Genomic DNA, 72,089 nt, shown 5'->3' on the forward strand with positions numbered 1-72,089 from the left:
AATATTCTATTGCACTTTAATTTTAAAGTGCATTCACATATGGCATCTAATTTCCTTCTCACAATGAACCAATCAGGATAATTTTTGAACATATGAAGGAGGAGTTTGCCATAGTGGAAAGTGAGATCCTGGGCTGTCTGTGCCATCTGCAAGTGACACAGTTGACCCTATTTTAATTATAGAGCCATAGCACCTGTGATGACAATATGAGCTTAAAGGAGAATGAGTCATGGGAAAGGATGAGTGAGGGTGGGGAAAGAAGCTGAGATTCTCCACCTTCCCTAGGAGTGGGATTCTCCAAAACATGAGACTTTGACAAACTCATTCTACTTTTATGAGTGATTGACTCCAACTGATTCTTCCTTTCCCACCACCCTTCTCCTTCTTGTGGAATGTTTTACGACGTTACCATTTTGAGTTTCTGTTCTAAATATTTAGCCTGTTGTAACTTGGAGTTGTTATAAGTCATTCTACTGTCTTGATTGGTGCTCTTTTTTTAGAGTTCCTTTTAAATCCTGTCCTCTCATTTGCTTCATGCATTTATTTCCTTTAAAATTAGTTCTCTTTTAATCTTATTCATATGGTTTATTCTATTTTTCTTAACTTCTGAAACATTAATATGGGTTAAATTTATTACCTAATATTTTTAAAGTAAGAACTATTTATTTCATACTTATTTATTAAATACTTATCATATGCTAGGCATTACCATTAATAATGTATGAAATAGGTTCTATTTAGAACCATCTCTAAGCCACTTGTACTGGTCTGTTTGCTATTCTGAGTGTGAGGCTGCACATTGTTTCTGATATTTTCACCATTTGCGCTACTTTACTAGATTTTCTGTTCATGTCTGATGTCAATTTTTCTTCAAGGTTTTAATTTTTTTCATATTTTTAAAAAGAATCCTATACAATTATCTATATTACTATATAGAATCTTTGCCTTTTAATATTTATTGATTCATACTACATGCAAATTGCATGAACTTCTTACAAATTTTATTATATATCATTTTCTTGATAACCCTATTAAATAGTATTATGATCTCCATTTTAGACTTAAAGAAAGAATGAGAGAAAAACAATCTTTGGAAAGTCACATAGCTAATCATAGGGTAATATTAAAGGGGTGTGTGTGTGTGTGTGTGTGTGTGTGTGTGTGTGTGTATCCCATTTCAAACCTGTATGCTTAACTCCAGTTTATGCTACCTCCCTATCTATGCTATAATTATTTCCAGCAGGATTTTACTTTTAACTTTTTTAATAGTTTCTTTCTCCTTAAAAATCATTTAATATTTATGTAGTCAAATCCATCCAGATTTTCCTTTAGGGTAAGTACTTTTGCTGTTCAGCTTACAGAGTCTTTACCTACTTCAATATTATGTAAATATCACTTATATGTTCTGCTAGTTTAATGTTCTAAACTTTAAAGAAAATTTTAATTACAACTACTTTCATAAAGCTTATGAAAGATAAAGGCTCTCACTCAAAAATATGCACAAATGCTCAAACACAGAAAGTTTTGCCCGACACTTCAGGAAGTCCATAGAATCTCTGAAACTTATGCATTGAGGTCAAAAGGGTACTGTTTTAGTTATTTTTTTGAAAAAAAATTCCTTAATTCTTTAAAATGCATTTTATATAAGTGTTATGGGCTGAATTGTGTCCCCCCAAAATACATATGTTGAAGTCCTAGCCCTCAGTACCTCAGAATGTGACTACATTTGGAGATAAGGCCTTTTTAGAGAGGCCTTAAATAAGGTAAAATGAGATCATATGGGTAGGCTCTAATCCAATGGACCTTGTGACCCTATAAGAAGAGGAGATTAGACACAGACACAGAGGGAAGACTATATGAAGAAACAGGGAGAAGGTAGCCATCTACAGCCAAGGAAAGAGACTTCAGAAGAAATCAACAGGGTTGATACGCTGATATCGTACCTCTGGAACTGTTGGAAAAATTATTTCTGTTGTTTAAGCTACCCGGTCTGTGGTACATTGCTATAAAAGCCCTAGAAAACTAACACAATAAGATCTAATTTTTTGTTTGCTTGTTTTGTTTCTTTTACACATGATTTTATCATCTCAATACCACTTATTCAATAACACATTATGAACTTCTTGGAGAAGTCACTTGAATCATATTCTAAATTCATACTCTGTGTGTGTGTGTGTGTGTGTGTATCTGTGTGTGTGTGTGTGTGTATCTGTGTGTGTGTGTGTGTGTGTGTGTGTGTGTGTGTATTACTCCCTAGGGTATATATACACATCACATACATAAACACATGATCTTCTTAGTCCATTTTCATTCATATGCTAAAATTCTATGCCTTAATTATCCTTGTTTTTAAATAAGTTACAGTTTCAAGAAAGACAGTTCCTCCCACGTTCCTTCTTTTTTAAAATCTTTTTGTATTCTTTTTATGTGAAATAAACTGTAGAGTTACTTTTCATACTCCAGTAAAATTCAGTATTTAGTTGGGGGCAGATTAGATTAATTTTATTGTTTGATTTGGAGAGAAACAACATCTTTGCAATGCTTAAGTCTTCAAATTTAAGGTCATGTATATGACTCTGTTTGTTGTACTTATTTCTTGTCCCTCAGTATTGCTTTCTAGAGTTCTTCCATGCTCTTGCATATTACATGTTTTGTTTATTCCTAGATGTTTTATGTTTTTGGCTTTATTATGAGTAGATATTTTTTCATATTTTATTTTTATTTTTTATTAAGTTTTGGCAGTATCAGTAAAGCCATTGATGATGATGATGGTGAAGTATCTATTACATCTTTGTCAATATCCCCCATATTTCCTATTTCTTAGAATCATTCTTCTCCTTTTTCCTTGTATTTTCCTTATGATGTTTATTTTGAGATTCAAATATATCACAGAGTCATTAACAGACATTGATAGGTGGTCTCAGATGATTTGGCTCTTAGGGTTTTAGAAAAATACGAATTCTCTAGTTTCTAATGATCTTTTCTCAAGATCCTTTCCTGTATAGTGCAAGTCATCTCGTCTGTGTGAAGAGCAAGAGTTTTATACTTTGACAGACGACCTTTAGGTACTCCCTTCCTAGATCCTGATACCCAGTCTTTTCTTCTTTTAAGCCAAATAACTAAAGGGAAAAGAGAACAGCAAATCTCTTGTCTGCTTGTAACCCTTATTGTTACCTGGGAATTTAATGTATTGTTTGTGTCCGTTTTATTGTATTTTCTTCTTTGCTCTTATATTCTTTTTCCTTCCTCTACTCCTACTCCATACATAAGCACATATAAACTTCTTTATACTTTTAAAAGTAAAGCTGTCACTCAAAAACTTAATTCGTTTACAAGCTATTATTTCCCTACTTAATGAAAAAAGACTCTTGCTTTCTGTCTTCTGGACTTTTTTCATGGCATTAATGAGAGGACTCATTGGGGAGGCAATGGTATTGGTTACGAGGCAAGAATGGGAAACAAAACAAGTTGACTATTTATGTGGGTGGGAACACGGAGAAAGAGTCTAAAAATAAATTAATTTGGGAACGCTGAGACAGAATTGTCTGGGAGTCTTCAAACGGGATAGTTGGAAATATAAATTTAGAGCTTAGGAAAAAGATTTTCTATAGGGCAGTATTGGGGAGTCATTCTCATTCTTATGTTTTCCCTCATTCTCTTAAAAGTTATGTGCAGTCACAGAATTTACCTTTGTAACATTTGCAGTGTTTCCCCCAATTTCTTTTTTAATTTATGCTCTGTTTCCATTGCCTTGCATTCATTTTTTTAAAAAAATACTTCAACTGTTTTAAACTCTTGTTCCTTTCTTCCTTCTATCAGGCCCTCTCCAGACTTGGATCAATATATTCACTTGTCAAAAAAACCTTGTTATAAATTGTTTGCAGAATAGTCTATGTTTCTTAGCAAGAGGAGGAGCCTGCTTAATTCTTTCCTTTCTGTACATGTTAACTGGGTTCCTATGATGGACCATGCTATTCTAGGTTTGCAGCTATGAGTAAGACAGTCTTTCCCTTCAGGTCACTCACAGTATAATGGAGATGTCAAAAAAGTTAATAAAGCTACTTTTGCAGTCAAATACGCTATGGCACCTTGCTTTGAACCTTGTGCAGCAGACACACTCTATCTGCACAAGGTTCTGCACCTGTTGCTCTTCATAGAACAGATATGTCCTTATCTGTACAAATGGTCTTTTTGACTATAATGTCTTGTTTTCATCCAACTATAAAGTATTACATTGTGTTGACAAATTTTTATCAAATAAGCATTATTGAAACTTATAATGGGCTCCAACTGATTTCTTTTAAGGCTATCAGTTTCTTTTAGCCCAGAAGTCCTGTTTGTAAGTTAAGCAAGGTTTTTTCCTGAGATCCTCTCAGAAGTGCTTACCGTTCCACTCCCCCATCCCATACAAAATTCTACCACTTCCTAATGGTGATCTAAAGTGAGCTGCTATTTCTAAAATTATCTTTTACAATGGGTTTAGGCAAGCTCCAATTTTCACACAGATTTTGTTTATAAATAAGAAAATAGTTTTTATTTGGGTAGTAAAGACCATACACAAATCTGTTTGCAAGAAAAAAATACAGCACACACATACTTGGATGGTACATAGTTTCAAAGAAAGACTGACGAGGTTAATTCTGACTCATAGATAAATTACAATAGAGCAGATTTGTATTAATGTAATTTGTGTTTACTTTTCTCTTGTATTTTGTATTTTTTAAAATTTCTATATATCCTCCTAACATCTTTATTGCCTGATTTCTGAAAGTGCTTTCTTATTTTAAATCATATTCTATTACTTTACTTCTCCATTATACAGTTGTAGTGATAAAGTAACACCAAATGCATTAAATCTGAGAATTTTTAAACAAATTGAGCATATCATAGTAAAAAGTTGTGGTCACTGTAAAAGATAGATATTAAAGAGCATGCACAAAATAAAGTGTAACATAAGCAGATAGATTATATCAAATAGCGTATCTTAGTTTTAACCAATTGGATACTTTAATTATTATCCTTCTGTAAGTGTACATGGGTTCAACCTTTGATGGCATACTTAAAGCATACTTTGGCTTCTGACTAACCCCAGAGTGAATGAATGTTTTGTTTCCAACATTTACTAAAATGCTTTTTTTCTTTAAAGTTTCTACTTGTCAGCATAATTATATCACAACAAATGCTTAAAGTTATGCATGTATAATGTATAGAAACTGAGATATTGGACAAAGTTATGTTGCCCAATTCTCATGCTTGCATAGTCTTAATTGGGAGAGATAAAGGTCAATATCAAATTCCTTGTTTGTGGGTAATCATTTGGGCATTTTAAGAAGATGTCTCTGCTCTGTCTTTTTGTCAAGGAACTACAATAATAGAGCATGACAAGAGGCACTGAAAGTAATGACAAGAAACAGTATTTAATGAAAGACTTACTATGAAAGAATTATAAAAAAGGAGACAAACATACAGCCCACCTCCCATCAGCATGGTTAGCAGTTCTGGCTTTGGGTTGTTACCATGTACTGGCTAAAAGATCTTCAGTAAGTTTCTTCATCTTTTTATATATCAGTTTCTCATCTGTAAAATGGACTTAATAGTAGTGACTCATATAGAATTACCATGTACTGGCTAGAAGACCTTCTGTTGTTGTTGTTACCATGTACTGGCTAAAAGACCTTCAGTAAGTTTCTTCATCTTTTTATATATCAGTTTCTCATCTGTAAAACGGACTTAATAGTAGTGACTCACATAGAATTGTTAGAGGAATGAGATAATGCATGTCAAATGTTTAGCTCATGGTATTTTTAAAAGTCAGCTCTTTTGCTCTTTTGTTCATAATGGGAATTATAGTGAGGGGTACCATCTCAAACTTGGCTTTAGATCCATCATCTTCATTATAATAATGCCCTTTTGAGTTGGCCATGAACATTAGTGCTAGTGAGAAACAGTGTGAGATAAGGAACACTAGGTTTGGAAGGAACAAATCAGTTTGAATCTGGGTTCTCCCACATAAAACAACATGTAACCTCAGATGTATTTCTTAACTCTTGTGAGTGTAAAGTTTTCAAGAGCAGAAGGGGGTTTAAAAAAATTACTTTTCAGGCTTTGAGTGAGAAATAAATTACAAAATGAATTGCTCAGCATAATGACAAACATACAGTAAGTCCCCAAAATTAGTGCTTCCTTTTCCTTTAAATCATACAAGCTCATTTAGGTCGACCACCTAGGCTTGATTCTTTGTCCACATTGGTGTGAATTTACTAAACTGATACTATTCAGTTTGGATACTTGAAACCATTTATGAAGCAGTTTGTTAAACAACTGCTCAGCTATTGCAGAGCAATTAGAAAGGCCATGGTTGCCAATCAATCACCTGTGTGGTGACCTGACCAGCCAGAAATACCATTTTGATAATATTTTGGTCTTTATACAACAGATACTTTACATTGGGGTTTCTCATGTAAACCTTGCAATATTTCTATGGGGATGAGTAGAGCAAACAAATGCGGAAAAAATATTGAATTACGCAAATACTTATACACCCGCCTTAGAATATATTAGAACTTCCATAACCTTGGCTTAGAGAGCTCATTCTTTGAATGTTAAATGTAGTTACACCAAGGAAAAACAGAAAAAATTAAAACACGTCCACTGTTAACAGCACCAGTTTTCACCATCATCTCTGTGGCCTTTCTTCAGGCATTCCTTCCCATTCCTGGAATCATCTGTATGCCATAAAATTCTAGACCTGCATCTTCCTGGGAAAGTTAATAAAGTTAAAGCCATTCCTCCTTGGCCTTTGACTCAACTATATTAAGCAGGCATGCCTTTGTGTTAAGGCAGTATGTCTTCAACTGGAAGACAAGACTTCCATCAGTTTAAAGAGCTCATAGGAGCCACTTAAGAACTTTGTAGGTGTGATAGATAACAGTGCTGCTGTTTCTTAAAGGAAAATGCTGTACATAGCTCATTTTCTGCCCTCTGTGGTCCAGAACTGAAAGCTAGTAGACCAGATGGTTGCTTGGTAATGACAGTATCTATCATAGAAACTAAGAATTCTTTTGTCTCTTGTTTATCATTTCAGATGTTTGCTTTTTTATTAACAGTGGCAGCAGCAGTAGTAATAGTAGTAATATTTTAAATATCTTTAACAGTATTTTCTTGGGGCTCACAGATTTTAAAAATTATAACAAATTTGTTAGCAGAATAAGTCCAAATTATTCTTCCAAGGAAATTATCTAGGTTTTATGAATGTGGGAATAGCATCACTCAAATAGTTCTAGATCTGCTTATGTCAGAAGGGTGCCTGGGAAGAAAGGGGGTGAGCAGCTTTGGCGTAGTGAGTGAAATGGTGAGATAATATACCATTCTTAGCTCTCTCTTCAAGGTGGAGGATATAACCCCAGAGCCTTGTGGCCCAAGGCAGTAGTGGCACTGATTGATCATTGCAAGTTTCACTGGCATTGATGCAGTCTAAGCAGAAGAACGTATTTTTGCATTTTTCTAAACATGTAACATAATTAGATAATTTTTGTTTCTGTTTATTGTAATTGTGCTAAATTCCATTAGGCCCCAAGGAATAGTAAAATTTTAAAATCATAACAATTAAGTATTTAAAATTTTAAAAATCAGCAAAAACCAAAGTCACACTCTCTACTAAAGCACTATTCACAATTTCAATTTAGACTGTTCTGAAGGAGTGAATGAGGCTGGTCAAGTTTACAGGAAAACATAATTTTGAAAATGTGAGAAAATGCTGTGCTTCTGATAGCCTGATATACAAATTAGGCAAGCATAAGCTAAAATAGTTTAGCCAACTCATAGAACCATGACTCATGTCCAGGCCTATGCAAATTAAGTATTTTTCATTTGACTCAATTCTTTTCCCTAAGGTAGAGAATTTGAAGTCAGATATTTAGTTTATCCATAGTCCAGAATCCTCTTTGACAGTAAGACCAAGGAAAATCAGAGCAAAAACTATGTCCTGTGGCATCTTTCAAAACTTAGGGGTACCTTTGTACTTTACACAACATTTCAACATTTTATATCCCTTTAAATTCTTTTTATATTTTGAGGTTTTCCATTTCAATAAATACATTAAATATAATATTACATTTTTGTTATCTGTATAATATTTCATTGCAAAGAGATACCATAGTTAGTATTATTTAATTCCTAATGCTGGTAATTTAGATTGTGTTTACTATTGTAAAGATTCTGAAACAAACATCTTTTTCACTAAATATATGAATTTCTGATGATTTCCTTAGGAATAGTGAGGTAAAAATGTCACATATTTTTCCATCACTGAACGATAGAATACATGTTCTTAATTGCATTAATATTTTCTGGATAGGATGACATAAAATTGAGACTTCATTGAATGTTACTTCAGAAGCTCTTGTGAGACACAAATAACTAATAATAAGAAATGAAAGTGGGGACATTACTACCAACCTTCCAAAAGTAAAAAGGATGATAAGAGAATTTTATGAATATCGTATGTCAACAAATTAGGGAACGTAGATGAAATGGAAAAATTCTTTAAAACAAATTAAACTGACAGATTAAATCTAAACTGACTTAAGAAGAAAAAGAAATCTCAGCAGAGCTATAACAAAGAGATTGGTTTAATAATCAAAAGCCTCTAAACAAAGAAAAGTCCAGGACCAGATGGTTTCACTGGTGAATTCTACAAAATGTTTAATAGCAAAGAAAGTAACACTTCCTAATTCATTCCATGAGGCCAGCATTACTGTGATATCAAGCCAGTTAAGGACATAATCAGAAAGAAAATTACAGACTAATTTGCCTTATAAATACAGGTACAAAATACTGGCAAACCAAATCCAACAGTATATTAAAAGGATTTTATAATCTAACCAATTGGGCTTTATCCCAGGATTTAAAGAGTGATTCAGCATAAGAAAATCAGTCAGTGTAATACACCACATTACTAGTAAGAAGGAAAAAAAAACCCTCAATTTATTGAAAAAAGGCACTTAAGATAGTCCAATACCCTTTCATGTAAAAACACTCAATAAACTAGGAATGGAAGAAGATTTCCTCAACATGATAAAGAGCATTTATAGAAAACCTACAGCTAACATCACACTCAATTATGAAACACTGAAAATATTTAATCTTAGGGATAAGCTTTCTTTTGTTTAAGTGGAAAAGCTGATTCTCAAATTCATATGGAACTTAAGGAGCCCAAATAACCAAAACAATATTTATAAGGAACAAAGTTGGAGGACTCACACTTCCCAATTTTAAAATTTGCTACAAAGCTACAGTAACCAAAACAGTGTGACATGGGCATATGTCTCTATATTGGTCTTTATAGACAAATAGACCAATGGAAGAGAATTGAGAGTCCAGAAATAAACATCTACTTCTATGGACAGTGTTTTATTACAAGGGTGCCAAATGTGAATAAGGAAAGAAAATCTGCTTGCAACTTTAAATAAATGGCTGTATGTTATAAAAGTTGTAAAATTCTAGTGGTACTTACTAATGCTGACATATTTTAATGGTAATAAGCTTTTGCTCTGTAGCTTCATACTAGCAGGTGGTGGGTAGCATAAAGAATAATGAGATAGAAGTAGTTCTATTATTAAAATTCACTTAAAAAACAAAAGGTCAGCCATGGAGAATGTAAGATTGTATATTGAAGATTTGAAAAGAATGCAAACAAATTGCATAGAAATCTTTCTGAAGTATCTATGTTGAATATGTTTAATATTCATGTGCTCTCCTTCCCCACCTCCCACAATAGATATAAGTTCAGGCAAAATTTATCTGAAATAATGATGAAAATGCTATCACATGAAACGTGGCACTTATTTCCATTGCTAAAATTCACAATTAAAAGAATCAAATCCAATATGGATATAATTGAAAAAACTTGGTATTTGAAAACCAAAAGGTAAACTTATTCATATAAATGGAGTTTAGACAAGCATTAAGGGATAAATGTAATCTTATGGGTATATTTTGAAGGGGCAAAGTATCTAAACATTTACAGAAAACAATACCAGAAATTGCACATTCTACAAACTAACATTTCAAAACATGTTATAGAAGCATATATAATATTTCTTTTAAAAATATGACCTCTTTCTGGACAATATACTTTCAGAATAGTTTTAAAGCTCATTTGTGACTATTAATCTTGAGATTGTTCTTACCAAAAATGAGACTCAAACAAGTTGGCTTGGTCAGAAAATCTAATCAAGGCTTGACATTCTGTTTTAGGTGCTGGTCTCTATATTGAGCTAATTTATAACAACAACAACAACAAAATAAGAGGCAGTTTACCATCAACATTATTTGAAGTGTTTAGTACAACAGAATTTGAAGTACAATTTTCCAAGCATTTTAATGTTTATTGGAAATTGACTCTATTTAATTTATTTTGTCTGTCTGCTAGGACAGGGGAGAAGAGTAAACAATGCAGATATGATCCCTGCTGTCGTTTGAGTTTATAACCTAGTAAGAGTAACAAATGTAGAGTTAATAATTGTAAATAATAATTTTTTCAATAAATAATAATGAAATATTTTGTTACAATTGTAAGAAATGTAATGAAAAATAGTGCACTGTAGGAGGCAACATAAAGAGGGTGGACTAAGAGGATGTGGAGCTCACCTCCCACCATGAATACATCAAACATACATCTACATGTGGAACAATTCTCACTGAAAACTAATTGGAAACCAGCAGAAGGACCCCTGTACAACCAAGGCTGTATGAAAGATATACACATAATCAGACAGGAAGGGAAGAAAAGTATGCCTGTGCCTGATCAGGACCTGGTCCTCTGGGAGGGGACTCAGAGGAAAATAATGATTACGTGGGTGGAGATTGGCTCTGGGGAATGAGCATTTCAAGCCACAAGTTGGACACCTCAGTCCTGGGATCCTACAGAGAAGAGAAGCTGCCTCAGCTGCTTGGAGGACTGCTGGGACAAATGGAAGGGCTGTGGAAAGCCCGGGACTCTGCTTGGGGGGAGCACATGCTCATGCCTGTGCAGGCTAGTCCCAGGGGCAAGGAGGAGGAGAGGTCTGCTCTAGTGGCTGCTGGGTGTCCCGAGACCACCTTGCTGCACACCCCAGCCTGGGCCAAGCAAACATTCTGCTCCCCCCACTCCATATCACAGTGTAGTACTGGATCTGGGGCAGCCATGACCAGGAAAAAGACTCAACCATGGGATGCAGAGGCAACCTGGTCCCGTGGTGGAGCCTGAGTAGGGTGGCAGTGGCCATTGTTGGTATATAATCAGGCAGCACCTCAAAAACTGCCTGGATCTCTTGACTGCGGTCACGCCACCACAGTGTACCCTAGATACATGCTGAGAGTCCATGCACCTACAGTGAATTAATCTACGACAAAGGAGGCAAGAGTATATAATGAATAAAAGACATTTTCTTTCGTAAGTGGTGCTGAGAAAACTGGACAGCTACATGAAAAAGAATTAGAACATTTCCTCACACTGTATACCAAAACAAAAAGCAATGTCTCAAAACAGTTTAAAGACCTAAATGTAAAACCTGAAACCATAAAACTCCTAGAAGAGAACATTGGCAGAGCACTCTTTGACATAAATTGTAGAAAGATTTTTTTAGATATGTCTCCTAAGGCAAAAAATAAAAGCAAAAATAAGCAAACGGGACCAAATTAAACTTCAAAGCTTTTGCAGAGCAAAGGAAGCCATCAACAAAACTAAAATACAACCTACAGAATGGGAGAAAATATCTGCAAATGATATGACCAACAAGGGGCTAATATCCAAAATATATAAGCAGCTCACACAAATGAATCTCAAAAAAACCCCAGACAACCTAGTTAAGAAATGGGCAGGGCTTCCCTGGTGGCGCAGTGGTTGAAAATCTGCCTGCTGATTCAGGGGACACAGGTTCGAGCCTTGGACTGGGAAGATCCCACATGCCGCAGAGCAACTAGGCCCATGAGCCACAACTACTGAGCCTACGTGTCTGGAGCCTGTGCTCCGCAACAAGAGAGGCCGCGAATATGAGAGGCCCGCGCATCGCGATGAAGAGTGGCCCCCGCTTGCCACAACTAGAGAAAGCCCTCGCACAGAAACGAAGACCCAACACAGCCAAAAATAAATAAATAAATTAAAAAAAAAAAAAAGGAATGGGCAATTCTAAGCTTATATTCTACTTGCTTAATAACACAGAAGGAGTGCTGCTTACTTAAATATTGCAGCAAAAACCCAGGAACGGATTCGTTGGCACATTCTGCCCATCTGTGAATTGATCACAGTCAAGTTCACTGACTGATTCTTGGTTTCCCTGTTGGGTAAACTCATACACCCGAGACAGCTAGGATCAACTCATCTCAGACTACACAGACTAAAAAAGAAAACAGTTGATTTTCCAGAGGAAAACTGAAATGTTATCTAAAAAAATAAAACAGAAGAAATGTTGAAAGAGCAAAAAGAAAATAGGTCAGCATGGCAGGTAGTTATCTCACTCTATTCACTTTTTATGTAAGTATACACTAATTACATATTAAATATAAATCTTGGGTCCAGTTTAAAATTTAGGAGTAAACTAAATGGATGATACTGGCTTAGCTTTTCTAAGGTGGAATATTTCCAAGAAATGCCGAGATCACATATTTTCTCTGTGGTTCCCAAGACTGCTTAGCACAAAATTCTTTGGGTTTAAGATAACTTGATTTTATTTGCAAAGGCAGGTATAATTTCACTGTCTGAATATTGTTGAAGGTTAAATTTGTACTTTAAATATTATGCCTATTGAAAAAAATGACACCATTGCATTTTTATATTATGAAAAAATGATTTGAATATATATACATATATATATTTTTTTTTTTTTTTTTTTTTTTTTTTTTTTTTTTTGCGGTACGTGGGCCTGTCGCTGTTGTGGCCTCTCCCGTTGCGGAGCACAGGCTCTGGACGCGCAGGCTCAGCGGCCATGGCTCACGGGCCCAGCCACTCCACGGCATGTGGGATCTTCCCGGACCGGGGCACGAACTCGTGTCCCCTGCATCGGCAGGCGGACTCTCAACCACTGCGCCACCAGGGAAGCCCTGATTTGAATATTTTTAAGACGTATTACATATTGCACAGTACAAAACATGAATGATTCAACAACAAAATATGTCTCCCTTTCACCTCTCTCCCTAAGTCATAGATTTCAGTTCATGGATGGAACTGGTATTTTCACGGGTATATGTGTATGTACTTTTAAAAACATAAACAATACTGTCTTATATGGATGGACTGGTAAATCTTAGAATGGCTAGTATAGTGGGCAGTTTCCATCAAGATTGGAATGTAAGTTAGTATCAGATGAAAAAAAGAACATTGTATAGTACGTGATGGTGTAGAGAATCTTTTCTCAGAGAAACTAAATCTTTTTGAACAGAAAATTAAGAAGATATCTACAGTTAATATGGCAACCATGTATAAACTGAAATGGAGAGGGATAGATTTGGAGTTGGTGGGAACTGTGAGGAGAAAAGTGCTATAGACATGGAAGTAGGTAATGAAGAGTATGAGGAAATGAGAGAGATATTTTAGATGTAAAAATCAATAGGACTTGTCAACCAATTTGACAGGAGAGAAAGGAGTTAAAACAGGTCTAAGGTTTTGACTACAGTAGTTGGGGCGGGGGGGTGAGTATTACCATCAGTGAAAACAGGAAACATGGCCAAAGATTTGGCTAAGAGTAAATCCTCCAAGAAAACTCAATATTGGGAGCAATCAGATTAAAGAAGTATGAGAAACAAAGAGGACCTATTAATAGCTCAGAGAACACCAAGAAAGAAAACCAAGAAATAACTGTTGGTTTTGGAGACAGAATATGATTAAGGGCCTTTGAGAAACCCCTTCTGGTGTCGCAGTGAGGATGAAAGTCAAAAGGATATGAGGTGTTTTGCTCTAGTGTTTGGTATCAGTGTTCATTCATTCTTGTCAGTCTTATTCCTTGGCATTATAGTCAGTGTCTCCTCTCCTTTTCACCACTCTCCATGTCCAATCCATAAACACTTTATATTGATTTTACTCACTAAATGTCTCTCAAATCTGCCTACCACTCTCCTTTCCCATAACACTTTGTCCATGTCAGTTCCACCAGTGTCTCTCTGCTTAACCACTGCAGTAACATCATTGAATCCATTCTCTGCAAAGCATCTAAAGTGATCCTTCAAAGCACACTTATTTGATCTTGACACTACATCATTAAATATTCTTTAATATCATCCTGTCTTTCTTAAGATAAAGACCACACTCTTTGATATTGCTCCCTTAGCTGTGAATGACTGGGTGTGATATATCTCCCCAGGCTCATTTAGCATTACTCTTCTTTAAACATTACAATTCTGTTTCCTTTGAGTTTTTCAAATATAGTAGTCAGTTATCTACTGGACTGAAATACCTATTGGACAGAAAGATTTATCAATTTCACTTTTTCCTTTTTTCCTCCCTCAACACATGGAGTATAGTAAGGTAGTAGGTTTTCAATGAATGCTTGTGGAGAACATACAGGTGACATGGTTCATCACCTCTTATGATGGAGATAGGGTCCAATATCATAGAATACGAGTTTTAGAAAACATTCAAGGTCAGTAAGACCTACTTTCAAAGTGTCTTTTATGAGCAGGAAGAAGTCTTTTTGGATAATGCAAATGAACAGGAAAACTGCTGAGTTTAGATATTTAAATCACAGAGCTGCTTGTTCAGGAGCGATTGAAATCATTATCTGAAGATATTTACTCTCTCATGGAAATTAACTAGTGAAAGCATTTAGTATCTCATATTACCTCTTGACCTGCAATGTTTATATTTAAATTTGCACATTAGTTCTGTTTATAATTTCTAGGGCAAACACTAGTCTCATCAACCTGCATGGAATTTGGTGTTATTGTGTACATAAATGTACATTGCCATTGGAATAATTTTAAATGCTTGTTAATATTTCTGCAAACTTTAATAACTGTAGATTTCAAATTAACACAAAAATATTGACTTGCTAGTAATCTAATTTATGTTAATTGCTTAATATTTTTTATATTTTTAATAACAAAACATTTTCCTTGTGTCAGTTATTTGTTAGTTGGCCTTCTTCAACTTTTCTGCCTGTTCATTTTCCCCTCTGCTATGTTTGTGGGTTCCTGGGCCACTGCAGCACCAATGGGATTGGTACGTAGACTTTTACCTTTCTGCAAAGAAGACTTGATTATATTTCTCTAACATTGCATCTTTCAGTGAACAGCACCTCTGTTCTCTTGGTTGGGTGAGCCAGAATCCTCCCTTTCCTTAATCCCCACATGCAGTCTGCCAGCTCCAACAGCCTCAAGAGCATGGTGCTTGTGGGCACTGGGTAACACGATTTTCCCTTTTGCTTCTCCTGACCTAGGGGTAGTAAGTAGTTTCCTGAGTTATTAATGTTAATGTCTGAGTAATCTTATTTTACACATTTTATTTGTTTCCTGGCTTTTTCAATACTTTAATGCTATATTAAATTCCCTGGTTAAATGGGTGTAGCAGGATGGACTATGATGGTTATTCTGCACTGTGTCCTCTCTGGTATGTATACTGCAGGGAACTAGAAGCAAGATTAAACAAGCCTCACTGACAGTAGTAGGTTTCTGGTTAAATTCTTCAAATGGGAAGATCAGACATGTTATTAAAACCGGGAAGAAAGGGAGAACCACTTTTTATTTGCTCCTGGTAGAGTCTCAGGAAACAGTAATTGAGATAGGCAAGTACAGGTACCTGGCTATCTGCTTGGGCAGCAGTAGTATGAGAAATCATGACCTTGGTCACTCCAGCAGCCTCAGCAGCTTGACACAGATAGTCACTGAGCACACAGCAGCAGTGAGCGCTCTCTCAGTCTCAGTGGCAGGGTATTTGAGGCTCTGGTTCTGTCCGGAGCAGCAACATGGATGGGCTTCTGCAGGCTTCTGTAGTGCCAGTGGTTGTTTAGCATTTCAGCTTCCCTTGTAGCAGTCATGGTGGTGGTTCCTTAGGCAGGCCCAGCAGCATAGCAGTCCTGGACTCTCAGTTACATTAATTTTCTTTTTATTTTTCTAGTCTAAGTAGTTTATGTCACCTTCCTTCATTTGCTGTTTTCTGAGTATCCTAGTTTCCTTTTATTTGTTTGTAAGCCTTTTCATTACTTTTGTATCTAATTCCCTGTATTAAATGCTCTTCATATGAAATAACTACAATGGTTTCTGTTTTCTTTTTTTAAACTGGATTCTAACCAAACACTTTTTTTCCACATTTAAATAATGCCATATATACTTGTTTATGTCAAGCTTTCATTTTTATGATTGTAAAAATAATCGTGTTGATGAATGTATCATTAGTTCTTTTTTTTTAAACATCTTTATTGGAGTATAATTGCTTTACAATGGTGTGTTAGTTTCTGCTTTATAACAAAGTGAACCAGTTATACATTTACATATGTTCCCACATCTCTTCCCTGTTGCAACTCCCTCCCTTCCACCCTCACTATCCCACCCCTCTAGGTGGTCACGAACCACCTAGCTGATCTCCCTGTGCTATGCAGCTGCTTCCCACTAGCTATCTGTTTTACATTTTGTAGTGTGTATATTTCCATGCCACTCTCTCACTTTGTCACAGCTTACCCTTTACCCTCCCCATATCCTCAAGTCCATTCTCTAATAGGTCGGTGTCTTTATTCCCGGCTTACCCCTAGGTTCTTCATGACATTTTTTTTTCTTAGATTCCATATATATGTGTTAGCATACAGTATTTGTCTTTCTCTTTCTGACTTACTTCACTCTGTATGACACACTCTAGGTCCATCCACCTCACTATAAATAACTCAATTTCGTTTCTTTTTATGGCTGAGTAATATTCCATTGTATATATGTGCCACATCTTCTTTATCCATTCATCCAATGATGGACAGTTAGGTTGCTTCCATGTCCTGGCTATTGTAAATAGAGCTGCAATGGACATTTTGGTACATGACTCTTTTTGAATTATGGTTTTCTCAGGGTATGTGCCCAGTAGTGGGATTGCTGGGTCATATGGTAGTTCTATTTGTAGTTTTTTAAGGAACCTCCATACTGTTCTCCATAGTGGCTGTATCAATTTACATTCCCACTAGCAGTGCAAGAGTGTTCCCTTTTCTCCACACCCTCTCCAACATTTATTGTTTCTAAATTTTTTAATGATGGCCATTCTGACCAGTGTGAGATGATACCTCATTGTAGTTTTGATTTGCATTTCTCTAATGATTAATGATGTTGAGCATTCTTTCATGTGTTTGTTGGCAATCTGTAGTTCTTTATATTATGGTATAGTAACATTACATTGTATTATATAAATTACAATGTATTACATTGTGTGAATAAACCCCAATTTATTTATTCATTCTAACTTTTAGATTGTTGCCAGTTTCTAGATATTATGAAAATTTTGCTATGAATATGTCTTTCAGTGTATATATGCATAATGTATGTTATATCAATACATATATATTTCATTTGGATATTCAGCTAAAATTGAAATGCTGGGTCATGGATATTTTTTATGTTACTCTTTGGTATATATTACAGATAGTTTTCATAGTGGATGTACCAATTTATATTTTCACTAAAAGTGTATGAGAGTTCCAGCTCTTTCATATTCTTCCCAACACTTGGTATTCTGTTATCTACATTTATTGCCTTAAAACAAAAACAACATTAATTTTCCTTAGAAATTAACCATTTAGGTAAGGCTACGTGGGATAAATTGTCTTTGCTCCACTTGACATTACCTGGGCCGACTTGAATGCTGATGACTGGAATCATCTGAAGTTTCACTGATTTATATGTTTGGTGACTGATGCTGGGATCCCATCGGCTAGAATCCCAACTGGAAATATGACAGAAACACATATATTGGGAATTGGTATGTGGCTGTGTGGCTTCCCCACAGCATGATGCATGCATTTCTGGGGAAAGGACCTAGAGAAATAGAGATAGAGAGGATAGAGATAGAAATGAGAGAGAGAGAAACCAGCAAAAACTGTATCAACTATTATGACCTAGGCTCAGATCTCCAACAGTGTCAATTTCACTGTGTATTATTTATCAGAAATTAATTACTAAATGTAGAGATTATAACATCCATACTTACAAGAGTACATTTTAAATACTTTTACCTCTTCAATGCTAGTTATAAATATCTCTAACAATTTCTTTTCATTCATACCCTTCTGCTTTGGTTTTGTTGTTTTCATGCATTTCATTCCCACATATATTTGAAATCATTATTACTGCTTTAAACAGTCAATATTTATTAGGATTTATATGGAAATGTATCCTTTTGCGTAGCCTTTGTTTATTTGTATGTTATAATACCTTTATCTAGAATTGTATTTCTTCTCCCTGAAGAATTGTTTTGAGGTTTTTTTCCTCTCATGAGTTTCATCTATACAAATTTCTGGTTTTTTAATGGAAAAAGTTTTTATTTTAAAACTTTTTATTTCTCATTTCAAAAAGATATTTTTACTGAATACAGATCTAGGTTGAGTTATTTACTTTCTGCCCTTTAAAGCTGTTATTCTATAGTCTTTTGGCTTTCAGTGTTTTCTTTAAAAATCCAGCTGTCCATCTCACTGTTTGACAATAATCCCTTCCTTCTTGATTTTGCCTCTCTCATTTTTCTCCTTGTCACTGGTTTATAGCATTTTTACCATGATGTATGTACCTGAGTGTAATTTTTTTGTTACAAAAAAATTACAAAACTAATCATGTTTGGAGTTCAAAGAGTTTCTGTTATGTGTGACATGATATGACATCAATTTGGCTAATACTTACATTTTTTTTTTTTTTTTCCGGTACGCGGGCCTCTCACTGTTGTTGCCTCTCCCGTTGTGGAGCACGAGCTCCAGATGCTCAGGCTCAGTGGCCATGGCTTACGGGCCCAGCCGCTCCGCGGCATGTGGGATCTTCCCGGACCGGGGCACGAACCCGTGTCTCCTACATCGGCAGGCGGACTCTCAACCACTGCACCACCAGGGAAGCCCCAGTACTTACAATTTTGACCAATACCTACTTTAATATTTATTCTGCCTCATATTCTCTCTTACCACTTTTTATACTCCAATTAGTAATATATTTATATTTCTTTTTTAAAATTTTCATCTTATTTTTAATTTTCAAAAGAATTTTTATTATGCCCCATGTATCTCTTTCACTTTTTTTCTGTATTTTCCATTCTTTTTATTCATGTATTTGCTTCAATCTAGATACTTTTCTACTCACCACTTTTTCAGTTACCTAATTCTCTCTTCTGCTGTGTCTGGTCTGCTCTTCTTCTTTGCTGGACTTTAAACTTCTATTTTTGTCTCATTAACGCTGTAATATTTTCAGAAACTCATTTTATCCTCATAGCAGCTGTCTTTTAAATATTTACTCAGTGCAGGTACAGTTGAGGAATCCCCAAATGCCTTGAGGGAGACCATGTAAAATAATGGACCCTCATCTTTATTGTCTCCTTACCTCCAAGAGGATCTTAGCTCCTGCCTTCCTTCTTGCTTCATTGGAGCCTCATACTCCAAATTTGACTTCCTTACTCAGTAAGACACCTGCACCCTCCAATCCACAACTTTCTGTTTGCCCTCTATGCCCTGCAATGCAAATTAGAAAAAAAAAAAAATGCCCTGAGGAAAAAGCAGTGGTGAACATAGAGCTCTCTTCAATACATTTTTTCTTTTTTTTCTCTAAGACCTTTGTCTCTCAAATCCTGAGCATCTTAGTTGCTCTTCTGTGCTTTGAAAGGATTTTTGTATTTTTGTATTTTTCAAAGTGTACCTTTGCTTTTGATGGGAAGGTTAGTCTGATACAAGCTATCCCATTTTGGCTGATAGAGCAAGTCTGATATATTATTTATTACATGAATAGTGAATAGACATTCAGTTCACTTACCAAATGGTTTAATGATTATTATTGAAACATATGTTTTAACACTTCCTACATGCCAAGCATTTGGGATGTAGCGTTGAATAAAGTGTATATAATGGCTTTTCTCAGGGAACTTAGTATCTAATGAAGAATATAGAAAAGTTTTAAAAAGTATTGTGTTACAGGTGTGTTAAGAGCAAAGATTCATTGTGCTGTAAGAATATATACGAGGAGCACTTACTGGGACTTGTGAATTCAGGGAAGAATTAATACAAGAAAGGGCATTTAAGTATAATCCTGAAGACTGAATCGGAGTTAGGTGGGGAATAGGGGGATTTGGAAGAAAAGGGAAAGAGAAATTTTAGCAATGAAAAAAATTATTAAATATCATAGAAGAAAGGATTGACCTTTAAAAGACCTAAAGAGAAAAATATGACAAAAGAATGACAATAGATGAGGTTAAAGAGGAAAAAGGTAACGATAGTTCATAAGAAACCTATAAGTTCTGTTAAGAAAGCTGACCTTTATCCTAAGACCAAACCAATTCATTTAGGAGTATAACATGAGCAATAGTAAAAATTTTGCATTTAAAAATAATCATTCTGGTTGCACTATTAACAGTATATTGAAAGAGGTAAGATTAGAGGTGGAAGACAAGATAGGAGCTTGTAAGAATAACACAGATGAGTGAAAACATTGGAATGAAATACTTATTTTACATAAAATATACAAAATAGTTTATTTTTATTGCAAAGTATTTGAACAAGCCAGGCGTGTATGAGTATACAGATTGTGAGTCTAACTGGTCTCAACCTAACTCCCTGAAATTTACTATAACTATTATCAACAGCTTGGTGAATACCATGCAGTAATTTTTTAAAACATGTGTATTCATACACAAAAGACTATATTGCCATTTTATTTTTTCCCAGGGAGATACCATTTATGAAATAGGAACTCTTTATATCCATTGTTGCTAGAAATGAGAGAATGCAAAAAAGCAAAACTGCTTAAAAAATAATGATTTAGAGACTAATATGAGGGGATGAATAAGGAGCCTTGGGGGGAAAGTGTGTGTGTGTGTGTGTGTGTGTGTGTGTGTGTGTGTGTGTGTGTGTGTGTGTGAGAGAGAGAGAGAGAGAGAGAGAGAGAGAGAGAAAGGGGGGAAATATGAGGGAAAGAGAGAGAGAGCTGAATTGAAGATGAGGATGAGGGAGAGAAGACAAATGACAAGAGAATTTGGCAAGTGAACAGAAATGTCCCATGAGGGTTATTAAATTATTTTTCTATGCTCCACATAACATTTTCCCTTCTTTTTGTCTACAGTATCTTGAGTAAAAAGTTATCTGAAGCTTTATGAAATAAATATGATTTGGAGGGGAAAGTTAAAACTTTTGGATCTTGTCTCAACCTTGACTGAGACAGAAACTGATTATGAAAAAAAAAAATCCCTCATATGGATAATATCTACCTATTTATTCTATTCTAAACATGTATCTATACACAAAATCTATAATTTATGCATACAAATATATGCAAGCACATGTGTATAAGTGTATATGTATAATTATATGAATATATAACATATTCACATTATACATATAGTTGTGCAATTTGCGTCTTTCACCATACATGACAGCCATCTATGTCCCTATATATATCAATTTACTGGAGTTTTTCAAAAGAGTTTTTATGATTACATAGCATTATTATAATTAATTTAGCCAACTGCCTTTTGTTGACTATTTAGGTTTTCTATTAAAATAATCTCTGATCAATTCTCTCAAAAAATACTGTTGGAGAAAAATCTTTTTTGCATATTCATATTAAATTGTAAATATTACATCTGTGGTGATCATATGATATTGGCATGTTTGCTTGAAAATTTTTTATGTGCTATGAATTTGATATTTAGAAAAATTTTACGTATTTGTTTTCCCAGCAGAGGCATTTGAGAGTGCCAAGTCTCTTCCAGTCTGAACATTATGCTTTTGGTAAAAAATGCCACACCCATGAAAACATTTCCTTCTGGAGGCAGTAAAGTTGCTTCAGAGGCAATTTCTACTGCCTGCTTTCCTTTCTAGTTGCTGCATCTTTTTCTCAGCTGGAACATTTTGTTCAGACTTCTCTTTAGCAATCTTATTCCTGGTTTAGTTTTTATAATTCTTACCTAGCTGGTGTGATAAGACATTCTACTGTAGGCTTTTCATGCTCCTGATTCTCTGTTCACTTAACATTTTAGTTTTTATTTGTTTACCCAATTCCAACACCTTCCTTGCTAACCAAGGAGACTCACTTTCCCATAATGACTTGGATTCACATCTTGACTAAAACCACTTTATCATTCTGATAAAATTCCTCTCAAGAGTGAACTTACTTTATTGGAATAACATTTCAGAATTAGTCTATGAATTTTACATTTTCAAGCATACTCAATAAAACTCACTCACTATCAAAAGATAAAGAAGTGAATTGTAATTACAAAAGTAACATCATTTCTCTAAACTGCTAGTAATAAAGTATTTATGTGAATCATGTGTCAAGCTGGCAAATTACTATTATTAAATATTTAAGATTTAAACATCTAAAATATAATTTTCTTACTATAAGTGTGAGGATTTGCAAATATTTACCTTAAGTATTCAACATTTTATCTAAAAAATTCCCTATTTTTAAGCTAATTTAAAATTTGGCCCTTAACGACTGTATTAGATAGTGGTTTGTACTCATTATTAAACAGAGATAACTTCTAGGGAATGTGTCCATGATTGGAATTTTTTGTTTGACATTATATATTTGGTAATTTATTATTTTCAGAGCCAATATATTGTAAAGCCCTTTTATTAAAAAATGCATTGCCTTACTTAAAATAATTTGCTAATTTATGAAACACTAAGAGAATTTGTCAAAAGGTAATTAAGTTGTAGTAAGAACATGCAGTGGTTTCTACTGGGAAGTCATTGGTTGTTGAGAAATGGGGATCTCTTGACCTTAACAACTCATTTTTCTTTAGCATAGCCTCATAGTCTTCTGAAAGAAATGATATGGGACATATGAGGATGTAAGTCAAAACCTCATTTGAATCAGTGTTAAATATTAAAAGCTTATTGATGCTTTCAAAAAATTATGACGGAATATTATATCAAAATTAATTTATACATGGATGCAAATAAGCTTAATAACAATGTAGTTTAAACGTTTGAATTCTTTCATAGTAAACATTGAAATATATTGACTATGCTAATCAGGATATTAGAAATTTTATATTATAAGATTTACCATACAGAATTTTTACTATTGATGAGAAATGAATGCCTACCTTCAGTCTATCTTGTTCACTACTGTGTCTAGAGTACCTCACAGAATACTTTAGTCACAGCAGGTATTTAATTATAAATGGGTACAATGAGGTGGTATGAAAGAGTGAATCACTTAGAGAGTTAGCCTAGACAACTACCCAGAATCTGCCTTTAAGTAGTGATTTTTTTAACCCCCATAATAATGCTTAGTAGTTATTGTTAGTTCTATTTTTCAAGAGAAAAAAAAATGAGTAGTATTTGCAAGTTATAATTCATCAGATTCTCACTTAAGTAAAAATAATAGCTCTACTAGCATAGATGTGGTTAGCTGAAGGAGTAGCTAATGCATTTTGCATGCTTACTATGTGCTAGAGACTGTTCTAAATTTTTACAATAAATCTTCATGTGACCTCTAAGATAGATACTATGAGTCCCTCCAGTTAATAATTTTAAGAGTTGATATTTTAAATACTCTATATATGCTATCATATGAAGTACACTTTTTGGAAAGAATGGTGACTTTTCTGTTAAGATTATATGCAACTGTTGTATAAAAGCAGTCCAAAACATGCATTGGATAAAGAAAAACAAAGAAAACAAAGTATTTGAGATATAATCATTTGTTAACAACTGGGTGACATTGTTCCAGACTTATCTCTGTGAAAATATAAAAGCATATAAATAGAACTAATTTTAAAACCTGGGATTTCATTATTCCTGATTTTATATAAACCATTAAGTAAATGTACTTACAAAAAGGAAATAAAATGAAACTGAGGGAATTGCTTAATTTCTGATAAATATTTCTCTATAATAAATGATATAAGTATCTAAAGAAATTTCTCAACTTGTAAAAGAATATTATGAAGACACTTAAGGTTATGAATTCATTATTGTGTTTCTCTTAATATTTCAGTTTTAGTCTGTATTGAATTCTTGACAAAAATTATAAGGACATTATCTCACTTATTTCTTTCTCCTCCATCTCTATAGTATATTGTTTCATTATACTTTTATTTTTATATTGTCAAGGTACCTACTGCTTATTTACAGTTATGAAACCTTAATTCTCTCCTTTATTTAGCATTAGCTTTATAGTTCTAAAATCTGTTCATCACAACATCTCCATTCTAGGATTCTTCGATCTGATTAATCTTTTAGCTTACCATCAAATATAATTTTCATATATGCTATATTCCCAGTGTCAAGCTTGCTAAAGAATGCCTGTTTGTTATTGTATTTTTGAAAGACAAATTGCCTATACATAAAGGATGTGCCACCATCCTTTCATATTTTTTTAGATATTACCCTACTATATTCTAAAGATGAGTATTATGGAAGAGGCTAAAGAAAACATATAAAAACATATTTGTATATAATTTGCTTTATCTTTTAAGTATTCAATTTCAACTCTAGTTTCAGAAATGTTCTTCAATTATATTTTTAAATTATTTTGGCCCACTTATTCTTTCTATATTTTTCCCCAGAGTCACACTTTATGTACTTTTTCTTGTAAATAAAATATATCTATATAATATTTTTTCATAAATGTATACTTTTATATGATATAGAGTTAGACAATATTGTATAAATATTAAATATAATAAATTAAGTGAAAGTTTGTAGGTGGACTTGAATACTTGGCTAATGTCAGTGTTCCTACATGAATAGATTAGTGTTGGTTGGGTAAAACATCTTTTGCTTTATAAAGAATAATGTATAGGATCTTAATGCCATAAACCAAGTTGAGAGCCATGTTGTTTCTTGTATTTTGTCATGTTTTATTGTGTGGTTTCTTTTTTTATAAAAGGATATCCTTTAAGATGCTGATAAAGCTCTGGGTTAGTCCATTTTAGCCACTTACTTTTCCAAAGCTTTCTTTCTATTCAGTATGATTTGAAAGTTAGAAGAAAATCTTAGAACTTTGTGTCATCTTGGTGATCCATGCTTATTTTAGGACTATTTCTATGGGATAAATCTTTTCTCTTTGTCTTCCATCTTTTGCTTCCAGTGATCTAAACAATGGATTATTGTACAGCATTTTAGTTAAGGGATGTTTGTTTTCTCATTCTTTTGCCATAAATCTTTGCAGTATCTTTATTATCTGGTAATCTCTAGCAAATTCCTATTTTAGTAGCATTTCCAGGCTCTGTGTATCTCACTTTATAGGAGATAAAACTCTCTAGAGCTGCTCTGATGATTTCTGTTCTTCTTATAACTGAATGTTAAACTTCAATTCTGTGAACTAAGAATCCTAAAATATTTTCTTTTCTTTTTTGGGGAGGGAGGGTTGGTTTTTATTGCTTACAACTAAATGACCACTTACAAATAAGAGAATAAAATGATTCTCCCTACCCTGATCCCTGGCCAAAACAAATTTGGATGTTTACAGAGTTATGCTCAGCATGAATTATCTGTCTTGAAATATTTGTGATCACTCTATAAACCTCTAACCATGATCTCTACTGTTACTCAGTGTGTTCTCAGAATGAAACATTTTATTGTATTAATTTTTTTTGTAAAAAATACTGTTACTAGTTAGGAAAATAATGAAATAGAGATGAAATGAAAATGAAATATGTGGTAAAACATAGCAGTATTAAAGTAAACGTTTTTCAGCATGTCTTGGGAAAGGCAAAGAAACCCCCTTCTTGTCTTTGAGAGGACAGAATCCAGATTTGTATGAAGGGAAACCCAGAAGGGCATATGGTGTCTTGTACCATCCTAATAGGCTATAGGAGGAAGTCATCATAGACATAGTGTCAGGCTGAAACTAGTGCATCAGACAGAAGATTAGAGAAATACCATCAGTTCCTATGAAACTAGGCTTACAGCTCTGCTCAGCCAAGATAATGCAAATATTTTAAATAGTTTCTGTTACATCTAACATCCAAATTACCTTTTCTCCAAAGGAAACAAATACTGAAAAAGTTTGTTAAAGCTTACTCTTTACTTTGTAGCAAAATAAATTAGAGAAATTCAACTTTTAGGGCTCCAAAATTATGGAGGATTGAATGAATTTACTGTTCTCTACATTAGCTTCACATTTCACGGTATGACTTACAATTTATTAGAAGTTAAATCTATACAGAAATACCAACTAAAGGTTCTTTCTGAGAATCCTCCAAAGTCTATATTTACATAACACTGACAATTACATTTTCTCTAACAACACTTCTAATTCTATCATTTGACTTGGGGAAAAAAGAAAGTTACTGTATTGTTTGAACCTGGCAGTTTGTTCCAATGAGAATTTTGAAGGAAGCTTGGATGCCAAATGTGTTGTTTACTTTTATGCTCAGGTATTAACTTCATTCCAAGTAAAAGATTTTTACAAAACTCTTAGTCATAGTAAAAAGGTCTGACAAAATATACCATCTATGTCCTGTCAATAGCTAACCTAAAGACCTACAAGAGTGATAATAAGAATGATAGATATGTAACAAAACATGCAAGAATTTCCTAATTCACTGTTTCATAAAAGGAAATCAGTTTAATAGTAGAAAATTCACAGCAGGAATCAGGACCTGGCCACATGCAGATATACTTCTATTATGGACTGAACTGTGTCCCTTATCCCCATCCCCTTCCCACGCCAACCAAATTCTTATATTGAATTTCTAACCCTCAATACCACAGAATGTAAGTATATTCAGCAATAAGGCCTTTGAAGTGGTAATTAAATTAAATGAGGTTGTTTGGGTGATCTTAATTCATGTGACTATATGTGGATATAGGACCTTCAAAGGTGAAGTTAAAATGAGACCAGTAGAGTCCTAATCCAACATGAATGATATCCTTTATAAGATGAGAAAGAGAACCAGGGATGCACACATATAGAGAAAGGCCGTGTGAGGACACACCAAGACGTCTGCCATCTGTAAGCCAAGAAAAGGGGTCTCAGGAGAAACCAAATCTGCTGACACATTGATCTTGGACTTCAGTCTCCAAAACTGTGAGAAATAAATTTCTGTTGTTTAAGCCACCCAGTCTGTGGTATTTTGTCATGACAGCCCTAGCAAACTGACACAATTCCCATCTTCCCAAGATTTTCTCTTTCATGATAATATATTTTTTTATCCTCTTAGTATTAATTAGATCATTTTCACAGTACAATCAAAACACTATTTACAATGTAGCTATTTTTTCAAGCTTCTGACTGTCCAATGTGGTATAGACATCATGCATACTACATTCATGCAGTGGCTTAACTATTGCTGTGTTTCTTAAGAGCCCAGTCCTTAATTCTACAACATATACTTTGATTTTTGTGGTATGGTAAAACATCAAATGTCTCCTGTTGAAGTTCTTTTATTAGCAGAGAAAAATCTAGCAAAAAAAAAGTTGTATTGAATTAAATTCATGGTGCTTACACAGCCTGAGAACATACTCCCAAAGATTTCAATATTTCACTGGGTTGGTAGGCTACAGAGTTTGCCATTATGAACCTTTGACTGAATCATTGTTGTAAAGCCTCAATTGACTAAAACCGTCAATTGAATACAGTATCCTCTTAGCTCAATTAAGTGAAATAACATGTGTATAAAATAGAAAGATGGCTAAATTCAGTCTTGGAGGATTTCCTTTTATTTATCTGCTTTTACTAGGTTTTACTTGAGACTATTGGTGACCACTGAAAAATTACAAGTAGTTTGCATTTCCAAAGTCTGATATTTTCTACTGAGAAAGTAATTAGCTATTGCTTTCATGTGAAAAATTGCTGGGCAAGATAGAAGCTGTGGTATTCATTTACTCTTTGAAATTAAGACTCTTAACTTCAAAGTTCTTGTGTCAGTTGTTTTGACTGAATTCCAAATATATTTGCATACATAGAGCTAGACATAATCAAGGGGGTACTATCCTCCTGATTGCTGACTCTCCTTTGTGGCAGTCTGCCCATTATAGGGCTGGTCTACTCTTGGATGTGTAAGTTGGCTTGGATTGAACAGAGGTTGCCACCTTCTATAGCTTTTACTGTTTTTACAAACATAGACAAGAAGTCACCAGACCGGCATGTATAAAGGGAGAAGGAAATCAGTAATATTGAGTGTCTAACTTAGGTCAGGCAGTTGATATAAACCTTTCCTACAGCATTACATTAATCCTTTACGTAAAAACCTTCTAAAGTAGACATTTGTATCCTTAATTTAGAGAAGAAACTGAGGCTTAGGCTAAAAAAATTAACAAATGGCTATCTAATCCTAACTCAAGATCAATTCCTCTAAAACCATTTTAGACTGAGTCATCTGCCTGTCTCACAAATAGTAACCCAATGTGCTTGCATTGCTTCTTGTGACATTTGAGGTCACGGTGAGCAGTTTTAACAGCAAGTGGCCATATCAAAGAAATTCTTATATAATGAAACATTTGGTCAGAAAAACAATATCAGATGGACCATGAGTCAGCACAGTTTTTTTCCCTCAGCACACACCACACTCTGAATCCACTCAATTGGGTTCCTCTGTTAAAACTGTTTGCGTCCTGAGCGACATTATTTCACAATTTCTAGGTACAAACAGTTACATTTTGAGTTATGTAATGTTCTCTTCTGAAAGAGTTAACTGGACCTTAAAAATCTGCTTTAATACTTGGGGGAAATGCTTATGTTATGGTTTGGGGTTTATAAAAACCATAGTAATATTTATTTAGAACCCCTGTGTTAGGCACTATGCTAAATGATTTCACACGTTAGGAGAGGCAGAATAGCTTAGGTTGTTTATTTGAGAAACAAATCCTGTGTGAGTGGATCATCATTAATATGTAAATTCACTGTATTATTGCTTTACTGGCACATTCCTTTCTTATTTGTCCCTTTCACAACTCAAAAGAGAATCATTCAGGACTGAGTTGTTTGTCATTCCTTTTTGACTAGACGAAAAGCAAAGAAAGAAATAAAGGAAGGCATTTGCTTGTGCTAAGAAAGCCTCCTTTAGGAAGCTGAAAGAGGCTGTAATTAGTTCCAAAATACCATCTTATATCCACTGTGCATATATTTTTCACACAAGAAAATTGAACATTGGAGACCAAAGGACCTGGAATGTAAAATGATGCAGCTAAACTCCATTTAGAAATAGCTGTAATGCAATTCCCAGTTGTTGGATTGATTTGATCTTCTTATCTTGGGAAGAAATTGAACCCTGCAATATCACCAATATTTTCTAACTCCTCTCTGATTATTATTATAAACTGACAGTGATTCATTTTGAGTAATTATTCTGAAAAATGAATTAGATTAAAAAATAATCTTCCTGATTATAGAGGAGCCTAGTTCTTTTTTAAAAATTAGTCCCCTTTTTAGGATGACTGGTGATGTCACATTTGACTACCAGTGGATTTCTTACTTGCTAACTATTTGACTTCTCTTTGAAAAAAATTGTATAAGTTAAAGGCCAAATTTTTAGTAAAATCCCAATTATGAGTAAAATTCTCCTGGAAGGAAGCAACATATAATTAGCCAGGAAATCAGAATCAGGGGGCCTGAAATATATTCTTGGCTTAACCATCAGTTATCTTCATGAGCCCAGATGACCTCTCTGCGTATGACTTCTCTGCGTCTGTAAAATGAAGGAGTTCAAAGAGGTGCTCTCTAAGGTCCTTTCCTCCTTGACCATTCTGTTTTTATGTATTACATAATTCTATCTTATGTAAATTAATGGTCTAGTTTCCATGTAGGGCTCTAAAGTAACATTGGAGAGTGATTAAGGGAAAGTGTAAAGAAATACTAGCTAATAGGGGAAATAATAGTTCCTTTATGTTTCATTGCTTATGGAAAGATGCTCTCAAGAGTAGTGCTTCTTAAATTTTAATTTGCATTCATATCACCCAGGGATCTTGTTAAAATGAAGACTTTGATTGGTAGGATTAAGGAGAGGCCTGAGAATTTGCATCATCACTAGCACCTTCCACAGTGGTGTCCTTGCGGCTGGTTCCAGAGCATATTGAGTAGCAAGGCTCTGACTGTAAATCTAAAGAGTATATAAGAATCTGAGGGGTAGTTAAAATTCAGATTCCAGGATTAACTCTCCCAAAATTTGGAGATTGGGTTGGGGGATCACAAACTCTGAATTCTTAACAAGCATCCTGTGTGATACTGATGCCAGGGGTTCAGAAACCAAAACTAAAATACATTTAAGAATTACTATTATAGAATCATGGAAGGGATTTATCTACCAGCTCTTCTTTTTTTTTAACATCTTTTTTGGAGTATAATTGCTTTACATTGTTGTGTTAGTTTCTGCTGTATAACAAAGTGAATCAGCTATACGCATACTTATATCCCCATATCCCTTCCCTCTTGTGTCTCCCTCCCACCCTCCCTATGCCACCCCTCTAGGTGGTCACAAAGCACTGAGCTGATCTCCCTGTGCTATGTGGCTGCTTCCCACTAGCTATCTATTTTACATTTGGTCAATGCCACCCTCTCACTTCATCCCAGTTTACCCTTCCCCCTCCCCGTGTCCTCAAGTCCATTCTCTATGTCTGTGTCTTTATTCTTGTCCTGCCCCTATGTTCTTAAGAACCATTTTTTTTTTTTTTTTAGATTCCATATGTATGTGTTAGCATATGGTATTAGTTTTTCTCTTTCTGACTTACTCTGTATGACAGATTCTAGGTCCATCCACCTCATTACAAATAACTCAATTTTGCTTCTTTTTATGGCCAAGTAATATTCCATTGTATATATGTGCCACATCTTCTTTATCCATTCATCTGTTGAGCAGCCCTTCTTTATTCTGTTCAGGTTCTCTTTTCAAACCCAGCCACTGACTAATTTATTGCTGCATTTGTTCTCAGAATAGTCTTGTGAAACCAATTCTGTGGTTTGCTTTTATTAGTCTTTTCATTTCATGAATTATCTGTTGTCTAGTTAGAATGGCAGTTGGGTGTGTAGGGCTTTTGGGTTTTTGTCATTGTTTTTAGAACTCGAAGTTCAGGGGACTTTCTACCTCTTAACAAGTATTTATGAAGTCACTGTAAAAGAAGCATGCTGTAGTGGAGAGAAGGCCATACTAGAAGTAAGAGAGCCCAAGCCCCGATGCCAGTACTGCTAAACATTGATTCATCTGTTTATTCATTCATTCATTCTGTGCTTTTCTCACACCTGAAATTGGGAGATGTTGGGTCTTACCAGTTAAGTTAGTTACTAAATTACTAGTTAACTTAGTTAGATATACTCAACAGCCTGCTGATCTAATGGGAGTTGTCAACAATGAAAATAATGATTAGAGTTTAGAAGGGTAAGTACTATAATACAAAGAATGCTTTAAAGTAGTCTCTGAAGTTCTTTGCTCCTAAGTAAAATATTGGAGCTATCTGTTTCATTTGTGAGCATAATAGGAGAAAAATATGTGATTAGTATGTAAACTAGAAATAGTATACATATGACCGTGTACATGTAGTTCAGTTGGGTAATACTGAAAGCACGTTAAATAAACAGTCATTTTCATTTTGGAGACTATAATAGTCAAGGTTCTTCAGAGAAACAGAGCCAATAGTAAATATAGATATAGAAGTAGATAGAGATAAAAGGAGATATAGAAATTGGATCACATAATTAAGGAGGCCAAGAGGTCCCAGGATGTGCTGTCTGCAAACGGGAGACCCAGGAAAGGCAGTGGTAGAATTCAGTCTGAGTCTGAAAGCCTTAGAATTGGGAGACTAATGGTATAAGTACTGGTCTGAGTCAGAAAGTCTGAGAATCAGGAAGGCAGAAGATGGATGTCTCAGATCAACCAGAGAGAGAGGAAGTTCACCCTTCTTCCACGTTTTTGCCCTGTATGGGCCTCCAATGGGATTGGCTGATGCCTTTCCACATTGGGGAGGGACTCTGCTTTGTTCAGTTCAATTCAAATGCTAATCTCTTCTAGAAACTCCCTCATTGAAACATCCAGAAATAATGTTTTACCAGCTATCAGTGCATCCCTTAGTTCAATCAAATTGATACAAAAAATTAAGCATCACAGAGACAGAGGGGAAAAAAGGCCATCAAAACGTTATGTAAAAAAATTTAGAGATAAACCTTGGCATATTACATTTGAAGTTTTAAATAACTTCTACCATGTGATGCAGTAATTTCTCTTCGGTACATCTAGGCCAGGAACTCTCTCTTGCCCTCCCCATGTTCATTTACGGTGCTTCATTCAACAAATATTTATTTACTGGTCCCAAATTATATACTAGAAACTGTTCTAGATTCTGGGGATAAAATAGAAAACCATTAAAACAAACATCCTCAAGTATATCCCAATATTGTAATGGGACGTATTCTGAGGAGGGAACAAACAAATAAAAATTAAACTTTTTAGTATACCAGCTGGTAATGGTGGAAAAAGAATAAAGCAGGAAAAGAGAATGGGGCATGTTGGGAGGAGGGTGATGGTAATTTCTTAGGGAGGAAAGGCTTCCTTGAAAATGTGACATTTGATCAGGGACCTAAGGAAGGTGGAAAGTGAGCTTTGCAGTTCCATGGGTTCTCAGACAGGACATAGAAAGGACAGATGCCCTCATGCATGTGGCAAGTTCAAGGACCAGCAGAAAGATCAATGTGGCTGGATCACAGGGAGCAAAAATTGAGGAAACATTGTTTAGAAATTTGTCTGCCATACTAAAAAATTTGGTTTTGCCTGTTAGTGAAATGGGGAGCACAAGCAGTTTTGAGTAGATGTATCATGTGCTTTGATGTTCATTTCCAAGGGATCACTGTGGCCCTTGTGTTGAGAATAGATATTAGGAAAGAAAGATGAGTCAGAGAGACACACTAGAATAGGTGTTGGAAAACTACAGCCCGTAGATCACATCTGGCCAGCTTCCTGTTTTAGTAAATAGTTTTATTGGAACACAGCTACATTCATTAAATTGCATACTGTAGATGGCTGTTTTCACATTGTGGCAGAGGTAAGTAGCTGCAACAGGACCTTATGGCCTGCAGTAACTAAAACACTCACTATCTGATCCTTGTGGGTAAAAGTGCACACTCCTGAACCAGAAGGTTATTATGGTAATCTGAGTAAGTGATAGTGATAACTTGTATTAGGATAGGAGTAATGGAAATAATGAAAAATGTCCAGACACTGACTGCATTTTGAAGATAGAAAGGAAAGACTGTGCTGACAGAGGAAAAGTATAAGAGGCAAAAAGAATAATCAAATCATGAATGACTTTTTTTTTTGGCCCGAGAAATGGGAAAGACCAGAGTATTGATATACTGATTGACTTTAAGAAGATTGATTTTATTGATTTTTAGAACGATTGTGGAAAAGGCAGGTTTGGAGGTATGGATCATGAATTTAGTCTTTGAAATTCTTACATCCAACAGGTATATCTTACTAGAAAGTTGTACATCTAAGTGTAGAGTTCAGACGGGTCTGAGCTGGTGATATAAATTGGAAAGTTTTCAGCATAAAAAATTCATGGATGAGATCACAGGGCAGTGATGTTATAAAATCAAGAGGTTTTAAGAGTAGAACTGAGGCTTGAGCTTTTCCAGTGTTTGGAGGTCATGAGATACTGTAAACTCAGCAAAACTGAATGAGAAGGAGCAGCTATAAAAATTGGGAGAGAAAGAAGAGTGCATAACAACCTGGATGCTGCGTGAAGAGAGTATATTAAGGAGACCATCCTCAGCCTTATTAGTACTGCTGGTCTTTTAGATAAGATGAGGATGGAACATTTATTATTGGCTTAAAATATGGAGGTAGTGATAACCTTGAGGGAAGTTTTGATGGCATATGGGGTGAAATGCTAATTGGACAGGATTCAAGAGAATGGAAAGAAAGGAACTGAAGACAGCTTATAAAGAAAACTTGTAGATGTTTTCCTCTAAAGGAGAGCAGATAAGGTAGAAAAGGGATGTGGTATTGAGAATTTTTTTTTTCTGATTCTTTTTTTTTAAGATGGGAGAAATAGCAGAATGCTTGTATGCTCTTGGAATAATTTAGTCAAGAGGGAAAGTTAATGTCCAAGACAAAAATTCCTGGAGCAATGTGTTTGAGCAGGTGTACAAGGGGAAGAAATGTCCTTCAGTGAAAACACAGGCTGTTCATTCAAAGTAACAGAAGGGAAGACAGAATGTATAGGCACAGATACAAATAGGTGACTTGATTGTAGCAGCTTGGAATGTTTTCTTCTGTTTGCTTCTTTTTCTCTTTTCTTTTTTTAGCCTAGGAAGCAAGATCAGCAAGCTGAGGGGAAAAATAGAGAAGAGTTCTTGGAGGTATGAGAGGAGAGTGAAGGAGTAGAGGCTATCTAAACATCATGTAAGAGAGGGTCAAGTGAATAGACTTGGCGGGCGGTGGGGGTGTGTGTATAGCTGAGCTTCTGCAGAATACCAAGGGCTGAGATTCAAAACAAATAAAAAGTTATGATAATAATGTAAAATAAAAAATATTCTAAACATCCAACAAAAGGATAATAGGTAAATGATGACTTAGAACTTTCAGTAAATGGACCCTTGTGCAACTATTAAAATAATTTTGTAATATGCTTAGTAACATGGAAAAATCCCTTCAAACAATGTTTGAGGAAAGCTCTTTATGTTCTAGACTGTTATTATGAGAATTTGACAAGTGACATAGATAGTAAGACTCCAAAGACACATTGCTGGGAAGTGATGGCATGGATTACACTTCAGGTCTATCTGATTTTAACTGATTACCACACAGCTTAAATTTACATTTTATTTTAAGTACCTACCTCACATGGTTAATTGAAGTTTAGCCTTTATTTTTTTTAACCTCCAAATTAAAAAAAATAAACTGTTACATAGATATGTATCCCCAATCTTCTACTGCATAATTGTTTCAACAGAGATATATAACTTTTAATGTCACTAATATCATTTATTTCTAACATTCCAAGTCATCACTCTGAACTGCATTTTTGTGAAAGCTGTTTCTGTCATTCAACACATAACCCTTACCTTTGTCAACACTTTCATCAGCCAGCTCTTTGTCTTTTGTAGATTTAACTATTCTGAAGAAGTCTTCATGTAAATCACCAACATCTTTAACATGCTAATTTATTCTTTGAAAATAGTATATAAACTGATAGAATTACAGGAGTTTCTTTGAATGCAAGAAGCCTGTACAACTAAACAGAATAAATTTTAGGCATAGGTGAATCAAGAAACAAAACCCAAATTTGGTGTGGGTCACTCCTCTGTGATGATTTCTTTAGCAAAAATGGTTTTAAGTTTCAAATTTTATTCTCAAAAGACTTTCAGGTCTTTTGATCTTACCTAGTCCTATGACCATACATAATACTTACCTCCATGCTGATGACTCCCAAATTTGTATCTTTTGTCCAGATCTCTTCTATAAGCTTCAGTCACATATATTCAGCTGTCTTCCTGACATCTCCCTAGGGTAATTCAAACATAATACATTCAAAACAGATTACTTACGATTTTTGCTACCTCTACTGTGAGAACAAAGATGATTCTCATCAGACTGTTGACGTTCCAGAAAATGTTGATCACTCTGAAAGGACGCACAGTTATTTTCTAGGACCCCAGAGGAACTCTGTGGAGGAACTTCAGGCACATCAATGTAGAATTGTCTCCTTGGAGTGAAGAGACCCCAGCATTGACAAATAGTAGGGAAATAGGAAGTGGTTATTGTTCACACTATCTATAGTCATGCATAGAACATGATCAAGAGTGTCACACTGGGCTCCTGTTACAAGATGAGATTTGTGCCACTTGCCCATCAACCTCATTATGTAGAATGGGTCTCTTGTTGAAATTAGAAATTTCTTGGTTGAAAACTACATCTGCAAGGTTTGCATGAGACAAGGCATTCTTTGTTCACTATCTTGAGTCCAGAATGATGAGTTAATTCTTGAAGGAAACGGCACTAAACATGTATCAAATTGAGCTATTTTGACTCAGCAAGCCAGAACAGTTATAAATGAGAATATCAGAAAATTTGGAGATCGTGTCTGTGTTTCTGAAAAAGGAAAAGTCCAGCAGGCTGATGAATAAAGTCTAAGAGTTGTCTAGCTATGGAAACGATAAGATGCCCGATGACTCCTAAGACCTTCATGTGATATTTTTAAAATGCAATAAAAGCCTCTATTGAAAAAAACAACAAAAAACCCAGATCATCTGATTACCCTCTCTATCCACAAGTTGTCATCTGTTTTTACAATGGAACCATCACTTCTTCAAGCCAAGAATCATCCTTAATTCATCTTTCTCTATAAACTGTTTTTGCTCAGTTTCAAGTTTGTTAGTTCTACCTCTGAAATACATGTCTATTCATTCCATTCTTCTTTGCCTCCCCTGCCCCTCTCTAGTCCAAGCCCCAATCATCTCTAGCCTGTATTACTGTTAGTATTCTAATTAGTCTGAGGACTTTCTCATTTCTTCCTTCTAAGTTCTCCACAAAACAAATATTTTTGAAAAACCATTCAGATCACATCACTTCCCTACTTAAAAGCTCTTAATGGTTTTCTGTTGTGCTCAAATAAAATTGAAACTCCTTATCCTGATCTATATTGCATGATTTAACTCTTGTCTAGGTTTTTACCCATTGTGCTCCTCCTAGCTTTCTCTTCAGTTGCATTGTTCTTTGTCTTTGAAGACATGGAGCCTTTCTAGCCTTAGATCCTTATATCCACTCTCACCTCTATCTGGACCACTTTCCCATGGCTCTTCTTATTCTTTAGATCTCAGATGAAATATCACACCCTGAGAGAAGTGTTTCTTGACCATCCTATCTGGAATAGATTCCCCACTTTGAACTTTTTTTCTGACAAAACATCTGCTTATTTCTCCTACAGAACCTACTATGACCTTTGGGTATTTTGCTTATCCATGTATTTCATTGCTTATTTTGTGTCTCACCAATTTGTAGTTTGTCACTGAAACCCCAGTGTCTGTCACATATCAGATTCTTAATAATTTTTTAATAAATGAGTGAATATGCTATTTTCACTCCTTGCAGAAGCTTTAGCTCACTTTCATAGTTTGAGTCCATTAGTTACCATGTGTGTAGTCAATTGATATTTAGATTACAGGTGATAATTGCCTTCTTAACACTTCCCTATTTTCTACTTTTAGCATGAAAAGATCTGTTTTAAGCAATTTCTAGAGCCCTTTGGTATATCACACTTATAAATCTTTGTCTTCTTTTGCCCCAGATAATTTCAGTGGATAGTTATAAGAAACCCATTTAGCTGGATACCCCCAGCTGTTTCTCATTTTCACTCAGGTTCTTACCTCTGGGTAAATGTTTCCCTATTTTAACCACCTCTGAACAATTTTAATATCACACAAGTCAAAATGCAAATTTACAAAGCAAAAGAGGTTTCTTTATCCTCCTTCCACCATTTGCACAGGCTGTCTACATAAATTTGCTGAAGGTAGTAAAGATAAGACAAAAAATAAGTTGGAATCAGGGGGAAAAGGGTTTAATCCAAAAAACTCATCTCAGGTGACTGAAATCACAGCATGAGTCAGTGCATTTATTAAGATGCTGCCTAGCCAGCTGAGATAGATCATATTTTTATATCATCAACCATGCCTTTGGCAAATAAACATGACCATAGGCTACTCAATTTTATTTTAGAGATGCCGTTTTCAAACTTTCAGTGATCTTTACCACAGATTCCAGAATCCCACAGAAAGGCATAATCAGAAATCATATCATGTCATATCTCTAACTTCTGAAACAGAAGTCATTAAAATTGTCTTTGGCGATTTAGTGAATTTATTCATAAAACCTCTACTTGGTTATCCTGTGTGTCATAGAGAGCGCTAGCAGTGTTTCCTTTCAGTTTCTCCCCTATGGTCTGGTGGGCCAAGTGGTCAGGGTCAGAGTCTGCTGATGCTGCTCTGTATACTGGCCCGTATTACCCCATGGAACACTTCCCCAGAGTTAGAAACATGTTTAATTCTCTAACTCATTTAACTTTCTTTTATCCATCCACAGGCCCTAAAGGACCTATAGAACTTGTATTTGTCACAAATCTATATCAGCTATATCTATATCTTCGCCACGGGAAAGGGAAGAACAAATTGTAAGTTCAGGAATGTATTCTAAAAATGAAAGTAGCTATTCCCATTGCTAGAGGGGAGCTGGCTCTGCAAAGACAGAAAGTGGAGGATAAAACAATCCTTTTACTCCTCCCCTCCTCTCTTATGCAGTCCACAACATCATAATTCCAGCAATAGAAACAACCAGATAATTTTTCAGAAGTTCTGAACAAGGGTGTTTGTTTCTCACTGTCTTACCTACATATTAGGAAAAAAATCAAGTTTCCCTTAGAGGGAATGCCAGTGTAACATGTGGCCACCCAGGTGGTATGTTAGGCAGTAACATGACCAGTTGAAAAAGGGCAAAGGCATACTTGCAGTTTTCTGCAGGACTTTCTAGTTTTCCTTTAAGCCTAGAGAAGGAGGAAGCAGATATCTGGGATGTGATCTGGTTTAGCACCCCAAAACAAAGTCTATCCAGTTGGGTGAAATAGTCCCAGAAAATGGGGAGGAAAGAGAGCAGTTATGCCTCTGCAGTATCCACAATACTGTGAGAGTGAAGAGAGGATACCCAGGTGGGTATCTGAAGACCACTGAATGTATCACATGGCAAAATAGTAGTCTCCCTAGTCAGACTAGGTAAGAGCACTATTAGCCTGACAAATCAGGAAACAAGTCATAGGTTTTATTTGCTATAGATGTCAGCAGCTTATGGCAGCTGGGCATTAGGGCAAGAGATACTACACTGGAACCCGGGGTATTTCACAAGAACCTACATACAAGGAAACTGAAGTCAGAGTAGTGGATATTATCATGTCAGCAGAGTATGTAGTATGAGAAAATTGAAGCATAGGACAGGACTCTGAGTTTTGAATCAAGGGCACCAAAAGAAGAGTAATTTTAATAAGGAGTGATCAAATGTGTTGACTGCGACCAACTAATGATTAAAAATCTCCATTGAACTTGAAATTTGAAAAGTCATTAGTGACCATAATAGAAACAGATTTTGTGAAGAGGAGAAGACTCAAAGACAGAGTGGAGGAGCTGGTAAGTGAGAGAGTAAAGGGTGGATGAGGAAATAGAGGCATCAGCTGTAGTCCTTTCAATAAATTTGACAATGAATAGGAGAGAAATCAGGTAATCTTAGAGAAGAAAGTGGAGTAAGACAATGTTGTTTTTTGTTTGTTAAATCATTTGTTTCAAGGAAGAATACTGAGCATGTTTCATTGTCTAGAGAAGGAAGCAGAACATAGGGAGAGGAGGTGGTCCTTAAACATCTCATTGAATCCTTACAATTTACTGAGGTAGGATATGTTACCCCCATATTGGGAATAGAGACAGATTGATTTAAAATCCTTATTCTACCACTTATAAGCTATGTGACTTTTGGACAATTGTTTAACCACTTGAGCCTCAGTACCTTATTCATGAAATTTGATTGAGAATGATGATCCTTGGGGCATAAAGTCTTCTTCATAGGGTTGTTATAAGTTAACGTTTATAAAGTGTTTAGAATCCCATGGTGAGTAATATATAAGTGTTTGTAAAATAAAATAAATATCTGGTTTTAAAGCACGTATTCTTTCCTCTCCACCAGCCCAAACTACATATCAGTTTGCTCACTCCCCTCTTGGAAGTGATAATATATTTTCCCAGGGCAAAATAAGCAATTATAATTCTTATAATGCTATAATTCAAATAAATAGAATTTTGTGGACTATCAAAGAAAGTAATGACCATGCATCATAGTAGAACCTGGAATATGTTTTCTTATAGAAGCAAAAACAAGTATCAAATATTTCTTGTGATATAAGTTAGAGATGTCTTGTTGATTAAAAACAGGAAATGGAAGAAAGATAACACCTTCCAGTGAGTTATCAGTGAAATGGGTTCTCCATTCCTATTTACCTGGTTCAGTTTAATTGCTTAATAACTGGAAATACACCTACAAACCACAGCAGAAGAGCGTCTGAATATTCAAGTGACAGGGCAGGGAAAATTGCCCTTCTGCCATGAAACTTTACACTGTAATCGTCACTGAATCGTCACTGAATTTCTGAGTAACTGAAATAATTTGAACTTGTATTAGACTCTTGTTTTTGCTTGTTATCTTTGTTTGGACTGCTGACAACATATTTTTCATAAAACCCAAAGATTCTACCTCCTCGGCCAAGTTTGTAAGTATTTTTTACTATTCATGTTTTCCTTACCAGCTGAGTTCTTATATGCAGAAATACTTTGAAAATTAAAAAACATAAAATAATACTTATTTTTATTGTACTGTTATTTTCTCTTTAAGAACTCTACTGGTCCAAGAGGTACTAATTTTACTACGAATTAATCTGAAAGTAGGAAATACCTTGGGATATTACCTAATCTTGGAAAATGAGATGGTTTTCTGGCATCTGAAATATCTGTTCAGACTGCAGGTACTAAAAGGGTCAAGAGAGAGAGAAGAGAAACTGATTAAGAAAATAAGTAGAACTTTGAGTGAATTCAATATTTTTTTGTTTTTTGGGTTTTTTTTTGCGGTACGCGGGCCTCTCACTGTTGTGGCCTCTCCCGTTGCGGAGCACAGGCTCCGGACGCGCAGGCTCAGCGGCCATGGCTCACGGGCCCAGCCGCTCCGCGGCATGTGGGATCTTCCTAGACCGGGGCACGAACCCGTGTTCCCTGCATCGGCAGGCGGACTCCCAATCACTGCGCCACCAGGGAAGCCCTCAATGTTTTTATATTCTGGAAAATCTCTTAAATGCCTGACACATGTTCAATAACTCCTAGTAATAATTCCTGAATGTCTGATTTGATAGTACAGAGATGAGCACACATACATCATTTTTTCACTGACATCCTGAATAGAATAATTTCATTAAAAAGCCATAATATTTAAACTTTATACATCATTGCCCAAGAGTAAGAACACATTAATGACTTTAATGAATTAGTTGTGTTCATGAATTATTACCTGAAATATATATTTCAAATTTCTGCATGTATGTGTTTAAACAAGATATAGTAAGTTCCTAACAGTTTAGTGTGTGAGTGTACTTGGCGTGAGTTAGGACAATCTTCTGTTTATGCTTCCAGTTTACCCTTCACCTTGTTCCATTCTCAAAAGTCTAACCTGTGGGGGGCTCATCAAAGCATTTCCTTACCCTCTGGTTTCTCCTTGGGTTTGGTCAACAGGCTGTACCAACAGGAGATCAAAGGGAGAGGGGAGACTGATATAGGGGTATTAATTCCCCTGGATGTCTCCTGCCAGCTTGTGACCAGTGTCCCTTTTGGCTGTTACTTCCATTGAGAAGCCTTCTCCGTATGGCTATATCCTCTTTAGCTTCCAGTACTAGCTTGCTCCCATTAGACCTAGAGGGTAGTACATTTTCCCTGTTGTAACTAGCCTCAGTGTATTACACTATTTATTCATGAACTTGGTCCACCCTTGGAAATAATCTCTTTATTAAAGTCTCCTCAAATAACATTTGAATGATCCACCTGTTTCCTGACTGATCTGTTACAATATAGGAAATGGATTTCCCAGAGTACTTAGTTGTGGTGTAATAATCTTCGGTGCCAACCTCATCTCTTGTCTGCTTTGTTGCAGTAGCTTCCTGTTGTTCTTCCTGCTGCTTCTACTCTTATTCCACTAAAGTCTATCTCCTACACAGCAACCAGAGTGATCCTGTTAATGTGAGAAAGATCAGATCATTTCTCTGCTCAAAGCTCTTTGAGGGCTTTAAATCTAAAAGTCCAAGACATCTCCACGGCCTCAGGACCCTAATAATCTTCCCCAATCCATGGCTTGCTTACCTCCCTTCTCTGATCTCCTCTACTAGTAACCGCTCCCATATACCACTGCTCTAGACCTTTCATTGTTTCTTGAGCACACCAGCCACGCTTCCTATTAAGGATCAGCACATTTGGTATTCCAGCTGCCGTTAATGTTCTTCCTCATGGGTTCTACACTCACCAATCAAAGTTTAGCTTCTAAATTGAGGCCTTTCTGTATACCCTATTCAAATGAAACTCCATCTTGCCTTAGGCTTGCTTACACAGTATTTTTCTTTTTCTTTTTTCCTCCAAAGTGCTTATCATGAACTAGCATACTTATTTTATGCCGTGTCTTCATTAAAAAAAAATTACTTGCATAAAAACTGGTTTATTTCTGTTTACCCCTGTACTCTGAATGCCTCAAACACTGCCTGGCACTTAGTAGAAACACACTATATAGTGACTTAATGAATGAGTGGGTACATATTACTCACTGAAGGTCAGTCACATTTTATTCAGGTCACAGTGACTTTAGTTGCAATGTTAGTACTGATTTAATTAATTAAATCAATCATGTAAGAAATTATTAAAACAGTTCCATGCTAAAAATTTCATTGCTCTCAGAGACTTACATCTGTTTAATGTACATAAATAAATAAATTACATCTTAATTTACTCTTAAATCAATAGAATAATGTAAGTAAAGTGAATCAGTAGGCCTAAATTTTTGAACTAGCTCTGCTAGCAACTTATATTGCAAAACCTAAGGCAAAGTCACTTTAATTTCTATGCACTCCAGTTTCCTTAGCTATAAAATTAGGCAAAAGATTAGATGATTCTTAGGGTCCACTATTCCTCTGAAATTCTAAGAGGTGGTGGTTATATAATATACCTTTTGAGAATATGTTTATATATTTTAAAATGTCATCTGAAATTATAGTGTAAGCAATGCTAAGGATCACTAATAAGTGACAACTACAGGAAGCATATATAACATTATCATTTGTCTTGCATCTTCTTTACTAACAATATATCACTATGTCTTTTTCTGGAGAATAACAATAGATAAAATAATCAGGGGACTACTGACCACAGATAATCCATTGATTGGGACCAAAGTATAATTTTTTTAATTGAAGTATAGTTGATTTACAATGTTGTGTTAGTTTCAAGTGTACAAAACTGATTCAGTTTTATATATATATATGTATATATTCTTTTCCAGACTCTTTTCCCTTATAAATTATTACAAGATATTGAGTATAGTTCCCTGTGCTATATAGTAGGTCCTTATTGTTTATCTATTTTATATATATTATTGTGTATATTTTCATCCCAAACTCCTTATTTATTCCTCCCCCCACTTTCCCCTTTGGTAACCATAAATTTGTTTTCTATGTCTGTTCGTCTATTTCTGTTTTATGAATAAGTTCATTTATATCATTTTTTTTAGATTCCACATATAAGCGATATTATATGGTATTTGTCTTCCCTTGTCTGGCTTACTTAGTATGATAATCTCTAGGTCCATCCATGTTGCTGTTAATGGCATTATTTCATCCTTTTTATGGCTGAGTAATATTCCAGTGCATTTCTATACCACATCTTCTTTATTGGTTCATCTGTCAATGGACATTTAGGTTGCTTCCATGTCTTGGCTATTGTAAATAGTGCAGCAGTGAACACTGGGGTGCATTTATCTTTTTGAATTATAGTTTTCTTTGGATATATGCCCAGGAGAGGGATTGCTGGATCATATGGTAACTCTAGTATTATATTAAGGACCCTCCATACTGTTCTCCATAGTGGCTGCACCAATTTAGGACCAAAGTATAATTTTGAGTTTACTGCTGTCACCAATATATTGAGAATATATTGAAATATATGAGAAATATGTTATGACAGATGAGATGTGTCAGAATTTCAGATTATACTACAGTATTTTCATCATTGATATTCCTAGAAATGTATCCATCTCACAGATTTCCAAATCCAAGAAAAGATTTTAAATGGTCTCAAATGAGTACTTCAAATTGAAATGAACCTTTTACGTATGACATATTTTTAACCTTTAGGATTCAAATTGTACTCCTGAAAAATTTATGTAAAATTTGTAGAAGTTTCCAGATGATTCTCCTTATCTCTTTATATATTTGAAAATACAAAGTCACAAATTTTTAAATTTTTCTCAGTGTCTACATTGTGCCACCATAGCAAAAATCAGATGCTATTTATCACTTTTGAATTTTCACCACCAGAAATGTCATTAATTTTAATGATAAAATCCTGTTATACCCTGCGTTGAGTTGACCTTTTACACTCTCAGACAAAATGTGCCATATAACCATAAGGTGGTATTATTGTTATTTGGAAATGAAATAGAATTTCTTATCCTTTCATAATAGGATGACAGACAAAAAAACTTGTATACTGTAATTTTTTTCTCTGCAAATTTTGAGTGCAATTTTGAGAATGAATATTTCCTATATATATATATATATTTAAATGTTCTTTGAAATTACTGGAAAGTAAAAACAAATAAATATACATAATTACTTATAGGCTTCTATCAGGTAGAGATCATTCTTTTCTTACATTTATTGTTCTATCTGCCTCAATTGTTTTCAATAAAATTGGAACTAAAATCATTAGTTATTAATATACCTGGCCCCATAAATGTGTTTTATCCCCCTACAAAATAATCTTTTCATCCTGTATCAATTCATCTTTATTATGAAACTAAAACAAATTCTCAACTGAGTAAAGAATTCAGTGTCTGCTTGTCAGACTTTTGGATAGTGGAAAATTCTCGTTTGGAAAACAAAGAACTCACAATTTCTAGGCTCTTAGAGCTTGATGATATTTGGTTCCATCATGCCATTTTACTTATTGTACAATACATAGGAGAATGCTTTCTACTGGCTTCAAACGTAGCTTTATAACAGGCATGGTTCAAAGAAAAGGCTCTCTACATGCATCACAATTTCTTCCTTGCTGCTGCTGTTTCGTATACACTTAGGTGGTACATCCATCCTCATTAGGAATCACTCTTCCTTATGGACAGACTATTCTCAACAATCAGCGAAACCAGTTCTTCTCTTGGATTTAAAATATCCTTGCGACATTCATTCTCACTGTTTTTCTTTTCTGTGGTCCCCAATTAACACCATTTTTTTAAGCATAATATCGCCTACATTTATTTATGTCAATATAATCTAACAGACTTTATGGGTAGGAGGAAGCAGGCATTACAAAAGGCAACATGAAAGGAGGGCATTGCTAAGTACTGGATTTAAAAATAAGTAGAATTTCAAAAGAGCAGCTCTTAAAAAAGTATGTTTAATCATTGTTAGCAGCTTAGAGCAAAATTATTTCATACTCCTAGTCACCTACCATTTAATATTTATAAAGCACATTTCTACTTTTCATGACCCTTAAATATTCTATGATTATTATTTCTATAATTTCCAAAAGCCCCCTCAGAGAAAGTATACTGCAAGTTAGAAAATTACCTGATAAGGGAAAGGGAATAGTGACACGTATATCTGAGAGATTGTGTGATACAGTGAGGTAAAAGTAATTAACTAGGAGATAGGCAATATGGGTTGCACTTTGGTGTCTGTCACTGGGTACATTTGTGACTGAGCAAATTCTATGGTTCTTATGTTCTTTAGTTTTCATACCTGGCAATGAAAGAAATAGCTGTCTTGTTCCACCTTTTATGTTATTTGAAAGTTTATTGATAATGTGTGTGAAAGTGCTTTCAAAAGATGAAATATTTTAAAGTATTATCTTCAAACATCCTTTAAAACTTTGAATTCCTATCTATATACCACTAAAGAATCAGCTTTCTCTTCCCCTCCACCAAAAAAAATTTAAAAATTGCTCCCACTTTGGAAAGAATATAAACAGTTGAAAACTCCTCCTCATGGCTCCCCACAATTCCAGGCTCTCTCTACTTTTATCTATTGATTTCTTGGGGTCAGATTTTGTACCAAATGTCTCATGCCACTTTAAAAAATCTTAAATGATAGTGTCACCAATAAACAATAATAAAACTACACATGATTGACTGTTGATCTCAAGATACTCATACCCAATTCCACTGTATCTTAACCCAGATATATCTCAAAATAGCCCTTTTTAAAGCTTGTTATCCTTTAGGCTCAAGCCCAATCCTCATTCCCTATGCAAAAATATCCTTTTTTTTTTTAAACTCCTTTAATTTTTCACTCAAACCATCCATTAGATAGGCCTATTTCTTCCTTGTAATACCTCCTGTTTTCCTGATCACAAACTTTATATGACATCACATTTTGTTTACTGGAACACAACAACTACTACTACTACTGCTACTTTTACTACTTTTTTTTACTACTCGGGGCCTTGTTTTCTCCTTTATAAAAAAGGGATGGTAAAACCAGTACCTAGAATTTTTATTTGGGTTAAGCTAGCAAATAAAAATAATATACACATAAATTCTTTGAAGAAAGGAGCATATGGTATTTCAGGTATACTTCTATATTCCCTGCAATATTTAACACTAAAGTAATTTTCTACCCATGTACATAGTATTTATCCTTTGAATACACTGAATACCAGATAGCTAAAATATTTGTGCTCATAAATATTATGTACACATGTATATATGTATATGTGTGTATTTCCATATGTATGTGTATATATATAGTATCAATGCATGTTTTGTTCAATTTCTTACTTTACAGTAAGTAGTACTAGGTGCTAATTACTATTCAAAAGAACTCTGAGAGGTAGATGTTACAACCCTCATTTCACAGAGGAGAAAACAGTGGCTTCAACATGTTATAACTTTCTTGGAATTACTCAGCTTAATAGTGCAGAACAAGATTCCAAACACAGGTTCTTCTCTTATAAGTAAATGCTGCTTACACCACTTCATCTAATTGTCAGACACTGTTTTAGCCAAAGATGATAGAGTTGTAATTTAGAATAGCCTCCTGCATTCTAGTCTCCTTTCCCATGCCCAAGCCTGAGAGGAGTTCCTTCATCAACTATTTGGGTTGGATATGAGACATCATTTCCCCACTTTGGAAACTTGAGCAGAGTATGGCCAATTCCATTCTCCACTCTAAAAACATACGTGACTTCTCCTACCTTAAGTCTAGTGATCAAACATCTTTGAAACACCCTTTGTCCGACCCAAGCATTATTAGCTTTCAGTAAGTTTATTCCTTTGTGAGTTGAGTCAAGAAGATACTTCTTGAGAATGCAAGAATCCCTTCATATCAGTTTAAAAATGTTTTAACGAAACTGGTGAAATTCTGTTATCTTTTTGTATTACAACATAAAATTGGCAGCAGTATGCCAAATGACCACAAATGACCACAAATTAATTAGGAAAGTTGATGAGCCAATTCGTTCCTCTGGCTCGTGATAATCTCAGTATTTTAGAAGTATGCTTTTCTCGATCATCCATGAATTATTACATCATTGTACTAAATAAAGTCACATTTTCTTAGATATTTCAGAAATATGCCTTATAATGTATTTTAGGTAGAAGGTTCTTGCATTCATGGCTGCCTGTTTCCTGAAATTTAATAGTTATTCACCTTAATCGTGTAAATTCAATGTTCTGTAAAGTAAATTTACTTCAAATGAAAAATACTTTTCTGTAAATATCCATGTGTATCACTTTCATTCTCTGCTGAGGCTGGTTTTATTGCTCTAAGCAAATATTCCCTGATTTTATTTGTAAAATATTTCTGAAGAAACAAAGGTGGTTTTGAACTTATTTTCATTTTTTTCCCCTTTTACTGAGATTATGACGACTTTGAACAGTTCTCAGATGAATTTCACCTTTCCTTTTTGTCTATTTCAAAGAAAGGGAGCCTTTGAAGAACTCTTTTTTTCTTTTTTAATATATCTAAAGCTTCTGTTACATAAAAATGAAATTTCCATTTAATACTTTGGGCTTTCACTGAATAGACTATGCTCAGTGGAGACAGAGGAAAACAAACTTACTTTTAACTATTCCTATTGTCCATGGGGACCCATGTCCTGTCACTTGTCACTCCTCTGCTCTGCTCACAATAGGGACACAGTAGGACCTCAATTCAAGCACAGTTTGCCATGGGCATGAGGACTCTGAATGTGCACAAAGTTGATGCCATTTGCCCTTCAATTTCATAAGTCACAGTTTCCTGGAGGAAGTACTATGGGAGAAGAATATGGGGTCATGAGAAGCTGAATTCTACTTCACCTCTTCTCTACCCTTCCAAACATACCTGACTAGGGTTACAGAGAGAATGCTTTCAATCTTTTGCTGTGGTGGTTATCAAAAGCTTGAGCCTGCTTCTTCACTCTTCAGAAAAGAAACTGAAAATGTAAGAACTATTTTTATGGGATGCAGTAATCATGCTATAGCTACCATACAGTTTCTGGGAATAGCTTCCTGTTTTTCCTCTTTGATTAAACAAATGTATCAATATATATCAGGTTATGTCTAAGAGTAAGATTTTTTGTTCAGTGGCAATTCTACCTCATATGCCAGCAGAATATATACAACCTGGTTTGATTTTAGAAATTAAAATATGATGGGCTATTTTAAAATTTTTCTTGGAGTATAGTTGATTTACAATGTTGTGTTAGTTTCAGGTGTACAGCAAAGTGAATCAGCATTGCATATATATATATATATATATGTATATATATATATATATATGTATATATATATATATATATATATATATATATATATCCACTCTCTTTTAGATTCTTTTCCCATATAGGCCATTAAAGAGTATTGAGTAGAGTTTCCTGTGCTATACAGTAGGTCCTTATTAATTTTCTATTTTATATACAGTAGTGTGTACATGTCAATCCCAATCTTCCAATTTATCCATCCCCACCCCTTACACCCTGGTAACCATAAGTTTGTTTTCTGCATCCGTAACTCTCTTTCTGTTTTGTAGGTAAGTTCATTTGTACCATTTCTTTTTAAGATTCCACATATAAGCTATATCATATGATATTTGTCTTTCTCGGTCTGACTCACTTCACTCAGTATGACCATTTCTAGGTCCATCCATGTTGCTGTAAATGGCATTATTTCATTTATTTTATGGCTGAGTAATATTCCATTGTATTTATATATCACATCTTCTTTATCCGTCCCTCTGTTGATGGACATTTAGGTTGCTTCGATTTTATCTTGAAAAGAAAAGGCATTACAACTTGCCTGGGAGAGTAGACCTTGTAAGTAGGACACTTGGTGCTAAGTTTCAGGAGACCTACTAATTAATTTTAAAATTCTGCTGAATAATGACAGTACTTCACACAAATACATAGCAATGTAAAAATAAGAACTTTTAATTGGCTAAAATAATCTTGAGAAAAAAGAACATAGCTGGAGGTATCATGCTCCTTGATTTAAGACTATACTACAAAATTACAGTAATCAAAACCATACAGTACTGGCACAGGAACAGACATATAGGTTAGTGGGACAGAATAGAAAGCCCAGAAATAAACCTACATACTTACGGTCAATTAATCTGCAGCAAAGGAGGCAAGAATATACCATCAAAAAAGGACAGTCTCTTCAATAAGTGGTGCTGGGAAAACTGGACAGCTACATGTAAAAGAATGAAGTTAGAACATTTTCTCACAACATACAAAAAATAAACACAAAATGGATTAAAGATCTAAAACTAAGACTGGAAACCATAAAACTCCTAGAAGACAACATAGACATAATACTCTTTGGCATAAATTATCACAATATTTCTTTGAATCCCTTTCCTAAGGCAAAGGAAACCAAAACAAAAATAAACAAATGGGACCTAATTACAAGGTTTTGCACAGCAAAGAGAACCATCAACAAAATGAAAAGACAACCTACCAAAAGAGAGAAAATATTTGAAAAATGATATGACCTAGATGGGGTTAGTATGCAAAATATATAAGTAGCTCATATAACTAAAAATCAAAACACAAAGAATCTGATTTAAAAATGAGCAGAAGAGCAGAATAGACATTTCTTCCAAAGAATACATACAGATAGGCACATGAAAAATGCTCAACATCATTAATCATCATAGAAATGCATTTATTAAATTCCATTTAGAAGTTTAACCTTTTCAGAAAACACCTAGATTAATTTTACTGGGTTTCCCCTCTTCATTCATAGTCGCATCTCCACTCACACTTCACACAACCTTTAACTATTTTGAATATGGAATAACTTTTTGTTTTATGATGCTACATATCATGAGACTCTGTTGTACATAAAATATGCTAAAAAAGAACTCTGTAGTTCATTATGTTAGTACAGAAATAGCAAAGTATTTTTTAGAGTATTCCTATGATAAACCAAACCTAAGCATTAGAGAGTGCCCATGAGTGGTTCCTCTCCAGTTCTGTAGAGCCAATGAGTCCTAACACCTAAGCAGAAACCTGAGGAAGAGAAAGTGTACATGTGTATATGTGTGTGTGTGTGTGTGTGTGTGTGTGTGTGTGTGTGTGTGTGTGTGTGTGTTGCCCATATTCATGTGAGGAGGGAGGTGTTTTGAGGTAGTGGTGGAGGGTGCTTTTTGGTCCATGGAAAGGCAGTACTGCAGGTGGCTATGAGACCTTTGAGTTTGAACTCAGGCTGACTGGATTTTTAATCTCAGATCCACCACTCACATAGAGACCTTGGCCAAATAACTCTGAAACCATTTAGTGTGTAAAATGGAGGTAACTGGAGTACATATTACATGGATTAGTTGTTGGAAAAATCTTGTTAAAATGATTAACAGAGTGTCTGGTAAGCACAGAGTAAAAACTTAATACATTTTAGCCCTTACTATTATTATTACCATCTTTGTTAGCACAGTAGTTCTAATAATAGCCTTGAAAACAATTATCAGTTTATATTTTTGAGCAGCATAGAACAAAATCCACTCTGCCTTCCTCATCCTCCCCACACCGAAAGAGGAAACCTTTTAGTAATTGGACTCACCAACCAATACTAAGGGAAGAACCTTCTTTGAGGTGGGTAGGAGAAAGCGGGGTAAGTTATCGAGACCTGAGTAGTGTGCAGAAACCTCTTGGGATTTCTGATAGTCATTTATTGAAACTATAAGCACAGTATTGTTGGAGGAGGTTGTTGAGATGGCATGACTGCCAGCTGACCTGCAAGCTGAACCCAGGGAACTGGGGGCTCCTCTCTCCTGGCCCTGTCCTTGGAATGTACATTCCATCCACCATTCCCATTTTAAGGACACAGCCTTGACAGAGCAAGGCATTGTTGAGACCATCCTAACTGAATGTGTGATTGGACCCAATTAAGGCCTCTGTGTAAACTTTGAAGATACTGGTAAGTGGATATGGAAATGTACTCGTGGTGCAGCTGCCCAAGACAAGCCTCATATGTAAGTTCCCTTGCTTGTTAAAACTGCCACCTACCAATCTAGAGTGGTCTGCCATATTCTTCAGTCTCTCCTTGCACTCCATGTACAGGGGCCATTTTGTGAACCAACAAATACAAAATGAGGACTTTGGGAGAGGAAAAATAATCTCAGGACTAAACTCAAGGCCAAGTTTTAAAAAATATTTTGAATATCCTTTAAAAACTTTTCAGACATTTTTCAATTCTGGTATCTCCCTGTTGCTGTTTTATATTCTTACTGAATAGGCAAAAGAGAAACATTCTAATGCCTATTGACTGAACACAGTCGTATATTCAATATCCATTTCCAGGAACAATTCGACAAGCCTTATAATTGCAGATCATATGTAGATTGCCTGTTAAGAGACCTGCAGAGCCTCTGTCGAGATGCCTTACTTGGAACCAGAGACCCTCTTCAAAACCAGGTCTTGTCTCTTACTGAACTGGGTCTTTGAACAAGTTACTTAATCTCTCTGTGCCTCAGTTTACTCACTGTAAAACAAAGATAAGAATAATTCATTGTTACCTTCTAGGATTTTAGAAAGATTAAATGAGATAAAAGATAACAGTGAGCTTAGAATAGTGGAATGGTTTCAGGCTCATAATAACTTCAGAAATGTAAGTTGTTATTATTGTTATTATGTTGCCCTTTGGTAGGGTATACTCAAGCACTATATTAACAACCAGTTAATTGAATAAAGGCAGTATAATATGTTTAAGAATGATCCTCACCTTCCTTATATCTGGTATGCTTAAGGATAGAGGGGAAACCCTCCCTCCCTCCCTCCCTCCCTCCCCTCCCTCCCTCCCCTCCCCCTCCTCCCCTTTCCTTCGCTCCCTCTCTCCCTCCCTTTGCTTCTCCATTCTTTTCTTCCTTCCTTCTCCCATTTTTCCATCTTTCCTTTTTTATTCCTTTACAAAATATGGATTAAACCTGATCATATGCTGTGCACTGTGCAAGATGCTGGTGTGGAGTCATAAAATGCAGACATGATCCCTCCCTCTTTGGAGAAAACAGTCTAGTGTCAGAGTCATAAACAAGTAAGCAAGGAAACAAATCCATAAACCTAATGACTGCAGATTTTGATACCATAGAGAAGCAGAGGAGGCAGTGTGATTAAAAGAAAAAGAGTTGGGAGAGGGGGCTGCTTTAGGCAGAATGGTCCAGATATACTTCTCTGAGGAAGTGGCAAGTCAGAGAGCTGAAGAAAGAGAAGAGTTTGTCAGGTGAGGGGCCTAAGTGAAGTATACAGGTGTTTTACAGAGAGACAGGCATAAGTTGTTTTAGCCCCTGAGGTCTTTCAGGTTGAAGTACCTGAATTGAATCTGGATTAATAAACTCTTCCGGTAGCTGAGAGATTTTCAGGGTTGTGCTCATCAGTCTTATCCTGAATGTCTGCTAGTACTATATTACATGATTTTAGAAGGCTAGCACAGAGTTTCTGTTCTGGAGGCATCATCAACTATGACAAGTGGGGCCTACCATGTATTAATTCAGCCCATTCCCAAATGTGTCTTAAAAGGCCCTTTCTTATAACTGCTATATTCAAGGAGCATTTTAAATTTTTCTTAATATTTGTTAAAAGGAGATTTTTTTTTTTAATTTTGTGTTTTGCTGCTTTGATCTCTAGAGCTCTTTGTTGAACCACCAATGAGATTCTAATTCAGCATTGTCTACACTAAACTCTGGAATTTTCATTCTGGTCTGGTATAGGAGATACACATCTTTTGAAAAACAACACTGATTTAGACAGTAGTAAAAATAAATCTTATCCCCCAAAGGATGTAGTGTAAATAGAACAGCACATGGCCAGCTGTCAAAGGAAATCTCTTTGGCTTTATTCTCCCCCCAAGAGTGCAGTGAGCTGGTCCGTTTAGTATGTATCTACCAGGATACTAATAAGATGCTAAATGAAAACATCTTTAAAATATCTGTATCTGTCAAATACTCAGGCTTATAAATCCAGTGGATATGACGTGCTGTTATTATGTGACTTACACTGAGTATTTATTTTGCATTGCCTAAGCCAAGCTCCTTAGCATCAGGTACAGACGCTGAAAGATGCTAATATATTACATTTAAGGTTTCCTGCAGCATCTTTGGCATTTCCCATGAGACATCATCATGTATGTAGTGATGTAATAAAGCAGGATAAAATATGGCTGCAGAATACAGTGATGGCACTACTGGCAGTCCTCTTTAGGTTTTTTCATATTCAGCAAGCCTATTAAAGTGTAATAGCACAGAACATCTTGTTGAAAAAAAAAAAGCCACAACCCTGTATGATATTCTTGGTAATGGATGATATTTATTGCTTTTGTATTCTTATTCTGTGCTTTCAACGTCAATTGAAATGCAGGGGCTAATGAAACATCCACCGTAACACATTTATTCTTCCCTACCCAAAATGAGTCTACAAGATGTAAATGACTTAACATAGATCAACAGCTCATGTTTTATTGTTTCGGGTTAATTTATTCACTGTAATATTCTTAATGAAAGTAATGACTCTTACGCTAGTTTGTATATTCACAGACTACAGTTTTATTAAATCATGCTGGGAAAGTTCACAATGAAGGCCTCTTCATTGTCCTTAATATTAGTTCATCAAAATTTTAGTTTAGGGAAGTCCAGGATCTAACATATTAGCCATATATTCTTATTACATAATTTTAAAAAATGCATGCCTGAATTATTAACTTTTCTTTTACACCCAAAGTTCATTGTGCATTGGGCCTCTCACTGCTGTGGCCTCTCCCATTGCGGAGCACAGGCTCGGGACACGCAGGCTCAGCGGCCATGGCTCACGGGCCCAGCCGCTCCGCGGCGTGTGGGATCTTCCCAGACCGGGGCACGATCCTGCGCCCCCCGCCAGCCCTGGCATCGGCAGACGGACTCCCAACCACTGCGCCACCAGGGAAGCCCCTCATTGTGCATTTTGTTGATTATGAAGACCTAAAGCAATCACTTCAAACTTTTGTCCTCAATGTTTACCCTTCTGTGACCATTTGAACTTGAGGCAAAAGCAAATATTTTTATAGAATTATTGAAATTCTAGACGGGGTGAAAACAGAAGCTTTCAATGTCTAATTAACTAAACTATATGCTAGAATAATTATGACAGTCAGTAAATGGGATTATTGTGTGATATAGTTTGATAAAGTAAGCTAAATACTTTTCTTTATGTCCATTCCTTTTTGTATACCTAATGCCTGGTACTGGTACGATACATAGGAATCTCTCCCAGAATTTTGCTGAATGAGTGAACAACCTACTAATTCATAACCTCTTGTTGCCATCAATCTCAATCTGTCAAAAACTGGGCCTGTTATTCCTACTTTCTTCCCTAATTATTTATTAGAAATTACTTCTCTTGTAGGAGACTAGCCTTAACATTTTGGAATCATTCTCAAATCAGTCTCCCTATGGAACCAAGATATGTCAATTATACCCTCAAAAGGCATTTCAAAATATGTCCCCTCCTCTCCATCCCCACTGCATGCTTCAGTCCTATCTTTTTACATTCCCTACTGAAAATAATCTTCAAATTGTCCTTGCCAGTATCTTCTACCTCCAGTCATTCCTTATATGACAGTCTGTTTATCTTCATAAGCTATAAATCTGATCATGTAAATTCACTGCTCCAAAATTGTAAAGGCTTCTTATAATCCAAATTTTCTAGCCAAGCATGTAAACCTAGGATTTAATGCCAAACTTCCCTTTTCAGATCTTTCCCATTACTTCTCATTTATCTTGTATTACAACTCGTCTTGAAGTTTCAGTAGCCTCAGAATCCATCACCTGTGATTGTTCTCTCAACTTAGAATGTCTTTTTTTGCCACTTGAGGTCCACTACTATAGTGGTTTTATCAGAGAAAGCTCCATTCAGCTTTCTCTGAAAACCATTGAAGTATTTGTTCATTTTTTACAACACCCACTCCTCCCCTGATCTATTGTTTATAGATCCACTGAGGCATTAACAAACTGCAAATCATTTTTGCACTTTAAAATATGTGCCTTCTACATTAAAGCCCCTTGAAGGTCAATTTCTTGTCTGTTCCTTTTTCATATTCTTTATGATCCTTAGCACAAAGCCATGCATATGTTTGATGTTTAACAAACATTTGTTGAATTAAATGGAATCAACCATAAAATGCTTTATACTTTAAAAAACGTTATTTATCTATTGCCTGCCAAATAACCCCGAGCTCCTTTTAAATCTCTATTCAAAGCCTTGTTTTTTAACTTACAAGTTACTTTAATTGCTCTTTCTTGAAGCAGAAAAATAAAGGAAGTGGGGAGATGAAGGAGAGAAATGCAAGATGTAGATGCTACGAAGGCATCCAGTAAAGTTAAATGTTGCATGTGATCTGAAGAAAAATATCTGAGAGCTGCAGGTCTCAGCGGGCTTGTGCATGCTTCTTCAAGTAGAGAGTGGTTTTATCCATTATACGAAAAGCATTTATCATATGGTCAGCCTTTCCATTTTAAAGAAAATATGTTTTCTGAGTTTACAAAAGGCACTTTCTTCCTGGTACTGATTTTCCATCCATATGGCAGCAATTTTAAGTTCATCTCTGAGTGACAGCTAATGTTGCGTCAGTGTGAACTAGTGAATGATAGCTTCCAAAGAAACAGCCAAGAAACCCTTCAAGGTATCAAAAAGCCTTTGGTGAATAATCTGTTTTTGATTTAGAACCCTGTAAGAAAAGGGCTTTTGAAAGATGTCATGGGTGTCACTGTCCTTTTCTTCTCTATCCCCCCCCCCATTCAGCCTGGGGTATTTATAGCTCAGTAATGGTTACATTATTTTGTGCTCAGGGCAGAAGATTTTCTTTTTTTTATAAAATTAATCATTCATATGATAGAAAGCATTTTTAAAGTCAGCCTTAGCATTTTGATCTTCAACTTAGTTTGATACTGACACTTTGTTTTTGTTTTTATTTTCTAGTTGACAGCACTAAAAATTGATGGAAACTTTTTTTTTTTTTTTTTTTTTTTTTTGCAAACTCAGTGCACCCAAGAGAATCTGGGATGACTGCCAGTTACAGAAATGGAGGTGTGGGAGGTGATCTTTAAGTATGAAGTTATACCTCTCTTTTTAGTGTCCTGAAATGTTTCATTAACCACATGATCAAAAAATTCTTCCTTATATGCAGTGGGATCTTCTTTGGCATAATAGCATGAGCCTATTTTTATTTGCTACTTTGTGGAGTATCAAAGTCATGTTTCTCCTAATAATAATGACTGTTTATTTAATGATTGTCTGTGTAGCCCCTGTGGTAAGCATACATACTCTCCTGATTAAAATGTATCAGTATTTTGATTTTAAGGATAAAAACATTTAGGTTAAGTAGGTTGTCCAAAGTTACATAGGTAGAACTGGGATTTGTTATCAACCGGGATTTGTTATCAAGGTCTATTTGACTTCAAAACCCATGCTTTGTAGCACTCCATTCTGCTGACCCCCAACAATAAATTTTCAATTATGTAAACCATGATAATACAAACAACTTTCTCTTCTCATTCTTTTAATTCTGCCCGTGGAGACATTGGCTGTTATTTGTTTATGGTGTATGGCAGTACTCTTCTCCAAGTAGTAATACCAAATGCTGACTATCTTTTGGGTTCTTACTTGATGATGATGACAGTTAATTGGACCTACAACATACACTACAACCATACAGGTTTTACCACCATCAGGCGTTAGTCTGTATTTTTTTTTTTTTTTCCCAAGACTCCTTTCCAATTTTAAATGCAAGCTTCTAGTATTGGTTTTTATTTTCAAGTCTTTATTTTTACTTAGATTTCCATTTTGGGAGCAGACTAAGGTTGTTCATTTTTTTTTTTTTTTTTTTTTTTTTTTTTTTTTTTGCGGTACGCGGGCCTCTCACCGCTGTGGCCTCTCCCGCTGCAGAGCGCAGGCTCCGGACGCGCAGGCTCAGCGGCCACGGCTCACGGGCCCAGCCGCTCCGCGGCATGTGGGATCTTCCCGGACCGGGGCACGAACCCGCGTCCCCTGCATCGGCAGGCGGACTCTCAACCACTGCGCCACCAGGGAAGCCCAGGTTGTTCATTTTTAATAAAGTGCTCTGTGTTGTGAAAACTGAAAGCTAGTTGGAGATTCTACATGTTGGCAAGTCTCTTGCCTCAAAATGCTTGAATTTGGCATTATCAAATCTTTCTTTTCTTGGTTAATTTAGCCTTATTTTATTGTACATACTACTATCTAGTTATTTGGAGGAGGGTTTTTCTTTTTCACCTTCCCCCTGTATTATTTTTAGGGTAATCTTTCTGTAACTTTGGAGACATGATTGTCAATCATATTAAGGCATATATAAAGCCACTGCATTCTTTTTAAAATCAAAATTTATATGTTCAGTACTGTGGACCATCAGTGGCTACTAAGACATGGCCTTAGCCTGCATTCTAGAATAGTAGATAGAAATTTAAGTGATTATTATGTGAGTTGAATGTAAAGAGGATCATAAAAGAGTTCCAAGAATGGGTTGTAGAATTTCAGAGGAAAAAGAAATTTGTTCTGCCCAAGAAATTGCTGGAAAATTCCTTGGAATAGGTAGCATGCTGTTTGTTTTCTGTTCTAATTTTCCTATGAAAATATGTTAATTTTATAGTTAACCTAAATTCTACTTTTTCAAATAGACCAGGTAGGATTTTGACAAGTGGATGGAAAGCATCAAGGTGAAATGAACATATTCTATACACTTAAAATACAAAACATAAATTTTACCTTGAAAAATAAAGCAACTGAGTTTTGCTACTGACTTTTCTAATATGGTAATCAAAGAAGGAAGAGAGTAGGGAAGGTAAGCAGAGAGGGAGGAAAGAATGAAAAAAGAGTGGCAGGGAGGAAGGAAACAAAGCCAAATATTTTGGCTAACTTTTTGAAACCCAACTAAAAGCTTTATTGGGTAACTGAAATATAGAAATAGCTAAATTTTCACACAACTTCTGTGTTTCCTCCTGTACTTTTAGTTGGTGTCTACATATAAAATTTGAATTTATATTGCAGGCTTTTCTTAGCTGATCATTCTTTCAGGCATGTGCACCCGATCCTCCCCTTCAATAAGGCAGAGTCAGGGAATTCTCTTTCCAAGTAGTTCTTGGTCATTTAACTCTTAATGTACTCCATTCCAGAGAACAATCCCTATTCCAGACAATATTAGCTTGCTCTCAGATGTCTAACGATTTTCTACAAACCAATTTTCTCATGTCATAGTACTGTTGTGCAAATGAGTTAATTTAAAAATGGCAAATAGTAACATTATAGTGTTTTCAATGCTATTCAGATTGTGAACAGCCAGAAACATCATAGAGCTAGTCTGCTATTGAGATAGTAAAATAAATATTGTTGATATGCCTTAAGTGGCTGGGGAGTCATACACTGAAATAAAATAGAATAGGATCACTTACTCAGAGGTAAATTTGACAGGGGAATCTCAGAGCTACTTCCTACATAATCATAGTACAAGGAATGAGAGATCCTGTGATGAAATTTATAGCTGTGGTTTAACATTGAATGACTAAAATAAAGAAAATATGGCATCTGAATGTTTTATCAATTATTGAGGGGTGCTTCATGCTGCTTGGCTGTCTGGATATAATTCAGCCTCTTTAGTTACAAATGTGACTCAACCAAGTCCCAGAGACCTGAAACAGTTAGGAGCAGTTTTTTGTTTTGTTTTGTTTTTTCATATGCGGAACCAGCACACAATTAGTTCATCATGTTTGAGGGTATGGGGGGCATGGTTGTAGCTGCTGTCACTATTTTTAATTGTAGCTGTAATGAGGAAACAGGAAATGCAGAGGAAAGGGTCAAAGTATAAAATGAATTCTAGATATTCTTGTGGATTTCCTTTTAATGGAGTATGGTGAAACAAGATGCTGGAGTCAAATCTGTAGCAGCCTTTTTGAAAAGGAAACAATGAATGATATATGTTTATCATTCAAACAATGCATAGTTATTAATAATATTATGATTTAATGTTATTGGTGGCTTTTAGGTTATTTCTCTCTCATAGTTCAGGATTAGCAAAAATGCAAGTTTGTTGACCATTTAATTTGTCTATAAGTGAATGAAATCCAGGTCAATACTAGTATAATCTTGACAAGTATTAGGATAATTTCCAGTTTTGCTAAAGCAAACATATAGTACTTAATTTGCAACTTTTATTGAAAGTTTTGAATAAAATGCAAAGCTTCAAACCAATCATAATTCTATTAGTAAGACATTGGCATTATTACCTCATGGAAATATTGGCTTATGAAATACTAATAAATAGGATCTCTAATTTTTCGAGAATAGCAAGGCTCCAAAGGCCTTTATACCTCCCCCAAAAAAATATCATATTTAAATTTTATTCAATAGGAATTTAATGCGTTACATAATTATTTTAAAATGTCAAAATTTCAAATAAAATTAAGCATGTATTCTTAATGGGCTTAAAAGCTTTCTTAAATGATTATTACAAAACCAATAGTCTTTGACAAACCAGTGTTAGCACACATACCTACTTGAGGTGTCATCATAGAATGTTTAATCTTCACATCTTTAGGCTCAGTGATTTTGAGTTTTAAGACAAATAAAGGGAAGATACTTGGAGCATATTAACTTGGTTTTTCAAAATAATATGCTTTTGTTCCTTTCCATGCTAGTCCTAAACTATATTTTCAACTTCATTACCTACCAGAAACTTCCATGCAATTTAATGCTCCAACTACACTGATCATTAACCATTCCCTCAAAACATAAACACTTTCAAGCTTCATGCTATTCCTTTAATTTTTGCATGCTCCTCTGTTTATGAAACTCTCAACCTTGGTGCTAGGTGTGGACTCTAATTGGAACAATATTAATTATGTCACAGTTGCCATAGCAGTTGGTTCAGACATAAGCACATGATTTAAGATGACCTACTTAGAAAGATGTCTGGTTCTTTCGGTCAGAAAGTTGAGGAAGAGATAAGCTTTTCCCAGTGTTGGATGTTAGTAAGGAATAATAAGCTTAGGTTATTGCAGATAGCTCACCTGTGGTGATGAAGACATTTCTAAAGTCAATTTGAGGCTGTTTTTTGGTTACATGCAACCAAAGAATTTGAATTGGTATAAGAAGATAAGTGTTACCTTCTCTCTAAAGCTTTGCATGACTATTCTGCAAATAACCATTGCTTTAAGAATATACTATTAATTCAATAAATAGTTATAAAGTTCAGGAGAGAGGTCTGGGCTGGAGATAGAAAACTGGGAGTGAGTAGCATGTATATGATAAGTGAAAGCTTGAGACAGGATGACATCACCAGGAAAGTGAGTGCAAATAAAAAAGATGACCAAAGACATTCCTGTGCTACACCATCATAAAAATATGAGGTAGGTAAGGAGGATCCTGCCAAGAATCCTGAGAAGGAGGAGTAGTGAAGTAAGTAGAAGGAAAGCTAAGAAAGTATGCTGTCCTAAAAGAAAGTAAACATGATGACAGATGTGAATAACTGCTCCACATGCAGCAGTAGATGAAATAGAATGAAAACTGAGAAATCAACATTAGATTTAGTAATGTGGAGGTCACTGGTGACATTGCCAAGAACAAATCTGATGGAATTTTGGGGGGAATACTGAGTAGGTTTTAAACAAAGGAGATGGAAAGGTGGTATAAACACCAAATACATGCCTGATGATGTCGAACACCCTTTCATTGCTTTTTGCCATCTGTATAAACACAGCAGCCATCTAGAGTTAGGGTCAAGCCAAGACTACCCAAGGGATTTCTCTAATTTTCAAAGTTAAAATGATAAATAAACACCATGATATATATATATATATATATATATATATGTATAGAGAGAGAGAGAGAGAGAGAGAGAGAGAGAGATACACGCACACTTCCTTTAGCATCACTGTTCAGAAAGGATCTCGTATTGAGTTGACTGGCTTAATTTAAAACATCTTGTATTCTTTAGTTATTTCTTTTTTTTTTTTTTTTTTTTTTTTTTTTGTGGTACGCGGGCCTCTCACTGTCGTGGCCTCTCCCGTTGCGGAGCACAGGCTCCGGACGCTCAGGCTCAGCGGCCATGGCTCACAGGCCCAGTCGCTCCGCGGCATGTGGGATCTTCCCAGACCGGGGCACGAACCCGTGTCCCCTGCATCGGCAGGCGGATTCTCAACCACTGCGCCACCAGGGAAGCCCTAGTTATTTCATTTTTAACCTTAAGGCCAGATTTCATGAAAATTCAAAGGGGCTTTGTATTTACTTTCCATAGGAATATGGTACAGACTTTTCAAATAAATGCACTAATTGCATGTCAAAATACCATCTCTGTAGCTATTTTGTTTTCTAATATTTTCCACGTGTTTTCTTTGAATAATTAGTGAATCAGACAAAAAGGAAGTTTTAAGGTTTTTCATTTTAGTTTTTAAACATTGGCCTAAATCCACACATTTCATCACCCAAGTCTATTTATTATTCTGACCCAGAGGCCAATTTATGAAAGCTTACCATCACAAAAATGTGCTAGTCAAGTCAAAATACATGTTATTTGTTCCTTGGTATTTAGCCAAGTAAATTGAAAAATTATGTCCACACAAAACCCTGCACCCAGATTTTTATAGCAGCTTTACTCGTAATTGCCAAACTGGGAACAATCAAAAAGCCCTTCAATAGGTGAATCCATAGATAAACTGTGGTACATCCAAACAATGGAATATTATTCAGTGCTTAAAAAAGAAATAATGGGGCTTCCCTGGTGGCACAGTGGTTGAGAGTCCGCCTGCCGATGCAGGGGTCACGGGTTCGTGCCCCGGTCCGGGAGGATCCCACGTGTGACGGAGCGGCTGGGCCCATGAGCCATGGCCGCTGAGGCTGCGCGTCCGGAGCCTGTGCTCCGCAACGGGAGAGGCCACGACAGTGAGAGAGGCCCGCGTACCACATAAAAATAAATAAATAAATAAATAAAATAAATTTTAAAAAAAGAAATAATGAAGTCATCAAAAGATATGGAGGAAACTTATGCATATTACTATTGTTAAGTGAAAGAAGCCCATCTGAAAAGGCTACACACTGTATAATTCCAACTATATGACGTTCCAGAAAAGGCAAAACTATGGAGACAGCAAAAAGACCAAGGGTTGCCAGGTGTTAGGGGGACGGAGGGATCAATAGGTGGAGCACAGAGGATATTTTGGGCAGTGAAACTAATCTGTATAATAATACAATGGTGTATAAATGTTATGGTACATTTGTCAAAACCAAAAGAATGTACATCACCAAAAATGTACAACCCTAATGTAAATTTCCGACTGTGAATGATAATGATGTGTCAGGGTAATTTATTTGATTGTAACAAATGTACCACTGTGGTGTGGAATGTTAATAGTCTGGGAGGTTGTACGTGTGTGGGACAGGAGGTATTGGGAGCTCTCTGTACCTTTGCTGAATTTTGCAGTGAACCTAAAACTGCTCTAAGAAATACTAGTTTTTAAAACAACAATAAATACATTATTTTCAGTGCTTAACCATGACTAGTTCCATCTCTAATGGGTTGTATTGAATTTCATTTGGAAGATTAAGAAAACTAATCAGTGTTCTCAAAACAGTTTCAAGTGGTTAATTTTTAAAACATGTAATTGCATAAATTTGAATGAAAAAGTTTTCATTTTTCAGGCGACTGTATTTCTTAGCTATTTTAGGAACACAAAATTCTCAGTGTGTATTTGTGTGCCACCAACTCTTATACAAAACCTGCTGCTTGATTAAGAAAGGCCCTCCATTTTGAGTGAGTGAGTGGAAGTTGCACCAAGTGGAATCAACTGGTAGGTGTTTAAAGGGAAGTTCAGTTGCGGGCTATACTCATCAACATCGTGATGCTCCAGGCATAAATAGTTTGATTCAGGTCTTCATAGGGGAATGTAACATTCTTTTTTCCTGAGTGATATAAAAGAACAGGGATTGCACTTTCTTTGGTATTCAGGGAAATAAATGCACAGGGATGTGAAATAATGGGAGAATTAGGAATGAGTGTATCTAATACTTCCAAAAAACCTCCTGGAACAAATATACTTTACTGTATGATTATCTTGACGTTGGCTAAATATGGGCTTAGCAACTGTCAGGACAACCCTACAAATTTGTAGACTTTCACCTGTGTTATTTATTTGCTTCCTGTTCTTTCAGAAAACACAAAATAATTATAATTTTAAAAAATCAACACATCAATGATTCCTAAGAATCATCCTTTCACTCCTACTCCCTGGCCTCTCACATTACTGACAAATATTTGAGGACTTTGTTACCCAGTTTACAATTACAAGTGATGTCATTTTAGCACAACAGCAGTAAACGCTAGTTATGTAGCCTCCCTGGGATTAACAAGATCAGGATTTAAGAAAAAAAAAAAAAATCTGGCTCCAAAGACCCTGGTGTTTTCCTGATTAAATGGGAAAAAGCCTTTAAAATGAGGCCAAATGAAGGCATTGAAAGTTGAAAATAAACCATTACTAACACAGTATTTTTGCTTTCTCTCATCATCTTATTTTCAGTTAGTAAAGAGCATAATCTGTACCTGCTTCTTCCTTAGGAGTTAGAGGGAGATAATGAAAATATTTTACTATCTATTTTAAAATTATAAGCTGTTGTTTCCAAAGAAAGTCAAAACTGATGTATATTATCGCATTATTGTTCTCAGAGGATTGCAGTCACCATAGTGATTGTAATTACATGGCTTCATTAACTTTATGCATTCTACCTGTTATGGGGGGTTTCACATTAAGAAAATTTGCATATGCAGGAAATGAATGTCATTTGCAGGGAGCTAATGTCTTTAAACATTTAGGCAGTCCCTATCAGGCAAAGGGGCTTCAACTGAGATACGCTTTTCAGTGTGCCCTTTATAGTCATTGTGGGCACAGGAATCTATTTCCAAACCTTAAAAATAAAACCTCTTTTAGAGGAAAATATTAGAAAGCAAAAGCTATTTTAACAAATCTGATATATGACTGGAATTTAAAATTACTGACACTAAGATTGTTAGAGCACACAATCAAGGAAAATATGGTCCTGAAAAATGCAAACACTTTGAATATTTTGGAACTCTTGCAGGGCATGTGTGTGTGTGTGTGTGTGTGTGTGTGTGTGTGTGTGTGTGTGTATGCACATGCATGCATATGCAATTGGATAGAGTGACCTGTATTTAAAAATGCATACTTTTATATGTTGGTACTTTTCTATTTTTATTGACCAATTTAATCTATTAAGCATTAAAATTTTTTTTAAATCTAATATAATTTCAGGTGAAGAAATCATGATAACCAAACAGTAAACATAAAAAGAAAAATAAACAGGGAGTAAACTTTTAAAATAATAGATTTAGACTTATTATTCCTACAATGAATATATTTCAGACATTTTGAAGGGCAGGATAATAAAAAAGGCCTTCGTATATCTTTTTTTTTCTTTCTTTTTTTTTTTTTTTTGGTGGTACGCGGGCCTCTCACTGCTGTGGCTTATCCCATTGCGGAGCACAGGCCCCGGACGCACAAGCTCAGCGGCCATGGCTCACGGGCCCAGCCGCTCCACGGCATGTGGTATCTTCCCGGACCGGGGCACGAACCCATGTCCCCTGCATCGGCAGGCAGACTCTCAACTACTGTGCCACCAGGGAAGCCCCATATACCTTTTTGCTTGAAGTAGATGTTCTTGTTTTAGTAGCACCAGAGTTCTGGGTACTTTAGAGAGGAAATCTACAAGGTGGATGCAGGAGAGCAATGGGCACTCATATCCTCACTCTGGCCGCAGCATTCATCAAGGAATGCTCAGAAGTTCTTGTCTCTGTATCCTTTTTGATATATTAGGATCATTTTGAACTATTAAGAACAACACTGTTAACAATAGTATAGCATTCATTGTGTACATAGGGAAATGGAGTGATATTTGGCATATAGCAGAGCTTTAGTTAGTGCTAGGGAGCTGTCTTCCAAATAAGATTCAAAACAAACCATTATTTCGTTTTAGCTATTAAAATTCTCATAATAATAGAGAAATTACCTATTTTCTGGTACAAAATTACACCTAGGGAATTACATTACATATGTAAATTATGGTGGGTTATTTTCCATCTGCACCTTTTTGGGTTAATTCTTCAAGATAACTGATGTATGTCAGTATTGAATGAAAAAAATCACTTCATACAGGCAATTTACATAGAGCTCTTCAATTAGAGTTGAAAGCAACAGAGTTAACAATGACAGAGTTCATAGGTAGCTGAGAAAAATCAATTTTTTTCCATCAAATTATTCCCATGTCTTCTGAAATTTTCTCTACCTGATTAAAAAGTTTACAAAATTCATGTTAAATATTTTAGAAGAATGAATACATCAAGTAAATGAATTAAAATATAATTTATCCTTTCTTCCATCCAGACCCTTTTGATCTCCTTTTTTAGGGTAGGCTTTCCTAGGGTAAAGTAATCACCTTTTGGATCAAAATAACAACCTTATTTTCTGGTACAACATTATGTAAGCTAATTTATTCCTGCTTCTAAATGAAAAGGACCCCAAATCAATTGGTCTTTTATTAAATGGTTGCGTACCTGCTATTAATTGTGGATACTGCAATCACTGCCTGTTTAGATTTGTTGGAAAGAAATCCACAAAGGCTTTTCTAGATTTTTTTCAAAATAAGACTGAGGTCTCTGATCTCTTGCCAAGTCCATCAATAGTTATTTATTTTGTAATATAGAAGAAAGTAAACTCTTTAAATAATAATAATATGATTAATTTTTTTTTTACTGTGACTACTGAAATATATTGATTGGTTTATTCAACAAATGTTTTTGAGCATATACTGTTATGTTCCATTGCTTGGCAAACCTGACTATATCCTGATTCATCTAGGAAACCAGATACGGTGATTAAGTGGTGGTATGTATTCTACTATATACATAGTGAACAATCAAGTAAATGAACATATCCATCATCTTACATAGTTAACATTTTCTTTATTTTTCTGTTTGTGTGGTGAGGATATTTAAGATCTACCCTCTTAGCAAACTTCAAGTATAAAATACAGTAATTTTAACTATAGTCATATTACATTAGATCTCCAGAACTTATTCATCTTGCATAACTTAAACTTTCTTCCCATTAACTAATATCTTCCCATTTTCCCCAACCCTAGCACCTGGCTACCACCATTCTAATCTCTGCTTCTCTCAGTCTGGCTAATTTATATACCTCATATAAGTGAAATCTGGCAGTATTTGTCTTTCTGTGTATAGCTTATTTCACTTAGCATAATGTCCTCTGGGTTCATCCACATTGTCACAAATGGCAAGATTTTCTTCTTTTTTAAGGCTAAATAATATTTCATTATTTTCTTAATCCATTCATCATTTAGGAGGAAACTTTAAAAATAGACATTCTTGGGTGCCATTTCGTACCTATTACATCAGAGTTTTGGGGCTGATATTAGGTTCTGATTTTTTTAAAGCTTCACAGAATTTCTAATGTTCAATAACAATTGAGAACCACTATTCTAGGTATTGTAGAGAATATAGAAAACGTAAATGTGGATAACAAATATTCCCTGATATTTTGGACCAGAACGTTAACTACACTCAAAGCCTCTTTGTAAAAAAGTCACTTTGAAAACAATTGGCTGGGTAATAAGTGCAAATCTGGGTGAGATATTTTAATTTAGCACAGTCCTCAGCAGTTTCTGTATAAGTGTATTGCTGATCTTTTTGAAACCTTACATTGTGTCAGCACAGAGGGAGAAAAAACTCTCTTCCCCTGGGTTATAGCACTGACAACCATGGAAGATAGAAACCATCTTCACCTGCCATAATCCTAATTAGTTGAAGGTGGGAGAATGGAGCAAAGAGAGGCCTTGCCTAGAGACATAAATTTGGAGCTTTGTAACTAGAGTTATAAAGTTAAATTTGGAACTCTACAACTACAGTTATAAATTTACGGTATAAGCTGGGAACATATAGATGCTGCTTAAAAGCCACAAAATGTTATTGCCTAAAGAGGAGAAATGGAGAAAAGAACAGCACCTGAGATAATCACTAAATTAATAAAATATTTTGAAAATAAGTACAGGGAAAATAGCCAACAAGGAGACTAAGAAAGGGTATTCAGGGAGGTAGAAGGAAAACCAGGAAAATATGATCTCCCAGAAGATTAGAGAGAAGACTTTTTTTTTTTTTTAAGAGAATGGCCAGCTGTGCCCATTGCTAAGAGTTTTAAGTTAGGCGCACATAGAGGAGTGTCCATTAAATCTTGCAACACGAAATTCAGTGAAGGGTCTTGCAAAAAGATGGGCATAAAACCCAGGGTGGAATGGGTTATAAATAAATAGGAAGTGAGAAAATGGATATAGTAAGTGTCATACACCTTTTTGAGAATTTTGATTGTTAAGAATACTAAAGAATTAAAGAGTTGTCAATAGACTCAGTGTGCTGCTTGCTTTTATGCCTTTTTGGGCAAATTGGGAAACAAGTTTTTGGTAGATAAATTAGAAAAAAATGTCCTGTGTGGTCATATGCAGTTACAAGCCAGGGTATATATATTGGAGAGGAGAATACAGACTAGATTTCAGCTCCTGTGTCTTACTTCAGTTGGATACATTGGGAAGTACAATCCTGCATTGTATAGAAAAAAAAAAAAAAATTAAGATGGGTGAGTATTATGCTGTCCTTAGTTTTTGTATCATTTTTATAATCTCTAAATATCACACCCACTAGTTGGTTAAAATGCATCTTAATCTTTCAAGCTCCAACTCAGGGAATTAGTCCTGGAAATACTCAAGACAGTAGTCTGGAATTGCCTTCCTGGAAGTTGAATCTTGCATTAGTTATTTACCAGTGAAGGTGGCAATTTGCTACTAGTAAGGAGAACAAAAGTGATTGTTGAGATCACTTTTGATTGTAGAAAGTGAGTTAATTCCAGTTCTGAGGTAGTGACAGAGTTGTATTCATTAGATGACAACTTTTGAAGAATCAGGAACAGTGTTTTTATCTTTGTATTTCCAGTACTTAGCACCGTGCCTGTGAATGGTAGGTGTTCACTCAGTATTTGATGAATTGTACTGAAATTCCAAACGGATAGTTTAATACCAAAAATTAAATAAGTGTAGATGAGAAGCTAAATAATGGGATAGATGTCAAAAACGGTGGTCATTACACAGAGACCAGTATTGAAGTGGGTAAGCCACAGAGAAATCTGTTTTCTTGGAGAAAAAAATAGAATGATGTCAAGTGAGGTGCTCTCATTGAAACTCCCTTTATCCCAAGTGGTTCTTCCTCATGTCCTGTCTTAGAGGGAAAACACTGAGGGATAATATATTAGAAGAAATATACTATAGATTGACCTTTTCAGGTAAGTTGATAGTGTAATAGCCAGAACATACATGTACTGTGGGGAGTGAGTCATATTCATTACAGATTTTTATTGGTAGTAAGTCAGATAGGTTTGACGCTTAACCAGGAAATGGCATTTATAAGCAATGAAAGATAGTCAAGTGGATGGAGGGCAAAAGGCATATTGCAAGAAAGCAGACAGGAATCTTGACAAGTGAAAAGAATCCTGAAGCAGACAGATGTTTGCCATTAATACGGTTGCTCAAGAGACAGAAACATGTATGCCTTAAGAACAGGATTAAAGGCAAGACTGAGACTATGGTAGGAAAGAAATTTCAGAACTCAAGTAAACGGCAGTTCATCAAGGCAAGGACTCAGATACAAAAGAAAATACCAAGGAACCCATCGGAGTGTGACTATAGTGAAAGTGGACTTGATTCTTACTTAAGTTTTGAATGGGTCTAGGACTCTTGTTATTGCATGAGCTAGCAGGATTACGGAAGCTAAGAGGAACATAGCCTGGCATGCTGTTCTATCCACATTTCACCTTCTGTAATATTATGCCAATTTATTGTCTACATTGCTTAAAATTTAGCACGTATATGTAGCCTGCATTTTTATTTCAGTTTTCAAAACAATTTTCTTTATCAAGGAAAAATAATTTCCACAAATGGGGCATTATGTGGTATTTTTGTGTCTATATGACTGTGTATTTCTACTTCTTAGTATAGTGTTACCAATTTAATAAGTCCTCAGTAAGTTCTTGTTAAATTGAAATATTAACTTGTTCATAACAAGTAAATTTGACTATTCTAAACTATGAGTTTGAAGTAAAACTTGTAGCCACATTATCTTTAAAGGAAATTTGTTGAATCCTGCAAATGATTCACTTTTGAATATGAAACATGAGTTTAACAGAGATGCTATAACCACTTTTATATCTTTCCTGCAACACTTGGCTGCTGCCATCTTGATTGGTTCAAGATGTTTTGTGAAATCTGTACCTTTACATTTTATGAAAGGAGAATAAAGCTCCTGTCAATTGACTTGATGCACTGAAGAGAATTGCATGGGCAATCTCCCTTTATTACATTCAGTGGTCCAAGGCACAGAGTAGCTTAAAAATGTTCTTTTAGAAATGATACTCTTCAGAAAGGTTCACTAATATGGCATTACTAGATATCTTTTTCCTATCCTTTCACTGAAAAATGCAGCTTTTAAGGGAAACTAAGTACTTCCATTGTGTGAACTTGGTCAACAGTCAAATGACCATATGTGATTTGTTCTCCATGTCCTTCCTTATAATACATGGTACTCACAATACCTTACAATGAAAATGGTGGCACCCCAGGAACCTACACCTAGAGTCAGCATCTATTATGATGAATTAAGTTCCTATACAATGCCTTCTCCTTATTAACATTAATTATGTGTTAAGGAAAATTGAATGATTCATAAAAGCAGAAAGTGTTTGGCTTGACCACACTATACAGCAGTGCAAATAAGAATTCTTAATGCTGTTTAACAAATGACTTTTTCACTCTTCATTAAAGCCCCTTGTTGCCATCCAATCTTGATTTTAGAAATTAAAGCTAACAACCAGATTGAGAGAATCAGGAAAGTGACAGCGTGGGGCAAAGTCTCAAAACCACAACTAACAGCGTGATGCAAAGTGAACCTCAAGCTATTGCTGTTCTCAGAGAAGGCTCGGGAGAGGAGGGTTGCATTTGAAGGGAAACTCAATTATAGCAACCCTCAGCTATAGGAAAGTACTTGTGGATGTCGACAGGAAAGCTTTTTCCCTTAATGTTTTAATTAAATACCTAGAAGCCAACGCTTCTTCTCAGTTAGTGTCAGAGAACTGCTTCTTGGTAGATAAATGTTTACACCAAAAGCTCAGCTGAGTGTTTCTACAAACATGACTCTGAAAACTGAGAAGGCTTTTGCTGAGGCACTTGAGATCAAGAAAGCAGTAGTGATTATAAACTAGCAGTACAATAGCAGGATGGTTTAATCCACGCAAATGTCAGTCATTGGTTTGCAAATTGGCAATCCCACTTTCATCTTCAGACAAAAGGGCACTGGTTACTCATCTGTTTGATTCTCTAGCTTCAGTGTGTCATTTGGATGTTGAAGGAAAATCCCTTGATTCAGTCTGCCATTTCTGACAGCCTCCCTCTAGACCCCATTAAGAAGCCTTTTGGAGAACAGAATGCAAAGTAGGCAGCAGGAAGCCCACAGTCAAAATGGAGATAGAATAGACAGAAGAAATGTCTCCCCTTTGTGAAGATGGTGTTTAGGTGACCTTTGTTGAAGAGATTTTTTTCTTTTAATCTAAAAACTCTGTCTTTCAAGATATAAAACAGTATTTGTGGGGCAGTAAATTTGGGAGGTCATTTGGAAATTGAGAGTTTATGTTAGATAGGATACAGAAGAGCTCAAGTGATATTTACAAAATGTGCAAACAATGGCACAGACAGGAAGCCAGCCTGACTTTGGGCATGCCTGGGGAATATCCTTCAGAAAACAAATATGCCACTCTTTAATGTTGGTTTGAATCTCATTCTAAAAATCACAAGTGAAATGAGACACACTTTGCCTCCGAAACAGTGATTCCAGAAGCAAAGCAACTGTTCTCTAATAAAGCAGTCCTGTTAAGATTTGTAGAATTTTAATATGCTTTGGGAGGACATCATTTGTTAGATAATGGACTCTTTCTATTGAACCTATTTTCCATTTTCATGCATTAATAATTTCTGGTTGATATGTGTGTGGCGGGGGTCTGTGTGTGTGTGTACATTCTGAATAGCATTGCTTAATGTGTAACGTGCAGATTAATGTATTTGATCTCTAGAGAAGTCCCATTCCAAATAACCTTTCCACAGGCATTGCCTGGTCCAACAAAGCATTCCAAAATAGCAGAATTTCCAGAGTCACAAGTTTAACCAGGAGTGTAGAACTTTAGAAGGAACAAAACAAGTACAGTTTCTCCTATGCAAGTTCTCCATTAAATAGGGAAGTTATTTTAGAGACAGAGATTGGGCCAAAATCTTTGTAGTACTGATTACAAATGCTATGCCAAGTGTTTTGTTGTAATCAAAGACTGAGAAGCAAGACGACAAAAGAAGCAGAGAGCTCATTTATTACCAGGGAGATCACTTTCATTTATGAAGTAGGACCAGGGAAGTCACAGATTTTTTATGCATCTAGTCCTTTAATAAAACACTAATAAAGTTTTTGTGTACTTTTATAACTCAGTAAACCATTCAGGCATGCCTTTTAAAATATACAATGACAAAAATAGCTGTTTTCTGCTAGGAGTTTGTTTATAAGCTGTCCTTTTATT

General features: G+C 35.4%; 1 pseudogene; it reads left to right on the forward strand.

Annotated features, from left to right (window-relative positions):
- Positions 1–30,058: 30,058 nt before the first annotated feature.
- LOC131762477 (large ribosomal subunit protein uL6-like) lies at positions 30,059–36,198 on the forward strand (annotated as a pseudogene).
- Positions 36,199–72,089: the final 35,891 nt, after the last annotated feature.

The sequence above is a fragment of the Kogia breviceps genome, chromosome 9 (assembly GCF_026419965.1).
Source record: "Kogia breviceps isolate mKogBre1 chromosome 9, mKogBre1 haplotype 1, whole genome shotgun sequence".
NCBI lineage: Eukaryota > Metazoa > Chordata > Mammalia > Artiodactyla > Physeteridae > Kogia > Kogia breviceps.